The following is a 72,089-nucleotide window of genomic DNA, read 5'->3' on the forward strand; positions in this document are numbered from 1 at the left end:
TCATATTAGAATGATTTCTGAAGGATCATGTGACACTGAAGACTGGAGTAATGATGCTGAAAATTCAGCTTTGATCACAGGAATAAATTATATTTTAAAGTATATTAAAAAAGAAAACCATAATTTTAAATTGTAATAATATTTCACAATATATTGTGAAATATTCTATAATTCTATATTCTATAATTCTGGCTGCATCTATAATTCAGATTTTTAATCCCCGTATCCGCTTACATATATTTATATATAATCTATTTTTAATCTCTATAATAAAAATGTATAATTCAGATTTTGATCTCCATATCCATTTACATATATTATATATATCTTCCAAGGGATTTTTTCCCTCCTAGGACTTTTTTCCCAGTGCTAGCACGCTGGGTTTTTCTCCTAGGGGTTTTTTTCCACCCCTGGGAGTCAGCCGACATTGGCTTAATGTAGCACCATCTTGTATATGTTACATATTACCACGCTTGTTTGTACAGCTTATTTTTAACCACTTCCCTTTTTCTTTCTGTGCTTCTAATATGTAAAGCTGCTTTGAAACAATTACCAATTGTAAAAGCGCTATATAAATAAATTTGACTTGACTTGATTGTTTTTTTCTGTATTTATTATGAAATAAATGCAGCCTTAATTAGCATAAGAGACTTAAAAATAGAAATGTTTCCAAACTTTTGAATGGTAGTGTGGTAGTTTTTGTTGTGGGATGTACTCATTTTTGCATCACCCTAATTTGAGTAAAACTGAAAGTTATATTATTAACCTTACTTTCATGTCATAAGTTATTACACTTTTGGATATTATTTTCAAAGAGTGTGTACTCATTACGCTGAACACTGTAAATGATAAAAACAAAATTACTACTACTAAAATTATATATATATATATATATATATATATATAAAAAGACAGCCCAACTTTTTTCTCTTGTAGTGTAGCTTTTGAATGACACTTTTCTCAGTTTTCTGTATAAAAACGTTTGTGGAAAAAAGAAAACAGAAGCAAGACTTAAAAACAGTCATGTTTAATATCCAGATTGTGGCATTCTGGGTGAAAGCATCTACTCCGAGTGTCAGTGCGGGTCAGTGGGAGCGTTTAACAGTCTCTAGTGAACACACTGATGGAATGAAACAGAGGCAGCGGGAGTCTGACACGCTCAACAAACAATGAGACACGGCGCAGTCCGCTGAGCGTCAACAATCACCATCAATCCGTTAGGAATGACTAACCGGTTTCTTGTGACCCAGTTGCTGAGCTTCGGCAGACTTTATGGAAACACAAACGCCTCAATTACTGAGGGTTCAGCAGCGGGACGAACGTCAAAACATCAGCTTGATTTTTATAATAAACCCCTGGGATGAGACGTCTGCCGTGTTTTACAGTCTTCATGTGCTGATGTCGTCACTTTTACTGAAGCGCAGTATGGAGAGCGTCTCTCGTCCGGCCTGACGGGACAAACACGCGTGTCCGTTCAGCCCAGATTTCCCCAAGAGAGACACGATCTCATCTGGAGAAGACAAAACACGAGTACAGATCAGAAACTGTGAGTGTGAAGATGCTGATGCGAGTCTGAACGTCACACACATCACACCTGGATCATTATCTGACACGACCACCAGGTAAAACAGCCCGTGATCCGACAGCAGCTGTGGAATCATGGGGAAGAACCGGTCCATCACCTCTCGGCCGCGAATCCCACCGGCCCAGGACGCCTCGATCCCGCGGCTGCCCACCTGTGCATAAAAACACGACTCAAGAGGCTGAAAAATAACTGACATCTCTTCTCTTCCCAACGTCAGAAACAACTGGTGGTTTATTTCAATGGCTTCCCGGATCACATCAATATGTTTGTTCGGAGCATTTTATTTTGTATCAGTATCTGGTCACATGACATCACACTCATTTACCTCCTCTGATGGCGTGACGACATACGGTGGATTGAAAACAAGCACGTCCACTTTTCCATTCAGCCTCGGCAAAAGACACTGGACCTGCAAGACACGACAGAACTTCTGAGACATGACGAACATGAGAGCATCAGACTGTGAAATATGACTCCATCTCAGCAGAGCCTGCGCTGCAGCAGATGATTGACAGGTGAGGGGGCGGGTCTTCCGGTGACAATATTAAGCGTTGAAGCGTTGGATTAATCCGTAGGGATTTTCAGCTGTTTAAAAGTATTATTGTAAAAGTATTATCAGATGTATATGTTTTATTATAGTTTTTGTTAAAATTTTGAATTAGGTTTTATTTCTATATTTTCTGTTTTCACTTTAATTTTTTGCGTTTTTGTCATTTAAAAAAAATGTCTATATAGGTTTTATTCATTAGTTTAATCTATTTAATTTTAGTTATTTTAGTACTACAGCTTAAAACTAAATGAAAATGTTGCCTTGGTAAGACGCTGAAATAAAATAAAATAATATTTTATTAACGTTTATTTTGTTTAATGAAAAAAAATATTTAAAAATGTTTTATTTTTAGTTAACGGTAATAAACCTTGTTTTTAACCTAAACTAAAATCAAAAGCTTATTATTACTTCAAATAAATGTTTCAGTTGAAGTACTAAAGAGAGTCGTCAGTAGCAGCTGCCAAGACATTCCATAGCAACCAAACAGAGTACCCTAGCAACCGTTTAACAAGACCTGCATCTCTGCATCAGAACATCGTATAGAGATGAGGGTTGGCTCTTTTTACTCATGCTAGCAAACTGGACTTCCAACATGCTACACATGCTAACAGTGAATAGCTACATGCTAATAGCAAATTAGCTTAGGGTTAAAACATGATAAAAACAAGTCAAAATATCCTAGCATCATGCTAGCAAAAATGGTAATCATGTTAACATAATGCTAACAACATGTTAATCATGTTAACATCTTGTTAAAAAAATACTAACATCATGATAAGCATGGTTAGCAAAAATGTGAATCGTGTGATCATCTTGTTAAAATATGTTAGCATCATACTAACAACATAGTAATTGTGTTATCTTGTTAAAAAATGTTAACAACATGGTATTCATGTTAGCTTCATGTTATCAACATGTTAATCATGCTAACAACATGTTAATCATGTTAACATCTTGTTAAAAAAATACTAACATCATGATAAGCATGGTTAGCAAAATGTGAATCGTGTGATCATCTTGTTAAAATATGTTACCATCATACTAACAACATAGTAATTGTGTTATCTTGTTAAAAAATGTTAACAACATGGTATTCATGTTAGCTTCATGTTATCAACATGTTAATCATGCTAACAACATGGTAATTGTGTTAGCATCAAGTTAACAACATGATAATCATGTTAGCATCTTTGCAAAAACCATACTAACAACATGGTAATTTTGTTAGCATTATGTTAGCAAAGTGCTAATCGTGTTAACATCTTGCTAAGAAATGCTAACAACATAGTAATTGTGTTAACATCAAGTTAACAACATGATAATCATGTTAGCATCTTGCAAAAAAACATACTAACAACATGGTAATTTTGTTAGCATCATGTTAACAACATGGTAATTGTGTTAGCATTAGCAATGTGCTAATCGTGTTAACATCTTGCTAAGACATCCTAGCAACATGGTAATTGTGTTAGAATCATGCTAGCAACATGCTAATTGTGTTAGCATCATGCTAAGAACATGATAATCATGTTAACATTTTGTTAAAAAATACTAACAACATGATAATTGTGTTTACATCACGTTAACACAATGCTAATTCTGTTAGCATGCTAATCATGTTATCAACTTATTAAAAATGTTAATGACATGGTATTTATGTTAACAACATGGTAATTGTGTTAGCATTATGTTAGCAATGTGCTTATTGTGTTAACATCTTGTTAAGACATGCTAGCAAACATGGTAATTGTGTTAGAATCATGCTAGCAAAACATGCTAATTGTGTTAACATCATGCTAAGAACATAATAATCATGTTAACATTTCGCTAAAAACATGCTAACAACATGATAATTATGTTAACATCATGTTAACAACATGGTAATTGTGTTAGCAACATGCTAATCACGTTATCATCTTATTAAAAAATGTTAATGACATGGTATTTATGTTACCATAATGCTAACAACATGTTAATCGTATTAGAATAAAAACATGCTAGCAACATGGTAATCATGTTAACATTATGCTAGCAAAATGCTAATTGTGTTAACATCATGATAGCAAACATGTTAATCATCTTAGTATCTTTATAAAAATGTTAACAACATGCTATTAGTTTTAGCATTGTGTTAAAAAATTTTTAAAAACATGGTAATCATGTTAGCTTAATGCTATCAACATGTTAGTATCATGCCTTTTGTATTTGCACGCAGCAAGCACCACTCACATTTTGTTCAGGAAATGTACATTCTAGTTATTACTGATATTTTGCACGAGGAAGTGACAATTTTTTCCTCTTGAACATGTGGGATGGAAACGCTGCAAATGTTTTATGCGACATTCCAATATTGCGCACAAGTTAAATTCTCAACGTTGAATGGAAACAAGCGAATGACAAACGTCCATCTGCGGATCTCACCAGGTCAGTGACGACCGGCTGCAGCTGCAGGTGGTTGCAGTCAGACGTCTGCAGTGTGCACTGCGCAGCCGCTGGATTCACATCAGTGCAGCTGCAGAACACACACACCTCAAGTCAAGTCAGCTGTATTTCTACAGCGCTTTATACAATACAGATTGCTTCAATAACAGAATCAATGATGCAAACTTGACTTTTTCTGTACTCACAGATATAACGCTTCAGACCCGACCACAGACGCAAGGAAGGCCGATACGACACCGGAGCCGCTGCCCACCTCCAGACACACGGACGGCCTGAAAACATTGACACGTCAGAAGATCATCAGGATCACAGAGTGGCGTCTGGAGGAGTGAGAGCCAATCACCTGCTTCCCTTCAGCCGATCAGCGTCTTTCTCCAGAGCGTCAATCAGGAGGAACGAATCTTCAGCAGGATCGTACACGTCTGAGAAAGTGCCGCGGCCGGCGTGAGCGTACAGGGGCGTCGGGTACATGAGAGCAGCGTCTGTGGGGAAAAATCAATTAAAGTCAGCATGAAAGGGAAGTTGCGCTCATCTTTTCTTCCCTGTTGTGCCGTATATATGAGTGAAACGCTTCTCAGACAAGAAAAAATGTCTTGATTTCATCCGTGGGGAATTGATTGGATGGTTGTTGCTTGCTATTGGTGGATCTCATGTGAGTGACAGGTTGCCCCGCCCTTGAGATGTCGCTGCAAGTTATTCTGATTCGAGATTAATTATCAATAATGATAAAAAACACTGCAATATTGCATAAAATATAGCAATTGACCCTTTCACAAAGAGTTTGATTGACAGGTGATCTAGCCAATCATAACAACATTCCTTCTGATGTTCATTCATGTTTATTTGATGCTATAAATGAACTAGTAGGAAGAGATGATCGGTTCACGAGCCGCTTGAGCTGAGGCGCGATCTGTCACGACACATTAAAGAGACACAAAACGGTATTTATTGTTTAAATTTTTTTTTTTATTTAAATTTTAAATTTGGTTCAGAGCATAAGTAACCTGTCGATGCGTTATGCTCCGCGATGTATTTTTCACTTCGTGAGAACATGATGTGTGGCGAGAGATCGGCATATGGCTTGTCGGACATAGTAATAGTAACTAAGGTCTTTGTGAAGGGTCAATTGTCAATTTTGATTTCATGGTGACTTTAATGGGGTTCTCAAACAGAAAAAGTACCACAGTCCAGTTCTGCTCATGGGTGGTCACACGTTTCTAAACAGATTTTATAAGCCTCGTGCTGCCAAACCAAACCAGCCTCAGCACGAACCGGGCTCAATCTGGTTTTAAGTGTCGTTTCACACGCAAACTGCTTGATTTGGAGTTTTATGGTTGTATTTTCTGAGCTTTGGCACGTCGGAGCGCTCGATGGTGTGAACGTTAAAAGCCCCGAGCGTGCTCTGAAAACAAGAAGATTAAGAGAAGAGAAGTTTACAATGTCTTAATGAAGTCTATAAATCCAACAGCATCCGTCTGAACGAACGCGCTTCGACACGTGAGCTTCAGCTCGACTCGATCAAATAAACCTGATTCCAAACATCTGGAATAACGCTGCTGATTTGGGTCCTTTTATACACAGCTGTAAACATATGCAACACAGTCAAGCCCTGCAGTCATATTCTGCATTCACATACTCTATCTATCAATATCTAATATATATATATATATATATATATATATATATATATATATATATATTCTAAATAGTTCCATATTCACATTGACAGGGGTTTCATGGAAAAGTATACAGAAATTAAGAAGAAATAAACAAATAAATAATAAGATTAAAATAAATACATAAAAATGTGATTAAAATATTAGTGAACAATAAATGTGAAATTAACAATACATTTAACATTACATTACTATAGTGAGTGTATTAGATACATGATTATATATATATATATATATATATATATATATATATATATATATATATATATATATATATATATATATATATATATACACACACACACACACACACACACACACACACACACACACACACAAACATATACTTTGTGGACATGATATCATGATAATACAGCGGTATTATTTGAATAAACTTTCAGTACATATAAATACTATGGTTTGTTATCATTCTGTACCATGGTATATTTCGAAATACTATGGTATTACCATATTTTTGTAAAGAGTGATCGCTACACACACGTACTCGTTATGGTTATTATTTTAAACTCATTATTCTTTTTGACATAGAAATATATTTTACATTTTACACTATTTATGATAATGAAGATGTTTCTTACCCTTTCTGCTCCAAGCGCATGATTTTCAAACACACCAGCGCGTGGACTCGGTATATTGCACTTCCGGGTACTGTCACATGTGCATTTTGGGAGTCGTAGTTCTTCAACATGGAGTTGTATTCACTTGACCTATATTCTGATATATTCTGTATGTTAATCATAACAGATGTTATGAAAATAACTGTTTGTAAATCTCTCAATCTTCTGACAAACCGTTTATCTCAAATTTTCTAATCCGTGACGAATATATCAGAAAAAAAGTAGCCTACTTTCTTTTATTTTCTCCAGATGGCCCTGGTTACAGCTTCCACGTGCTGTTTAACCTACTAACAACACTGCAAACTCTCAATTATAGATACAAGAGGGACTCATAAAAGACAAGCAATAAAACATGTAATTTCTGCGTGCGGCGAGTGATAAATAACTTGTATTAATTTAGACATTCCTGGATCTGCAGAGCTTCACAGGGGCCAGAACGGGGCCCGAGGGGGCGGAGCCTGGAGCCGTCACACTGCAGAATTCGTCCAATGGGGTGAAAGTTTGGCTCTAATGAGAAGGTCAGCGAACAGCTCTTTGACCACAGAATGAAAAATAGATTTTCAAATTTAGGGAAACTTTTCTGTCCTCCAAGATTATTTTACTGAAAAAAATTACTTTTCAATTGTCTATATATATATATATATATATATATATATACACACACAGAATATGATGCATATATAATGTCCAAAATTGCAAGATATTATGTCCAAGAATAAGGAGAAATGAATGCTGTAAACTATCAATAGAGGGCAGCATTGATCTATATGTCATTTTCTTTCAGTTTCTCAGTTTTTCCTCCAAGTTGAGTTTTTTTAAAGCCCCTTTTGGAAAGAAACATGCCAATATCAGTTATTATCTTTGTTCTGGATCATAATGTTCAATTAAATGCTGCAGGACAGGTCAGGCACGAGTGCAAAAACACATGCAGATAACTCCAGCTATAAGAAACAGTCCTCACACCGTGTGCCATAAATCCCCACCGTACAAAACACCTTCAGATGGGCTTCTGTTTCACTCACGCCTTCAGCTCCAGGTGTTAAACAAATACAGATCTAGAACTGATGCCTGACACAAAGCAGCGAAACACTGCAGAAACAGACACATGTCAGTGTGTTTTAAAGCAGAGCTTCTCCACAGGTGGGTCTTGATCCAGAAAAACGCCTCTGATGATGATGGGTCACGGACATCTGGGAAAAACTACACCAAGATCCAGAAAATTCTGTATAGGATAACAACACTCTCAGAAAAAACGGTACAAATGCTGTGACTGGGGCGATACCCTCACAACTTTGTACCTTATTTATCCCTTAGAGTGCATACCTTCTGAAAGCTCGATTTATTCTGAGAGTGAAAACAAAAACTTTTAAGAGGAGAAAACGCTTCTCATATCGCTGCGCGTCCAATCAAACGACAGTATTGTAGTCAAATTAGACAGGTTGTACAAGGTCAAAGAAAATATCATCTACCCAACTAACAAAACAAACCTTTAAATGTTCATAACCAGTTGTTTTCTTGGTTATGCGAGCGTTAAGGAAACATTTGATTTGATCACACATTACTGGAGTGTTACTTTTGAATGTTCTGTGAACATGTGGAAACATTTCAAATGTTCCATTAATAATGTTTTTGTTCTAAGAACATTATTAACTTTAGTGGAAGAACATTTGTTCATAATAACTTCATTATAACACCCTGTAGACGAAATATTGTTGGGTCTATGTATGTTAAAATTAATATATAGAACATTTTCTTCATTTGAAGCGGACCCAGCTGAGAAGCTCTGGTCTTTTAATGCTTCCTAATGATGTAAAGCGACTGATCTTCACTCATCAGTCATGTGGTTCAGGATGCTGGTTGTGTCACAGACCGTTTGCTCCGACCGTGACCCGGCTGTGATCAACAGGAGGGAAGATTTAACACTTCCTAGCCTTCTTTTCCTCCAAATGCCCTTTTAGAGACATGAAAGATGTGTGAATTCAGCTCCTGCTTTTACTAAGTTTTTGTTGCAAAGTTTGCAAGTCAGCTTTATTTCTGCAGCGCTTTATGCAGTTTAAAAGCAGCTTATAAACAGGAACAGAATCATTAGCTGTGTTTCCATCCAATCCTGCGGATTTAACTTTGAATATCGCATAAAACATTTGTGAATAAAGCAGCGTTTCCATCCCATGCATCACTTTCTGGTGCAAAATATCAGTATCAGTAGGCCTAATAAAAATGTAAGTTGTTGCAATCGGGCTCTTTTTCCCTCAATCGTAAATGAAACACAATAAACGCTGTAATGCGATCTTGCATTGGTGTTTGTGAACACAATCGTGTGAGACGCTTCTGGAGGGAATTAAACCAAATCATTCTGATGACAGACTTTGACTCAGGCGTTTCACATTTAGATGCTAAAGTAAATGTTAATGTTTCAGTAAATGTGTTTCCATGTGCATGTCTTATCGAATAAAATATATATGTCTAAATTGAGTGAACGAGTTTATGTGCATTTTTAGAATTCATGCGCATTTTGACATTTCCATGCAGCGTTTTTTAATGCAATATCCCAAAATGTGCATAAAAATTGGTGGATGGAAGCTAATAATGCAAACTTCATCAAATCTGTGACAAATTCTGCTGTAAAGCAATAGAGTCATTGTTCTGCTCAATTCAGCTCAATGTCGATTCAGTTCAGAAACTGTAAAGTTCATCAATTAATATCTTTAATTCAACAAGCAGCTTTACAGAAGACGATAGAGTCTTTATTCAGTTCAATCGATTCAATTTCTATACAATAAAAGTGTCAATGTCACACAAAAAAAGTTCAAGCAAAACTAAGAATTCTGCCATCATGTTGTTTCAAACATATTTTTGTGTCATTTTTATGCTTTCATTGTGAGTTTTGAGCAAATGATGGCAAAATATTAATTTCTCGGGTCAACATCTTTCCATTTGCGTGCAACCTTTCAGAGAGGTTTACAGGAAGATCTCGAACTGTAAAAGTTGTGCTGTTCTCCTCCGAGCCAAACGTTCAGCTCCTCGATCCGTCTCTGCGGTTGTAGCCTTGCTTTTATGAGACTGAAGTTATAACTCGGATTAAATGAATGAAGTGTCTGCCTTTTTGCATTCGAAAATTGCGAGTGTTCATTGAAGCCAGCTGTGTGCATTCTTCAGACTGCTTTGTTCGGGATGTTCTGGTCTTCTCTGGAGACGGCGAGCTGCGCGGAGCTTTACGAGAGATCGGCTGGTAGAATGAAGCTCATAAACATGCGGTTCAAAGCACTTCAACAGAGGACGCTTCGTTAGGGGATTTGTACTTGTGAAGCACGTACTGAATGTTTAGCTTTCTGATTTGAGTTTATGAAGAAGATTTATAATATCATACACCATCAGGCATAATCACCTTCCTAATATTGTGTTGGTCCCCCTTTTGCTGCCAAAACAGCCCTGACCCGTCGAGGCATGGACTCCTCTAGACCCCTGAAGGTGTGATGTGGGATCTGCACAAAGATGTTAGCAGCAGATCCTTTAAGTCCTGTAAGTTGTGAGGTGGATCCTGCATGGATCGGACTTGTTTGTTCAGCACATCCCACAGATGCTCGATTGGATTGAGATCTGGAGAATTTGGAGGACAAGTCAACACCTCAAACTCGTTGTTGTGCTCCTCAAACTCACTAAAATCCATTTTTCCTGCTTCGAAAACATGTGAACAAAATGTTCACTTGCTGCCTAATATTTCCTCCCACTCACAGGTGCTGTGATGAATCAAATAACCAAATAAATAACCAAAATAAATAAATTCCCTGTCTTATAGTCGTTGTATGATAATAATAATAAATGCATACATTTTTGTTTTTTTTTACATTTCTTAATATGGAACTGGTGTGCGTATGAATTATATGCCTGGAATATAGTCAATTCCCCAAAACCTCCTTTAAACAGTTCATAAATGTCAGTACTGTAGAAAAATGAGTGATATATAGCATAAATATTCCAATAAAATGACAAATATTTTACACATCTCTCACGTGAATTCCAAAGAACGCCATTAATGTGTTTCTGAAGCATCAGCGCACAGATGTCCTGATCACTGGACACCGTGAGGAATATGACTGTTGGAAAGAGAACGGCTCTAGTCGCTTATTAAATTATTATGGTGGTCCGTGAGGGAAAGCATTAGATAGATAAATGGGGTACGGCAGGAATGTTCACAGGTGATGTCTCTGGTTACGGGGAATGGGGTGTTTGTGTTTAAACGATAGCTCATCGGGGCCACGGAGTCGAGATTTATACCGCCGCGGGAGCGCAAGGTGGATAAAGCGAGACGCGGGAGTAACATATACTGTGAATTTATCACAGCGAGGCTCGGGGAGCGACCGGATTCCTCACGCCGTGATGGCCGTCATCTTCAGTGTTCCGATCAGACCCAGAGGAAAAGGAGAAAGAAGGAAAAGTCATTTGTTGTGTGAGTGTCGCTCAAGAAGCAGAGAGTAAACCGTCAGCGCTCCGAAGGCCACATTCGACCGACGTGTCCGCCATCTTAGAACGGGCGTCACTCACAGTAAAAAAAATAACTCAATATTACAGGTTTTTAAACTTTTTAATGTTGTAGCCTCTTAAATGCACAACATTCCATTTGATTATTTTGCATATTTATTTAAATATATTAAATGATTGGAATAAGAAGGAAATAGCCTATATAGTTTAAAATTGGCGCTCAGTGCAAGTCTATGGGATTTTTCTGCCTGTTTTATTCATCCCCCGTCATGTTGAAGTTTAATAAGGTTAGGTTATTTAAATCTCAAACCCTAATATGAGCAACAGTAATAGCGATGCTTGGCTTAGTAAACACCACTAATTAAGAGTTATTAAATGAAGGCGAGAGAGGTGAAGCAACAGCAGGTCAGATCAAAGGTGAGTGGATTTATCCGTCTATAGGGAGGTTGAGCGCGACGCACAGCTGCTGCGTGTTAAAGTTATACTACCGAGGATGGAGAAGTTACGCTGAAACTCTGACTTTACTGCCTTTCTCTGTCTTACACACACACTGAGCCTATAAAGAGACAGTTTGGCCTGCTTTCACCAGAGGACTAGTAAATGGCAGAGCGGGTTGTTTTCTCAGTTAATGATGGCGTACGTGTGAGGGTGGAGGGTTGGTGGGTTATCACAACTGCCGTCTTCTTGGTATAAAAATATAACATTAAAAAACTATGACAATTCAACATTTTTTGGGACACTATCCTGACGGAAAAGTTACTTTTGAATATTCTGAAACAAGTTGTAACATTTAAAAAATGTTAGACTAGTGTCCAACTAAAATGTTTCAGAAAAAAGGTTCAATGAAATTTCGATGTTGGCTTGAGAAAGCCTAGCCTGAAAGTTTGAAGTAATTGAAAAAGCCTGAAGAGTGAAATAATTTACAGAGAGAGAGAGAGAGAGAGAGTTTAAAAAGTTTTAAGTCTGAACTAGTTTTAAAAGCTCTGAAAAGTCTGAAGTTCTTATGTCTCAGACAAATCGTTTGCTATGCGGTTGCTAGGGTATTCTGGGTGTTGCTATGTGGTTGCTAGGATACTTGGGTGGTTGCTAGGGTGTTGTTATGCGGGTACTCTGTGTGGTTGCTAGGGTGTTGCTATGCTATTGCTCTGGTACTCTGGGAGATTGCTAGGGTGTTGCTATGTTGTTTCTGGGGTATTAAGGGTGATTGCTAAGGTGTTGCTATGTGGGTACTTGGGTGGTTGCTATGCTGTTGCTATGCAGGTACTCTGTGTGGTTGCTAGGGTGTTGTTATGTGGTTTTTAGGGTATTATGGGTGGTTGCTAGGGTGTTGCTATGCAGGTTCTTGGGTGGTTGCTATGCTGTTGCTATGCAGGTATTCTGTGTGGTTGCTAGGGTGTTGCTATGTGGTTTCTAGGGTATTCTGGGTGGTTGCTAGGGTTTTGCTATGCGTGTACTCTGTGTGGTTATTTTGGTATGCGGGTACTTGGGGTGGTTGCTAGGGTGTTGCTATGCTGTTGTTATGGTACTCTGGGAGGTTTCTAGGGTGTTGCTATGTGGTTTATAGGTTATTATGGGTGGTTGCTAGGGTACTGCTATGCAGTTTCTAGGGTATTCTGTGTGGTTGCTAGGGTGTTGTTAGGCAGGTACTTGGGGTGGTTGCTAGGGTGTTGCAATGCTGTTGCTATGTGGTTCATAGGTTATTATGGGTGGTTGCTAGAGTGTTGCTATGCAGGTACTCTGTGTGGTTGCTAGGGTGTTGCTATGCTGTTGCACTCTGGGTGGTTGCTACTGTATTTTAGTAGTTGTTACGGTACTCGGGGTGGCTTCATAAACAATAAATGAATAATGTTTTTATCCTAATGTTTTGAGAACATTTATAAGGACCAGATGACTTTGAACGAACATTCTATTAACGTTACTGGATGAACGTTTGTTCACAACTTTGAGAGAACCTTATGAAAGCATTCCCTGTTATTTGGTATTGTCATGTATCTAATAAAGCATCAGAAACAGCCCAGTGCAGGAGGTCTGGAAGGGTTTAAGTGATGGTGTAGAGGTCAGGATTACACGGGTCAAGCGCGGGATCTCTGACATCGGCGAGGTCAGTCAATGGAAACGAGAGGAAATCTAGCGGGATTGAGAAAATCTCCGCCTGCAGCACTGAAACTTTACTGCTACAGCCATTGAGACTCACACAAGCCCAGCTAAAGCACGCTTTACAGCCGATCAGGAGCAGCCAATGGGCTCGTTTGAGAGCGAGACATCAGATCAGTGTGTGTGAGAGTGTGGGAACGGACCATACAAGGTGCTTTCCAAAGTTTCCTACAGATTCATTCATGTTCCCAAGAGTGCTTTCGCTTTTAGATGCATGAAACTCACTCTGTTCAGATGGTGAATAGTGTCCACATTTGCATTAAAGTAAACACTGAAATGAAAGAATACCTAAATACATAATGAATGTCTTTCACATAGTAGTAACATAGTTTTTTAAATTTTCTATTGATTTTATTTATTTTTAGTGATGTCACTAAAACAACATTCCCAAAAGTGCATTTTATTTAGATGCATGAAATTGACCCTTCTCAAAGACTAGAACTGTTGCTATGTCCGACAAAAAGCCATGCCGCTCTCACACCACACATCATGTTCTCATGCAGTGAAAAATACATCTGACAATGCGCCGAGAGACAAGACAGAGCAGGTTACTGCTGCTGGATGATAAAACCACTCTGAGGACCATAAACATCACTCACAGTTAAACTCACTCTAGCTTTACCTTCAATATTTGTGTCCTTTTGAACTCATTAATGTCTTGTTTTTGGGAGTGCGGATGTTCTACCTTGTCTTATCAACAGCGACGGCTGTCAGGAAAGCAGGTTGGACGGACTGTCCTCTTCCTCAGACAGCATGTTCTCTTTCACAGATCTAACAAATCTTTTCTTTAAAATACCATGCAGATGATGTCTGGAGAACAGGATCTCATATCAGACATCCACACACAGTAGTATTAAACAAAATTCAACTTCAAATTCATGCACATCCTGAGAAAATCTTCTTTATTTCATTAGTCAAAGATTTATCTGGAGAACAAACACTGATCAGTACCTGATGACTGACTTAACAATTGTTACTAATTAGTTTTAAAGATGCATGAAAGCAATGTTCATTGTTTTTTTATGCTCTTCATGGAGGTTTATTATTCAAGGCTGTAAAACAGGAACACTCATATCCAGCGCTCAAAGGCAAAGTGGAAACTGGAACAAATTGAGACCAATTATTTCTTTTACATTGACTTTGTCATGATGAGACCTGGAAAGCAGCATGCTGTTGGACATTTTTGTTGCAACTAAAAGTTACTAAACATTTACATAAACTAAACATTAACATAAATTGAAACTCATAACAACTTCTTTGCCGAACACTTTTTCTGTCACTGATACTCAAACGCAAACAGATCAATGTTTTGAAAGCAATCAGCCTATGAATACGAGTATTTTAACATCAAAAAAGAGCGCAATCTTCTGTAATGTTCAGGGGATCTTGAAGGAAATCTTTCATAGATAGCACATGTAACTGTGCTCCGAAACAGCATGTGATCCCAGGACTTCAGTAACATGATAAAGCCCTGATTTATCCTCCAAAAGAGAGAATATGCACCTATAAAGCCTCTCGGTAATGAACTCCACATCACAGATCTAATGTTAGACTTCAGTCAGACGGCTTTCCGCTTCCATTGATGAGAAGGTCACGTTTCTAATTCGTTTCAACAAGCCTGTGTTTACCAAGGAAGCCGGTGGGAATCACTCTGTGATTAGTGGCAGGCCGCTTGGTTCGCTTATGACCAGACCAAGATTTAATAAACTTTTAAAAGTTTAGTCTTCCGCGTTGCACACCACAGGAGGCACTTTCATTTTCACTGCAAATAAGAAATAAAACAGTACATTTAGTGCTTAAAACAAATCAAGGTTATTATAGTTAACTAAAAGCATAAAAAAATGTTAACTGAAATAAAATATGTAACCCCCACCCAAAACTACATTTATGATTTATTGTTACATTAAATATTTTTACTGAAAGACAAGAATAAGAAACTGATTTTTTTTTTTTAATCAGATGAGTTCTAGAATAAATATGACTCCAGAGGACGGCGATTCTTCAGCGCTCAGTGTTGTGGTTTGTGGTCCTGTTCTCACCCAGGTCCAGTGGCGCCCTCAGGGAGAACATGTGTGAGCCAAATGTGCCTCCAGTGAATGCGGAGCAGGATGCCGAAGCAACACGTGGCTGCCGCCACACTGTGTCTCAGAGACGTCTCATAAAAGAGACCTGAGGAGACAAAACAGAGACTGTGGACTAGTATTCATCAGACAGAATGATTCCAGTCGCATAAGACCTGAATTATAGCATTATAGTTTCACATGTGTCTCCTCAAGAGTCTCAGATCTCAACAATTTCTCAAATTGTGCTTTGCAATCAAACAAAAAATTCAAACATTTCTCTAAAATATGGTTCTTTAGACATAGTAACAGAACTATTTAGAACCATATCATGCTGAAGAACTGGCACAAATCTTTCACTAAATCACTATAAATTCTGGTCTACCTCAAGGTTCGGTTCTGGGCCCTCTTCTTTTCACTATTTGATGGCTAGGCAACAATTAGTTGCATTCCAGAAGCACAAATCTTTCACTAAATCGCTATAAATTCTGGTGTACCTCAAGGTTCTGTTCTGGACCCTCTTCTTTTCACTATTTGATGGGTAGGCAACAATTAGTTGAATTCCAGAAACACAAATTTTTCACTAAATCGCTATAAATTCTGGTGTACCTCAAGGTTCGGTTCTGGGCCCTCTTTATTTCACTATTCGATGGCTAGGCAACAATTAGTTGTATTCCAGAAGCACAAATCTTTCACTAAATCTCTATAAATTCTGGTGTACCTCAAGGTTCTGTTCTGGGTCCTCTTCTTTTCACTATTTAATGGCTAGGCAACAATTAGTTGTATTCCAGAAGCACAAATCTTCCACTAAATCTCTATAAATTCTGGTGTACCTCAATGTTCAGTTCTGGGCCCTCTTTATTTCACTATTCGATGGCTAGGCAACAATTAGTTGTATTCCAGAAGCACAAATCTTTCACTAAATCGCTATAAATTCTGGTGTACCTCAAGGTTCAGTTCTGGGCCCTCTTTATTTCACTATTCGATGGCTAGGCAACAATTAGTTGTATTCCAGAAGCACAAATCTTTCACTAAATCTCTATAAATTCTGGTGTACCTCAAGGTTCAGTTCTGGGCCCTCTTTATTTCACTATTCGATGGCTAGGCAACAATTAGTTGTATTCCAGAAGCACAAATCTTTCACTAAATCGCTATAAATTCTGGTGTACCTCAAGGTTCTGTTCTGGGCCGTCTTCTTTTCACTATTCGATGGCTAGGCAACAATTAGTTGTATTCCAGAAGCACAAATCTTTCACTAAATCGCTATAAATTCTGGTGTACCTCAAGGTTTGGTTCTGGGCCCTCTTTTTTTCACTATTCGATGGCTAGGAAACAATTAGTTGCATTCCAGAAGCACAAATCTTCCACTAAATCGCTATAAATTCTGGTGTACCTCAAGGTTCGGTTCTGGGTCCTCTTCTTTTCACTATTCGATGGCTAGGCAACAATTAGTTGTATTCCAGAAGCACAAATCTTCCACTAAATCTCTATAAATTCTGGTGTACCTCAAGGTTCAGTTCTGGGCCCTCTTCTTTTCACTATTCGATGGCTAGGCAACAATTAGTTGTATTCCAGAAGCACAAATCTTCCACTAAATCTCTATAAATTCTGGTGTACCTCAAGGTTCAGTTCTGGGCCCTCTTCTTTTCACTATTCGATGGCTAGGCAACAATTAGTTGTATTCCAGAAGCACAAATCTTCCACTAAATCGCTATAAATTCTGGTGTACCTCAAGGTTCGGTTCTGGGTCCTCTTTTCACTATTCGATGGCTAGGCAACTAATAGTTGCATTCCAGAAGCACAAATCTTTCACTAAATCACTATAAATTCTGGTCTACCTCAAGGTTCGGTTCTGGACCCTCTTCTTTTCACTATTTGATGGGTAGGCAACAATTAGTTGTATTCCAGAAGCTCAAATCTTTCACTAAATCGCTATAAATTCTGGTGTACCTCAAGGTTCGGTTCTGGGCCCTCTTTATTTCACTATTTGATGGCTAGGCAACAATTAGTTGTATTCCAGAAGCACAAATCTTTCACTAAATCGCTATAAATTCTGGTGTACCTCAAGGTTCGGTTCTGGGCCCTCTTTATTTCACTATTCGATGGCTAGGCAACAATTAGTTGTATTCCAGAAGCACAAATCTTCCACTAAATCACTATAAATTCTGGTGTACCTCAAGGTTCGGTTCTGGGTCCTCTTTTCACTATTTGATGGCTAGGCAACAATTAGTTGTATTCCAGAAGCACAAATCTTTCACTAAATCGCTATAAATTCTGGTGTACCTCAAGGTTCGGATCTGGGTCCTCTTTTCACTATTCGATGCGTAGGCAACAATTAGTTGTATTCCAGAAGCACAAATCTTTCACTAAATCGCTATAAATTCTGGTGTACCTCAAGGTTTGGTTCTGGGTTCTCTTTTCACTATTTGATGGCTAGGCAACAATTAGTTGTATTCCAGAAGCACAAATCTTCCACTAAATCACTATAAATTCTGATGTACCTCAAGGTTCGGTTCTGGGTCCTCTTTTCACTATTTGATGGCTAGGCAACAATTAGTTGTATTCCAGAAGCACAAATCTTTCACTAAATCGCTATAAATTCTGGTGTACCTCAAGGTTCGGTTCTGGGCCCTCTTCTTTTCACTATTTGATGGCTAGGCAACAATTAGTTGTATTCCAGAAGCACAAATCTTTCACTAAAACGCTATAAATTCTGGTGTACCTCAAGGTTCGGTTCTGGGCCCTCTTCTTTTCACTATTTGATGGCTAGGCAACAATTAGTTGTATTCCAGAAGCACAAATCTTTCACTAAATCGCTATAAATTCTGGTGTACCTCAAGGTTCGGTTCTGGGCCCTCTTCTTTTCACTATTTGATGGCTATGCAACAATTAGTTGTATTTCAGAAGCACAAATCTTTCACTAAATCGCTATAAATTCTGGTGTACCTCAAGGTTCTGTTCTGGGCCCTCTTCTTTTCACTATTTGATGGCTAGGGAACAATTAGTTGTATTCCAGAAGCACAAATCTTTCACTAAATCACTATAAATTCTGGTGTACCTCAAGGTTCGGTGCTGGGCCTTCTTCTTTTCACTATTTGATGGCTAGGAAACAATTAGTTGTACTCCAGAAGCACAAATCTTCCACTAAATCACTATAAATTCTGGTGTACCTCAACGTTCGGTTCTGGGTTCTCTTCTTTTCACTCTCTACCACTTGGACAAATAATCAGACACTATGGATTCAATTTCCACTGTTATGCTGATGACATAAAGATTTATTTTTGCACTCATCCCACCTCAGTGTTTCCTCCTTCTGTGATAACAACTTGCATACAGGAACTCAAGCTTTGAATGAAAGCAAATCACCCTAAATTCAACTCAGATGAAATGGAGGTTGGTTCTAAATCTTCAGCGTCCAACTAATAGATTTGGAGGGTGATTTGACAATGCCCTCTACAACAGTTCTTCTCGATTTCACTCTTTCATTTAATGCTCACATTGGTAAAGACAGTTTTTTTTCCACCTATGTAATATCTCTCATATTCGATCCTCTCTTACACACACTGTCACATCTCACTTTGATTACTCTAACTCACTTCTTTCATCACTTTGAAAACCCCTTTATTTTTAAGAGTGTACAAAAAGTGATTTAAATTTTTTTGGTTGTTGTTCATGTTGTTCAAAAGTTTAAGTCCCCTCAGATATTACAGAGCAACATCTGAGCAATAGCACTTTCCTCTGCATAATACTGAATCAGACCTGAAATTCAACACAAAATAAAGCTGGTCGAATTGAAGCGACGTCACATTCACAGTGACTCACATCCAAACTTTCCGATGAACGTCCTGCACCTTCTCACTCTTTTGTTCTGCTGTCATAGAGGGTATTGAATTTAAGGTCCACGCAAGTGCAAGCATGAGCTCATGAGAGTTTCCAAAATAAGACACTTGACGGCCATTACTCCTCTGGTTAGATTGGAAGGAGCTTCAAAGATAAATAATTATTCACGAAAAACTAATATTTCATGCTCATCTACTCGTGGTGCACCGGTGGGAGATCGGCTGCAGCTCGGACATTTAATACATAAACCTCATCACTTCATTTCTCTTGTTGTTTTCTCTGTTCTGGTCAATTGCACTTGCTGACAGACCTCAGTTACCAGCAGAAAACGCAATGAGTGTTTATCTGGAAGGGTGGAGAGAAAATAAACGCATTAAACTACAGATGGGTTTGTCTTCAGTGAATGATATATTGTGTTTTTGTGCTAACGCTTGACTGTATGATGACTGTCAGAATTGGCTGCCTGGAGATAAAAAAACGATAACAAATTCATGGTTTTTGTTAGATTATTATTAAGAAATAAAGTGTTTTTAGAGGTTAGAAAGGTTATGTTTGAATATACACTACGTTCTTCCAATCAATTTATAGATGAAATTCCAAACAGATGCTTGGCAGCAAACTTTAAGGTTTTTCTGGCACCTTGGGAAAGAGCTAAATTTTAAATTAAAATAACCAAAAAGTGCCAAATATTGACTAAAAGATTGCTAAACTTCTACAGATTTCCATCAGGATCAGTGGATCAAGAAAAACTGATTCGACACAAGATTCATAACGCTCCGAATCTTCCTGAAGCAGTGTTTTTAAATCGGCCATCACTATATAAGTTCTTATTTTGTTTTTTTTGCCACACCAAAAATATTCTCGTGGCTTTATAATATTAATATTGAGCCACTGTACTCACTGTAAATATGTTTTTAGTACATTAATGGATCTTGAGCCATCGGATTTCAACAAAAATATCTTAATTTGTGTTCTGAAGATGAACGAAGCTTGTACGGGTGTGGAACGGCACGAGGGTGAGTAATTAATGACAGCGTTTTCATTTTTGGGTGAACTAACCCTTTAAGAACATTTTGATGAAAATATTTCTTAATGGTCTCTGAACATCCAGTTCTTTTAAATGTTTTAAATAAGTTTTTTCTTGGTTATGCAAACGTTTAAGGAACATTCCTTTTTTACCATTCTTCAAACATTATGGGAACGTTACTTTTGAATGTTTTCTGAGCATTCTGAAACAATTTATAACATTTAAAAAAAGTTTCAGAAAAACATTCCTTGAATGATGTATAAATAATGTTTTTGTGCAAACGTTTTGAGAACGTTATTAAAGACCAGATAACTTTGAATGAACATTCTATTAACCTCACCAGTAAAACATTTGTTTATTACTTTGAGAGAACGTTCATTGACTTTCAAAAAACAATGCAAAACAAAAAACTTAGTCTGATCATTCTCAAATATTGCATGTTGAGAACTCGAGTAGTTCAAATGACCAACATCCATAATACTCGCTGCAGGTACATGTTCAGCTCCTAACACGCGAGCACCTGAAACGAGGCTGTAAAGACAGAAATAATGAGGAGGTTCATGACATTTTGAGATTCTGCTTTCCTGTTTAAACCGCTGCTGGTTCAGAGCCAACTGGGTCATTTCTGTCAGAGCTGCTGCACACGACTGTACGCCGCCATGTGTTTATGTTTATATGCATGTTCAGGTTAGAGAGTTCAACGCTCAGGTTCAGGAACTGTAAACCCCATTCATGTACTCTACAGATTTTTAGCAAGAATCAGCCATGAGCTCTGAGGTTATACAGTGATCGTATTTTATTCTGTATAAGATACAAGGCGATTTATATACAAACACTTGAGCATGCATGTGTGTGCACTGCATGACATTTCTCTCTTTATATATACAGCGTATCAGTGCGCGTCCCAGATGTGCAGAAGTGTGCACCATCTGGACAAGCAGGACCGCTGCGCGCAGCCAATCCAGGTAAACAAAAGGACCTCACATCCCACGCCGAGCTTCTGTTTTCACTCGATTCACAAACGTCTGCCTCAAGCCCGGTGGCGATTCCAGCCCCTCCGGGAGACGCACTTATGCTATCTGTGTTTTGCTTTGGTTTTAAGACTTTTGGCCTCTTTTATGGCTCGAGTTCCTCCCGCTGAGAACCAAAAAGCCGGGAATGACATCTTTGATGTTACATTTAAAGTTTATATACAGATGTAACAGCGAGCATGAGACTCGTATGAATATGTGATTTCTCGTGGTGTGTAATGGGTCAGCTATCAGTATGTGAGTAAAGAGTGTGCAGAAGCTGCATAAACAGTGGAATATTTTCCCTTCAAATCAAATGAATGCTGGCACTGTTGTGTTTTCAGTTTTATCTTCTCCAGAGGAATATTTCATAAGCACGTCTGTGGGGTCAAATATTTCCCTAGTGCGATAATTGTGCCAAGATTCCCGATGGAAAATAAGCTGGTATACGGACTGGCAAACTGAGAGTATCATAATAAAGCAATAAAACTGAGAGTCATCAGTAAACATGTGCTGAGGGTGTTGATGTTTTTCACTCTAAAAAATGAATAGTACTTTGTCAAATCTGATTAAAGTCATATACTGTATAAAAAGCTATTTATTTTAAATGCTGATCACATGATATGCAGTTTAATACAGTTAATAAACACAAACTTCAGACAGATGTACCTCTAACTATATTCCAAAGAACATTAATTTGGTGAAATCGTTTGTTTAGAAAGATGAAGGACAGAAACATATACACAAGTATGCATCATGTTCCTTATTTGCAAGTTCCTTTGGATAAAATCAAAGCAAAACAAACTGTTTCATATAGGGAGGTTAGCAAAATGCTAGCAATGTTAAAACACGCTAGCAATGTGCTAAATCTTGTTAGCAACAGGCTAACAACATGTTAAATCTTGCTAACAAATGTGCTAAATCATGCTAACAGTATACTAAATCATGTTAGCAATGGGCTAAATCATGTTAGTAACATGTTAAATAATGGTAACAAACATGCTATCAATGTTAAAAATGCTAGCAATGTGTTAAATCATGCTAGCACCAATGCTAACAACATGTTAAATCATGCTAGCAGAATGCTAAAAAATGCTAGCAATGTGCTAAATCATGTTAACAATGGCTAAATCATGTTAGCAACATAATAAACCATACTAACAAAACATGCTAAATAATGTTAGCAACATGTTATCATTGTGTTAAATCATGCTAGCAACATCTTAAATAATGGTAGCAATGTGCTAAATCATGTTAGCAAAATGTGAAATCATGCTAGCAATGTGCTAAATAATGTTAGCAAAGTTATAAAACATTCTAGCAACATGCTAACAACATGTTAAATAATGTTAACAAACATGCTATCAATGTTAAAAAATGGTAGCAATGTGTTAAACCATGCTAGCAAAATGTTAACATGTTAAATCATGGTAGCAAAATGTTAAAAAATGTTAGCAATGTGTTAAATCATGCTAGCAAAATGTTAACATGTTAAATCATGGTAGCAAAATGTTAAAAAATGGTAGCAATGTGTTAAACCATGCTAGCAAAATGTTAACATGTTAAATCATGGTAGCAAAATGTTAAAAAATGTTAGCAATGTGTTAAATCATGCTAGCACCAATGCTAACAACATGTTAAATCATGCTAGCAAAATGCTTAAAAGTGCTAGCAATGTGCTAAATCGTGTTAACCATGGCTAAATCATGTTAGCAACATAATAAATCATGCTAACAAAACATGCTGAATAATGTTAGCAACATGTTAGCATTGTGTTAAATCATGCTAGCAACATCTTAAATAATGCTAGCAATGTGCTAAATCATGTTAGCAAAATGTGAAATCATGCTAGCAATGTGCTAAATAATGTTAGCAAAGTTCTAAAACATTCTAGCGAAAAGCTAACAACGTGTTAAATAATGTAAGCAACATTCTACCACAGGCTGAAACATTACTAATGTGTTAAATCATGCTAACAATGTGTTAAATAATACTTGCAACATGCGAGCAACATGGTAAATCATGTTACCAACATGTGCTAAATCATGCTAGCAAAAGGTTGCAACGCGTTAAATCATGCTAGCAATGTGTTAAATCATGTTAGCAACAGGTTACCACTGGCTGAAACATTACTAATGTATTACATCATGTTAACAAACATATTACCAATGTGCTTAATCATGCTAGCAATGTGTTAATCAAACTAGCAACATGTTAAATCATGCTAACAACGTGTTAATCATGCTATCAATGTGCTAAATCATGTTAGCAACAGGCTAAATAATGTTAGCAACATTATAAGAATGTTAAAACATTCTAACAATGTGTTAAATCATGCTATCAACATGTTAAATAATGCTAGCAAAATGTTAACAACATGCTAAATCATGTTAACAAAATGCTAAATCATGTTAACAAAGTGTTAAAACATTCTAGCAACATGTTACCACTGGCTGAAACATTACTAATGTATTACATCATGTTAGCAAAATGTTACCAATATGCTTAATCATGCTAGCAATGTGTTAATCAAACTAGCAACATGTTAAATTATCCTAACAACATGTTAATCATGCTAACAATGTGCTCAATCATGTTAGCAAAATGCTAGCAATGTGCGAATCAAGCTATCAATGTGCTAATTCATGCTAGCAACATGTTAAACCAATGCTAGCAAAATGTAAATCGTGCTAATAACTTACTAAATCATGATATCAACATTTTAACAACATGCTAGCAAAGTGCTAATTAAGTTAGCGATGTGTTAAATCATGCTAGCAAACATGCTAAATCTATCTATCTATCTAATATTTTTATATATGTTAGCTGGGACCGGTCACAAATATTATTAAATATAAAGTAATATAGTCCAATAGCACTAAACATGGGATTTTACATGAACATGAAGCACATCCCTTCAGATATCAACCGTCCAAACACTGTGAAGTTCGTCCAAATGAATAATGAGATGAAGGAGTTTTTGAGCAGACGTTGTTTTGACACAAACTCTCCATTCGGCTCATTCAGTTCCTGGCAGCGTGAGCGTTCAGCCGATCGCTAATCCTGATGTTGTGCACAAATGTGCCTTTTCCACAGATTCATTTCTCTGGAGCATCTGAGATTTACTTTAGCACTCAGATTGAGTGATTTCGAGGAATTGGCTCCATCAGGCCGTGGCTGTGGCCTCCTACAAGCCTGCGGTGATGCTGATGTTAAGACTGACCATAAACACATCGTCACGGCGCTGGAAACCACTGCGCTCAGTTAACTCTATTAGGGCTGGGAATCAAGAACCGGCTCTTCTTAAAAAAAGCTTAAAGTGCCCCTATTATGCTATTTTAAAGGTTCCTAATGTTGTTTTAGAGTCTCCTACAACAGATTCACATTCATTCAAGATCAAAAACACTTTAATTATCCCATAATATCCACTGCAGCATCAGCTCTTTTCTCTCAGTGTCTGAAACGCTTCGTTCAAAGATTCGGTCTCTCTAAGCCCCGCCTTTCTGAGAGCCGCTCTGCTGTGACTGGTCAGAAACCAAACACTCATTATCATATCTGAATCACAGCTCTTGATTCACAGTGATACAGTAACTATGGCGTCGGTTTTACCGTATCAATCGAATTAAAGTGAATTTGCTTTGGCAGCAGAAAACAGCGTCTTCTCGACACAAACAACACAAACCAAACTCTTCCAGTCTCAGATACAACTACAGTGATTGAGGGCGGGGCAAAGAGACGCTGTTCACTGCCAGCCAATGCGATGGCTTCATGCAAATTAGGCACAAACCTACGCAGGTTTGAGCAGGAAGTGAAACTCTCTTAGGAAACAAAAACTCCATTTACAGCTTTACTACTCACTGAAAAAGCATAACAGGAGCACAAAAGTCTGGATGACCATCTTGTTTTCAATCTGTTTGGGGCTCGTTCATCTTTCAGCCCGTCTTATCCCGTCCTCAAGCGTCTGTTATTACGATAAGCATTCTTGCACCGGAATGGTCTCGCTCCAAATTAAGAGTCTCTGGGCCTATCGACACCAGCTGAGAGAGATTTGTGGTTACATGCGAGACGAGCCATAAACCTTGATGTTCCTGCTTCTCGGATGAGATTTACTGTTTCAAATTCAATCAGGGGCCCGGCGGCACAGCACAGTGTTACTGAAACCCGACTCGGGACATCTCGTTGGAGTGACGTCAGGAAACACGATGTGTCGGTACATTAACGGAGTGTTCGGGAAACCAAACCATAACAACTGGATTGCAAGACTTGGCAAAGCTGAGCCACTACGTCTACTGAAATAAACAGGAAAGCCTGGGATCACAAATCTATATTTGTGGACACACTTGATTCAGAAAGAGTCATGTTTAGTCAGAAAGGAGCCTGAAAGTAAACAGAAGAGCACAAGGAATAGTTCATGTACTCACTCTTCTTCAAACCTGAGTTCAGCAGAATTTCCGAGCTTCTGCTGCTGATTTATACTGTCAGAAAAGATCTATTCAAATATTCTGAAATCATATATTTGAAATGTGGATTCACAGTCAGTTATGCATGAGGATATAGAGAAGAACTTATTCTAGACTATAGTTTGTTTTAAAACCACAAATAGTAATAATAATAATAATAATAATAATAATGATAATAATAATTATTATTATTAAATATACAAATTAAACAAAGCAGAAATATATGTCTATAGTAGTTATACAGTTGTTCTATAAAATATTAAATATTTTATATTTAATAATAATAATAATTATTATTATTATTTTTATTATTATTGTAATTATTAAAATATTTCTAGTTTATTAAATTATAAAAATGAAGCAATAGACTGTAAAAATATTAATAATAATAATTATTATTCAATTATAAAATTTAAATAAACCAATAAAGACATATTTCTATTGTAGTAATATATATATATATATATATATATATATATATATATATATATATATATATATATATATATATATATATATATATATATATATATATATATATATATTTATATATTTATATATAAATTTATATATATATATATAATGTTTTCTATTTTATTGAATTATAAAAACATTAATAAATAATAATAATAATAATAATAATAATAATAATAATAATAAATAATAATAATTGTTATTATTATTAAATACCCAATTTGTTTTACAGTCTATTGGTTTATTAATGTTTTTATAATTTAATTAAATAGAAATAGTTTATTATTATTATTATTATTATTATTAATAAATATATATAATGCTAATTGAGTATTTATTTCATAATAATATTAAAATATTTATATTTAATTAAATTATAAAAACATTAATAAACCAATAGACTGTAAAACAAATTTGGTATTTAATAATAATAACAATTATTATTATTATTATTATTATTATTATTATTATTATGTTTTATTAAATTATAAAAACATTAATAAACATATAGATATAGAAATAATGTATAGAAATAATACATAATACATAAATAATACATAAGAAATAATATATGGAAATAATTGTTTCTATACTATTTTTAGTAATTATTAATTTATTATTATTAATATAAATTACTATGTCACTTAGCAGTAAAATTACAATACAAATATTAATATTTTTTTGCTCTCAAGCGTTGGGCTTTTATTTTGGCAGAAAACCACAAAGAGACCTTAGACTTGTGAAAAAGCGTTCTGTGGCACCTTTAAAGCTTCTCTTCTGTTGAGAACAGATTTATAAACAATTCTCATTACAAGTTTGGGAAGATGGTTGGCGTATGTTGCATTTTCAAATGCATGTTATAATCGTTGACCAGATTAGTTTTGATCAGACCGACAATTACCTCATTTACTCCCTCTGCAGCCGTTCTCAAACCTCACTTGCAGTCTCGATTTCAAATGGCATGGCTTGTTGGAGATGCAGAGCGATCGGTGTATGACATCAAAATACAGCGAGAGCGATTCAAAAGCATATGCTCTACTGCGCTGGTGCATCTTGAACAAGCCTAAAACCTGCACAGCACATCTAAGGGCGCCATTTTTGGATTGAACACAAGCCTGTAGGTGATTTGATGGCTTCGACTACTATTAAGATGGTTTTATGGTGCTTTTGAGTTTGACAGTAAAAATCGACACCCGCTTTCACTGGAAAAGAGCAGCTCAAATAATCTGTCTAACATCGCCTTTTTGTGTTTCACCAAAGATAGAAAATCAACAACATTATGGTGAATAAATGACATCAGAATGTTAATTCCTGGGTGAACTATATGACTTTAAATCGAGTCTTGACAGTGGCACACTGTATACAGAGCTAATGGCTTCTTGCTTCAATTGTTTGTACACATTCTGACATGATATAAATAGATTTGAGCACAGGCGGTTCACGTCGACTGCACCGAGACTTCACATCGCAGTAATTCAGAGCACATGCACTCTGTAACTCAACTCCTTTCACATTCACAAAACATAATTAAGCATAATAAAACTCTGACCTAGTTTTGGGAGCACATGGGCTTCTGGAGAAGGCTTTTCCAGACAGGGCTTCTTTGAGGATTAAACTGGGCCACAGCAGCGAGACTTGCCGGACGCTCCCGTGAACCCGTCCGAGAGGGTCGACACCTCACCGACATCACAAACACACTGGCTTCACATCACAAATCCCCCCAAGAATCACATGGCAGCTGGTTTGTGCAACTGTCACGGTTTATTTTCATTCTGAACACACCGATGGGGCCCAGAAATGCCTGCGGCCCTGAAAAAGCTGGAAGTTTCCTTTGGCAAACGCCGGTAACTGATTAACTGCAGAAAACGTTCGAAGAGAGAAACAAAACAACAAAAATATCTAGCCACTAAAATATACACATGCATGCTCAAAAGTTATGCAAATGTTTTTTCAGCAATATTAAGCCATTTTAGTGTGGAAAATTTTCTTTAAAAAATGTGAAACAAACAAACAAACAAACCAAGAAACAAACAAACAGCCAATGGGGGTATGCAAAAATGACTTTGTAAGACATTTTGAAAACAAACAAACAAACAAACAAATAGCCAGTGGGGATATACAAAAATGACTTGGTAAGAAATTCTGAAAACAAACAAACAAACAAACAAACAAACAGTCAAAGGGTATGCAAAAATGACTTGTTAAGAAATTTTGAAAACAAACAAACAAACAAACAAATGGCCAATGGGGGTATGCAAAAATGACTCGGTAAGAAATTCTGAAAACAAACAAACAAACAAACAAACAAATAGCCAGTGGGGATATGCAAAAATTACTTTGTAAGAAATTTTGAAAACAAACAAACAAACAAACAAACAAACAAACAAACGAACAGTCAAAGGGTATGCAAAAATGACTTGTTAAGCAATTTTGAAAACAAACAAACAAATAGCCAGTGGGGATATGCAAAAATGACTCGGTAAGAAATTCTGAAAACAAACAAACAAACAAACAGTCAAAGGGTATGCAAAAATGACTTTGTAAGAAATTTTGAAAACAAACAAACAAACAAACAAATAGCCAGTGGGGATATGCAAAAATGACTTGGTAAGAACTTCTGAAAACAAACAAACAAACAAACAAACAAACAAACAAACAAATAGCCAGTGGGGATATGCAAAAATGACTTGATAAGAAATTTTGAAAACAAACAAACAAACAAACAAATGGCCAATGGGGGTATGCAAAAATGACTCGGTAAGAAATTCTGAAAACAAACAAACAAACAAACAAACAAATAGCCAGTGGGGATATGCAAAAATGACTTTGTAAGAAATTTTGAAAACAAACAAACAAACAAACAAACAAACAAACAAACAAACAAACAAACGAACAGTCAAAGGGTATGCAAAAATGACTTGTTAAGCAATTTTGAAAACAAACAAACAAATAGCCAGTGGGGATATGCAAAAATGACTCGGTAAGAAATTCTGAAAACAAACAAACAAACAAACAGTCAAAGGGTATGCAAAAATGACTTTGTAAGAAATTTTGAAAACAAACAAACAAACAAACAAATAGCCAGTGGGGATATGCAAAAATGACTTGATAAGAAATTTTGAAAACAAACAAACAAATAAACAAACAAACACACAGCTATATGGGTATGTTAAAATTTACTTGGTAAGACATTTTGAAAGCAAGCAAGCAAACAAACAAACAAGCAAACAAACAAACAAACAAACAGACAAACATACATACAGACAAACAAACAAACAAACAAACAGCCATTGGGGTTTGAAAAAATAACTTAAGAAATTTTGAAAACAAACAAACAAACAAACAAACAAACAAACAAATAGCCAATGGGGGTATGCAAAAATGACTTTGTAAGAAATTTTGAAAACAAACAAACAAACAAACAAACAGCCAAAGGGTATGCAAAAATGACTTTGTAAGAAATTTTGAAAACAAACAAACAAACAAACAAACAGCCATTGGGGTTTGAAAAAATAACTTAAGAAATTTCGAAAACAAACAAACAAACAAACAAACAAACAAACAAACAAATAGCCAGTGGGGATATGCAAAAATGACTCGGTAAGAAATTCTGAAAACAAACAAACAAACAAACAAACAAACAAATAGCCAGTGGGGATATGCAAAAATGACTTGATAAGAAATTTTGAAAACAAACAAACAAATAAACAAACACACAGCTATATGGGTATGTTAAAATTTACTTGGTAAGACATTTTGAAAGCAAGCAAGCAAGCAAACAAACAAACAAACAAACAAACAGACAAACAAACATACATACAGACAAACAAACAAACAAACAAACAAACAAACAAACAGCCATTGGGGTTTGAAAAAATAACTTAAGAAATTTTGAAAACAAACAAACAAACAAACAAACAAATAGCCAGTGGGGATATGCAAAAATGACTCGGTAAGAAATTCTGAAAACAAACAAACAAACAAACAAACAAACAAACAAACAAACAAACAAACAAACAAACAAACAAACAAACAAACAAACAAACAAACAGCCAATGGTGGTATGCAAAATGGGGGTATTGTTTCAACAGTATATAAAAAAGTATTATGGCATTTGCTTTTAAATGATTAGCAATAGGACGGCAAACTCTATACACTATCGGCTTTATATCGCCCATCGGCCACCATGCTCTCAAACATACTGGCATCAGCCATCAAAAACACAGTATCGGTCAACCACTAAATATCACCACAATATTTTGTAAAATACATTCTCTTGAAGGAAATGTGCATTTTCTGCATGTTGTGACCCTAAAAAGGTGGAAGTTCCCTTTGGCAAACAGCGGTAACTGTGAATAACAGACGCCTGAAGAGAGTCGTGTCTTACACTTTGTTTTTCCACTCCTTCATCAAATAACAGGCCAGGGTAGCTTGACGTGGGACGCTGCTGAAAGTCTCACTTCCGAGAAGCGCCGGGCTGCGGTTTGGACATGTTCAGCTCCTCTGCCGTCCAGAGCAGGAATCACAGCGTACCTGTGGGATACGGCACAGGGCAGACAACACTGTCATTAAAACACGATTGAAACACTTCTGATAAATGACTGAGCAGTGTTTACTGATGTGATGGGATCGTAATGATGCTCCATTAAAATAATCTGGTACCAATTATCCTAATAAAAACAACGGCCTCTAACATTGCTAAAAATGTCCCTTTAAAACTAACAAAACATGAATAAATATAGCCAAAAAAAAAAGACAAATGGTCCATTAAAATGACTTGAAACTACCATAAATATCTAGCCATAATATTATAAATAACAACCATAAAATATGAAGAGACCTTGAAAATAGACAGAAATGCTTAAAAGTTACACAAATGTATGTTGTTTTTTAAAAGTTTAAGAAAATGTTGTTTGAAAAAACTGACAAAAAAATATAGCAAATAAATAAATAGATAAGTAATATCTAGTTATTAAAATATTAAGAGATCTTAAAAATAGACAGAAATGCACAAGGTAAGCAAATACTTAATTTTAGAGCCATTTTAGTGTGGCTTTAAGAAAAATTTGTTTGAAAAAATCTCTAAATAAATAAATAAACTCAAATACTAAGATTTACAGAAATGCTGAAAAATTAAGCAAATTTATTATTCTATCAGCAATATTAAGACATTTTAATGTAGCTTTAATAAACTTTTGTTCAAAAAATGTCCAAAACTCACAATATAATATACATTTTAATACATTCTCTGAAAATAAGTCTCGATGAAAATGTGAACATATGGTTGTTTTCAATGTAAATCAAGATAATCTGATAATCAGGGTATTTTTACATTGCTCATCAGACGGCAGGTCAGTCCTGTAGACCTCATGATGTTGTACACACACATACACACACACAATTGGCTGTCCACCACTGAAGTTCAGCAGCGAATATTAATGTCTTCTGATTGGTCGTTCAGTAAGACCATGTTGCCCAAACACAGACTCTGACCTCTCCGAGCGATTCGCCTGTAATATGTCTGATATTTGACACATGGCTCAGTTGAACATTCCACGGAATATTTAGTGTTAGTATTTATATAATTGCTCCACCTTTATATTTTGTCCACTGGTCACATGAAATGAATGAGCCTGCAGTTGAAACACTGTCCTCTTAACCCCTCACACTAAGTATTAAAGGTCATGTGTGTTGTTTATTATGCATGAAAATATTTTCTCCTAAGGTTAATACGCAGTCAACTAGAAGTAAAGGTTGAAATGTGTTTGAAAACTGTTCAGGGCAGCTCAACAGCAATATTGCCTCAACTTCATGTTTTCTTTCTGTCTGACCAATGGAAACAGCCCTGATTATTTATGCAAATCTATTTGCAAATTCACAAGATTAAATGCTGGAGCGTGCAAAATATTGACTGTACGTTTCACATATTGACTATTTCACTCTAATCACACACAAATAAGTCTCTCCTGCACATATTTATCGTTTTCTTGTATTTTCATGGTGATAAATAAAGAAACAAACAATACACATGGTGTTTAATAGTGTGGCATTTTACTATTACAAACTGTTTTAGCGTTAACTAATAAACCTCAGAATGTCTTGTAGTAACTCTGACCACAAGACGCTTTATAACAGATGACTATAAAATAAACGTTAGTGCTGCTTTGACAGGTTTTAGGCTTATTTGCAGATGCCAAAAGTATATGATTCTGCTTTGTCATACATAATCAGTGCTGGTTTGTAACTGATAACATGTAATCTGGATTACGTAATCAGATTACAAAAATGTAGTACTTGTAATTAGATTATATTACATTTTAAAAATCAGGTTACAGTTGCTTTTTTATGGATTGCATGATTAAATATTATTCACACAAAGGCAGTAATATATATATATATATATATTACTATATATATATTTAAATGTCAATAGTCCCATTCAAAGTGATAAATGAGTTATGTCAAAAGTAATCTAAAAGTAGTCAGAATACATTACCTAAAATGTGGAGTAATCTAGATTACATTACTAATAGTATTACAGATTTTTCTACTTCAAAGTTTATATTTCTATTTTTTAAATATAGTATATATTTATGTCAAAAGTAATCTAAAAGTAATCTAAAAGTAGTCCGAATATTTTACCTAAAATGAGTAATATAGATTACGTTAATAATAGTATTTCTGATTTCAAAATGTATATATGCGTCAATCTTAGAAACGCCTTTTGGGCATTCAAGCGCAGCTCCTATCTCTTTGAATGGGGAAACATCAAATTCTTCAAAGCTGTTTGACAAGCTTTTGATTAAATTTCATGTTTGAAATCACCAATGAAATCTGACAACAATTGTCTCATAAATTTAGTTTCTAAACGCTTGAATCATGGCAAAAAAAATTGCATTTTTCAGGCTGGATCAAGCTAATGCGCATGTGCAGTCCTAAGCGCGCATCTGACTGTTTCTATAGGAACCGGAGCTTCTAATGGCGACTTAACCAATCAGTGATTGGCTCTTATTTAGAAGGCGGGGCTTATTCTGCCATATTGCGCGTTGCACTTTCTCCCATTCAGAACAATACGAGTGACGCGTCTTGTGTTATTCTATAGTCTTTGCTATAATTTGCAAGTAATCTTCCCAGCACTGTATGTAAATAATAGGAACAGATACATAAAGCTTAAAAAAAAAAAAACTACAAAACTATTTAATTTACAAATAATTATATAAAGGTACACTTTTTGCAAGAAATACTATTTCAGATATTTCTAATTCAACATTTCACATTTAATTCAATGTGTTACTTCCCATGCAGGTGTTGCACAACTCACTGCCATATTGCTAGGGTGCTCTCATTGGTTGCCAGGGTGTTGCTAGGTAGTTGCTATGGTGTTCTCCACCCGCAAGTTTCAAGAAATGTGACGAGGAATCATCTGTATATCACAAAACAACAACATTTTAGTATATTTGTATTTTCACGTTGCATTCATGACGTGTCAGCAACTGATAAATGATCCATTTACTCCCACTGTCAAAACTACACCAGCGGACTGTGTTTGATTCATTCTTAAAATAAAACAAGAAGGACACACAAATAAGAGTTTATATAAGTGTTTTGACTGGTTTCCAAAAGGGCGCGACTGACTGTTCTGTTTTTCGTCTTTATATGAAACAGCAACTTTATCACTCACATTTTTCTGATTGCTCTAACAGGAAACTGAACTGTTGTTGTAAACAAACCTCCACATAAACTGTGTCATTTTTTTGTCCGATTCCAACCTCAGAGAGACAGAGAGAGGGCTATTTCTGTCTGGCATTACCATCAGTCTAACCCTTTTGTTTTGTATTAGAGCAGTTTTCCTCCGTCAGCATCACGGGCTGCAGTATTTGCACCAGCGCATGGCAAAAGCTCTTTGTTTTGATGCCCTTCAGGAAATAAAAAGCAGACAAAGTGTTCATGGTTATCCCCTGGGTTATAATGCAGTAGCTGTAAACAACTCCGTCTGATTTAAACAGAATAAGTAAATGAGGCCAGAAAGACCGTTGAACTGAATCACCATATGCTGCTTTACACATCAGACATGGTTCATTCGTACCTTCTGTGACATTGAGAGCTGTGCAGATACAATCAAATACGTCCATGCATTGAAACTTTAGATACTTGTATGATTATGTGATTTTAACTATCTGATATTTGTTTGTTGTAAGCATGAAGTGCCTCATTATGCTGTTTTAAAGGTTCCTAATGTTGTTTTAGAGTCTCCTACAACAGATTCACATTCATTCAAGGTCAAAAACACTTTAATTGTGTCATAATATCCACTGCAGCATCAGCTCTCAGCGTCTGAAACGGTTCGTTCAAAGATTCAGTCTCTCTAAGCCCCGCCTTTCTGATATCTGCTCTGCTCTGATTGGTCGGAAACCAAACACTCATTATTATATCTGAATCTCAGTTCTTGATATGAACAGTAAAGATGGCGTCGGCTTTCACCGTATCAATCTCATCAAAGTGAATTTGAAAACAGCATCTTTCGACATGAACCAAACTCTTCCAGTCTCAGATACAACTACAGAGATTGAGGGCAGGGCAAAGAGACGCTGTTCACTGACAGCCAATGGGATTGCATTATGCAAATTAGTTACAAACCTACAGAGGTTCAGTGAGACTGAAATTACTGACGACTCGTTTCAGTTCAGAATCACTTTTTTCTTTTAGGAGACAGAAACTCAATTTATCTTTGAAACTTTTACATTTTTCTTGATTTAAGAATGTTTAGATATTTGGATACTGGAAAACAAGAGGGAACATCTTTTGCAGTGCACACACACACAGCGTATCCTTCCATCCGGCCTGATTTTCCTAGACTTCCCCGAGGCTTGTGGAACATCTCAGGTGGATCCGTGTCAGATATTCACCCGCGCAGATGAAAGCCAGGCACCGGTCAGTGGGCCGTTAAACCACAGGAAGGAAAAGCCTGTGGCTCCAGCTCCAGAATAACCCTCATTCACATCCCTGTTCCTCAACTCTCCCTGACCGACCAGTGAACAGGAGCAGCATGACGTGGAGTGACTGAACGGGAAACTGTCCAGTCCGATGCAAAAAGCAGGACACAGTAAAGTGAATGGGGATGAGATTCGCAGTGGTAATAAAGGCTGTAAAAGAAGGGAAAGGACACATTTATTAACCCTATAAAGCCTGCTGTGTCATATTCGATATGTGATTTCCTAAAGCCACTAAATCAGATTTAACACTGAAGCAGCTTTACTTGATTATTTATGCATCATTTTTTAGAAAAATCACGAGTTTTAAATATGATCATGAAGGTTTATTTATCACGTTGAATTATATGCTAATAAAACTAAGCATTTAAATATCATCTTACTAAGACATATTATTGTCAGATATAGACTGACTGCTATTCGTCGTTGATTTACATTACAAGCATCCGAATTTCATCTTACTTTTTGGCATTTAATATCATCATCTGCACCAAATTGCATATTTTTGCTCAGTTTGGGCCTGTGAGCTCAATATTCTCACCATATCAGACTATATGAGCAAAAGCCTGATGTATAAAATATGATACAAAACATATGCAAACTTTTTTTTGTCTAAATTTTTTGAATTATTGTTTCCTATGTCAGGCATTACAGGGTTAACAGAGTCTCACAGCTGCTCCTCTCATCCGTAGGAAGAGGCAAACACTCATCCATCCACCCTGAGCATCATTCATTTGGGAAAAGGGCAGTGAGGAAACGCTCTGTGGATCCAATCCAAACTCCACTGAGCTGCATTTTAAACCATCAAACAGGTTGTTCCACATTTTAAGCTTGGCAACATACTAACACCAATTTAACTGTAAGTTGAATCTCCTTTTCGCTCACTGTGAAAAATGGTATTCTTGCAGCTGCTGCCTGTGTAAATCGTTCCAGATCAGTCCTGTATGAGGTTCTAGGCGTGATGTTGCTGTAGGAAATGGTAGATCGCATGGTTTTCCAGTCATCAGCCTGTTTACCAGTTCAATATCACTCACTTCACCATTCCTCACGCTCACCGCTTAAATATGCAACGATTAAACATTCACCTCTGCAATGTTTTTAACCTATTCCCTGTTGTTTATTCCAACATCAGGTCGTTGGGTCACGGAAAAAGTGGCTTATGGAGGTGACGGCTGTTTTTCGGAACTGTTCGAAATTCACGTCTTTATTTGTTTGAATATTTTCTTCTGATTGCTCAACCACAATCGGTAATGAGATGAGCAAGAAGCAATGCCGTTTGGTGTCATGGTGACAGGCCTCTTTCAGCCCTCTGATTTAGGTGTCACAGTCCTCCCGAACACCTCAAATAAAATAGATAAAAAAGATAGCAAAGTTTGTAGACAAACCTTAATGTTGGCTAACCAGAATCTTTGGAGTAGTTTAACAGCTTTAAGTTTGAAGTTTTCATTTGGAAATAGTTTTAATTTATTACTTTTAAAAGCTAGAATTTTTGACAGAAAACTGCATAGCAACACCCTAGCAACCACCCAGAATGCCCTAGCAACCGCATAACATCATGGCAACCACCCAAAATACCCTAGCAAATGCTAACATCCTAGCAACCACGCAGAACACCTTAGCAACAGCATAGCAACACCCTAGCAACCACCGAGAATGCCCTAGCAACCGCATAACATCATGGCAACCATCCAAAATACCCTAGCAAATGCATAACATCCTAGCAACCATGCAGAAAACCTTAGCAACAGCATAGCAACACCCTAGCAACCACCCAGAATACCCTAGCAACCCCATAGAAACACCCTAACAACTACCCAGAATGCCCTAGCAACCGCATAACATCATGGCAACCACCCAAAATACCCTAGCAAATGCATAACATCCTAGCAATCACGCAGAACACCTTAGCAACAGCATAGCAACACCCTAGCAACCACCCATAATACCCTAGCAACCCCATAGAAACACCCTAACAACCACCCAGAATGCCCTAGCTACCACATAACATCATGGCAACCACCCAAAATATCCTAGCAAATGCATAACATCCTAGCAACCACGCAGAACACCTTAGCAACACCCTAGCAACCATCCAGAATACCAGTCTGTTTTTCTGATGACATTCAAAGCCTTTAAAACTTCAATCTATTTCAAACAGAAAACATTCTCTTTTTAAAATTTTTAAACTACTTCATACATTCTGGTCAGGCTTTCGCAAGCCAACATCAAAATTTGTCCTGACAAACGTTTTTTTTTTTTAAGTAAAGTCAATGTAATTTATATTTAGATCAATAATATTATTTAATCTTTTGTATTTAGAGGGAATGTCATGGTAACAAGTAATATTTATGCAATAATCATCTATTTGTTTCCAAAATTTAAACAGTACAATACAATACGATTAATTAACCCAATTAATTATTTTTCTATTTTTTTAATAATATTTTAATTTAAATTAACGACAAGTGTGACTATGTTTTTGGACTATTTTTTCGAGAATTTAAGGTCACTGCATGCATTCACAGTGTTGCAAAGAGCATGTTGCACAAAAGCAATAGGACTCTGAAACAGCATGAGGGTAAGTAAATGAAGACAGAATATTGAACTATTTCTTTACACAGCAGATTATCCAGGTTGACTGGTGGTTTTCCACACACTGTCAGGTCTGAGAACATCAGCACACGCCTGCTGGTGTGATTAGCTAGTGTTGAATTACGTTCCCCATCAGGACACTGCTCGTCCAACACAGTGGTGTACGGCTGAAGCCCTGATATTCAATCCAACAGACACATCATGTAGGTGGACCATTTTTTCTAATTCACCACCATATTCCTTTTTTCAACATTCATATGATAAAAGTCTTTCATTTATTGCAGATGTTCGCCCAGGGAGAAAGAAGCAAATCTGAAATGGAGACTGCAGAGAAGCGCTGAGGCAGCAGAACGCTGTATATGAACTGCGATTAATGACATTTTGGGATGCGTTGCTTCATGGAGGACAGCCAGAGCTCAACGCTTCAGCCAACGCTAACGCTGGCTCTCAGGATATCAAACAGACGTCATCATATCCCTGTAAAAGAGTGATATTATGGAAGGATAAACTGACAGACGACACACAGATCCTAAATTCAAGCATAGCCTTTATGTGTTGTAAGCATTCGCATCTTATCTAAGTTAGCGTGCAGGGCAGACTCTGGGAAGACGCAGGTAAGGCTTTCTGCTTGAGTTAGCGTCAAGATTAAGGATTACAATAGATCTGAAATACCTGTATTCCTCAAGCCTGTGGAAGCCCATTTCTGCCACATAAGAAAACATGTATGTCTTCATTATGAGTCAAAATTATGGGATAAAAAGTCAAAATTATGAGACAAAAAGTAAATTATTACCTATGAAGCTGTAATAATAATAATAAAAAAAAAGAAATTATGACACACTAAAATTATGAAATAAAAAAAATCAAAATTATGAGATAAAAGTCATAATTAGGAAACACAAAGTCAAAATTATGAGATAAAAAGTCAAAATTATGAGATACTTAGAGATAATTATGAGGAAAAAAGTCAAAATAATGACATAAAAAGTCATAGAGGACAAAAGTAGTAATTATGAAATACAAAGGCATAATAATGGGATAAAAAGTCAATTATGAAATACTAACACATGATTAACAAAAACTGAAATTAAGATACACTAAGTCAAATAGTAATTACAAAATAAAAAGCCAAAATTATGAGATAAAACACATAATTATAGAGTTAAAAGTAATTTATTAAATACTAAGCCATAATTTACAAAAATGGAAATTATGACACACTAAGTCATAATTATGAAAAAAAAAAAAAAAAAAAAAATCAAAATTATGAGATACTAAGTGATAATTATGAGATAAAAAGTCATGGTTTAAAAGTGATAATTATGAAATAAAAAGTGAAAATTATAAGAGAAAAAGTCATAATTATGGGATAAAAGTAATAATTATGAAACACAAAGTCAAAATTATGAGATAAAAAGTCAATGGTGAGAAAAAAAGCTAAATTATGAGACATTAAGTCATATTTATAGGATAAAAAGACAATATTACGAGATAAAAAGTAATTATGGCATAAAGTCAAAATTATTACAGTACATACTAAGACATCATCACTTGTGATCAAAATTATGAGATACTAAGTCATAATTATGGGATAATAAGACAATATTATGAGATGAAAAGTAACTATTGCATGAATAGTCAAAATTATTAGATACTAAGACAGCTGATATACAAACTCAAAATTATGAGATAAAAAGTCAATTGACATAAAAAGTCAAAATTATGAGATACTAAGTCATAATTATGGGATAATAAGACAATATTATGAGATGAAAAGTAACTATTGCATGAATAGTCAAAATTATTAGATACTAAGACAGCTGATATACAAACTCAAAATTATGAGATAAAAAGTCAATTGACATAAAAAGTCAAAATTATGAGATACTAAATCATAATTTTAGGATAAAAAGTCAAAATTACAAGATGAAAAGTCATTATGGCATAAAAAGTTGAAATTAGTTGATTAACTAGTCGATTATGAATGAAATGTCAATCATGACTTATCTCAATTTCAATGTCAGTTTTGATTGATGTCATAATTATGATTTATCAAAGCATTTTTGTTTCTTATGTGGCAGAAACGGGCTTCCATACAGGCCACAGTTTCAACAGAGCAGCTTTTGACACATCTTTTCCCTCTCTGGTAGAGCTGTATGAAATTATGGTTTTGGGGCATAAATAATGAGTCAAATCAAACTAGGATGAGGCCAAAATCCTAAAAAATCTTGTTAGTGATGTTTGCAGACAAAGACACACAGTTTGTGTGGTAAAACTGAGTGGGAAACGCCGACTGCTACTCAGGAGAACTAGGTCACATAAAACAGCTGCAGCATTCATATGACTCTATATTGCAATGATAATCACTTGCTACGAATATATAAGACATTTTCTGTCAACAGAAGAGCAAGAAACAATAAACAGTCTGTTCACAATGCATTCAGATGACCTGTATATTGTCCCCGTTTTTGATGAGTTCAAGGTCTGACGGTCACAATTGTAGAAATCGTAATTAGCTTTAATGCTTCTCAAACTCTTGTCAAGAAGCAGACCCTCCTGGAAACTGATCTTTAGAGGCCAGCTGTGGTGTGAGATGAACATAAAACGTGCCAATGACACAGATGTGTGGTCACATCCTATGCTGTCACCATTTTGACCCTGGAAGCTGCCTCAAAAACGCTTTTGTGCCAAAGCTTGAGAGAAGGAAGGAAATCTGACGTGCCTTGGAGTATCTGAGAGGAAACTTCACAAAATTAAACTTTATTATTGGGTGGCACCATTTATGACCCAACAGGTTCCCAAAATTTAGTCATGCACTACTCCTGTTCATCTTTTTCGTATTACAGGAAACCCCCTATTGTTTCGCAACACCCAGGATGGCTTACAAAATGCATGAAACAGATTTATATGGGCCTATTTAGGTGGAGGCCTCGCCGTTGTGTTCCTGGAAGGGTGTGACAAACCCCATCATGGAAGCCAAACCAAAGGTCAAGCAGGAAAGGCAACCTTGGGAAGCCGGAACGCTTTGCACTGAGGAAGTACATCACAGGCAGTCAGGAAGGCAACACCACCCTAGTGATTCAGCATTACTGCTATTGAACTCTAGAACGTGACATTCAAAAATTATATTACGCAAAACTTTAACAAAAGGTCTAAATTGGTTCTCAAGGATGGGAATGCTTTCAAACTGGTCACAGAGCAATCCCAAAGTCACAGGAGGCCACGTGACTTTGGGATTGTCCACCATCCAAAGTTTTGGGATAAGTTGCATATGTCACACTTCTGGTGATTTAGTGTAGAAAGTGCTAAAACTGACCCCAGTTTTACATTGATCCTGAGATTGAAAAGTAATAATAATAACATAAAAAAAAAAAAAAAAATTATGACATAAAATCATAATTATGACATCAAAAACTATTGAATCATAATAATGGCTTTTCATCTCATAATTATGACTTAGTATGCCATAATTTCCATTTTTATGTCATAATTATGTTTTTGTTATCTCATAATTATGACTTGTTTTGCTATTATTTCCATGTTAATTTGATATTTATGAGTTCTTATCTCAACATTTTTGCTGTCCATTTTGGCATTTTATCCCATAATTATGACTTGGTATGCCATAATTTCCATGTTTATGTGATATCATCTTCATCTCATAAATTTTGCTTTCTATTTCAACTTTTTATCTTATAGTTGACTTTTTGTTATAATTATGACTTTTTATCTCATAGTTATGAAGCATCTCATAATTTTCACTTTTTTGTGGTATCGGCTTTCATACCAGGCCACTGGTTCAGCATTCTGGCCTTTTATCTCATAATTATGACTTGGTATGCCATAATTTCCACATTTATGTTACATTTATGACTTTTTATCTCATAATTATGACTTTCCACATTTATTGTTCATTTTGGCTTTTTATCTCATAATTAGGACTTAGTATGCCATAATTTCCATTTTTATGTCATAATTATGTTTTTGTTATCTCATAATTATGACTTGTTATGCTATTATTTCCATGTTAATTTGATATTTATGAGTTCTTATCTCAACATTTTTGCTGTCCATTTTGGCTTTTTATCTCATAATTATGACTTGGTATGCCATAATTTCCACATTTATGTTACATTTATGACTTTTTATCTCATGATTTTTACTGTCCATTTTGGCTTTTTATCTCATAATGAAATATTAATGCCATCATTTTCATTTTTATGACATAATTATGTTTGTTTTATCTCATAATTATGACTTGTTATGATATTATTTCCAAGTTAATTTGATATTTATGGATTCTTATCTCAACATTTTTGCTGTCCATTTTGGCTTTTTATCTCATAATTATGACTTGGTAGATCTCCATGTTTATGTGATATTTAAGACTTTTCATTGCATAAATTTTGCTCTCTATTTCCATTTTTTATCTCATAATTTTGAATTTTTGTTATAATTGTGACTTTTTATCTCATAGTTATGAAGTATCTCATAATTTTCACTTTTTTGTGGTATCGGCTTTCATACCAGGCCACTGGTTCAGCATTTTGGCCTTTTATCTCATAATTATGACTTGGTATGCCATAATTTCCACATTTATGTTACATTTATGACTTTTTATCTCATGATTTTTACTGTCCATTTTGGCTTTTTATCTCATAATTATGACTTGGTAGATCTCCATGTTTATGTGATATTTATGAATTTTCATTGCATAAATTTTGCTCTTTATTTCCATTTTTATCTCATAATTTAGAATTTTTGTTATAATTGTGACTTTTTATCTCATAGTTATGAAGTATCTCATAATTTTCACTTTTTTTGTGGTATCGGCTTTCATACCAGGCCACTGGTTCAGCATTTTGGCCTTTTATCTCATAATTATGACTTGGTATGCCATAATTTCCACATTTATGTTACATTTATGACTTTTTATCTCATGATTTTTACTGTCCATTTTGGCTTTTTCTCTCATAATGAAATATTAATGCCATAATTTCCATTTTTATGTCATAATTATGTTTGTTTTATCTCATAATTATGACTTGTTATGATATTATTTCCAAGTTAATTTGATATTTATGGATTCTTATCTCAACATTTTTGCTGTCCATTTTGGCTTTTTATCTCATAATTATGACTTGGTAGATCAATATTTTTCATTGCATAAATTTTGCTCTCTATTTCCATTTTTTATCTCATAATTTAGAATTTTTGTTATAATTATGACTTTTTATCTCATAGTTATGAAGTATCTCATAATTTTCACTTTTTTGTGGTATCGGCTTTAATACAAGGCCACTGGTTCGGCTTTTTGGCCTTTTATCTCATAATTATGACTTGGTGTGCCATAATTTACACGTTTATGTCACATTTTTTGTACTTTTTATCTCATAATTTGTATTGTCCAGTTTGGCTTTTTATCTCATAATTGTGACTTAGTATACCATAATTTACAATTTTATGTCACAATTATGACTTTTTTTTAATCTCATAACTTTGACGTTTTGTTATAATTATGACTTATGTCCATTTTTGCTTTTTATCTCATAGTTATGAAGTATCTCATAATTTTCTGTTTTTGTGTCACAATTATAACTTATGTCATAATTATGATTTACCAAATCCAGATTTTTTTTTTCTTATGAGACAGAAATGTGCTTCCATACAGGGCCACTGGCTCAGCAGAGCAGATTTTGACACATCTTTTCCCTCTCCGGTAGGGCAGTATTTAATGTTTTTGGGGCATAAATAACGAATCGACTGCAACTCAAGATGATGCCAGAGTGTGGGTGACCTGACCGCACGACTCTTTTCTTTGGATCCGAGCACATACACTGTAGAAAGTGCTACAAATGACCCTGGTTTTACATGGATCCTGGTTGGTTCACCAGTGCATTCGAGGTTTGGGCCGATCTATAACTCACACAAGAGCTCAATGCTCTCGTCAGCATCTTTTAGGGAGTCTCTGGCCATAACAAGCTGGAACTCAATGAGGCAAATCCAATTACTCTTGGAGCCTGCTGTGATGGCCACGGACTAGAAGACTTCATTAAAATCACATCTACCAAATACTCCCAGACGCTTCTCCAAAACGTGATTCTCCCTTTGGTGGCTTATATTTGATAGATCAAGGAGCTTCACCAGCGGACCACATCTTTGGCTTACATGCTCCAACACACATTCCTTTCCAGTGTGACGGAAAGATTGAGGTCAACGTCTCAAAAAGCTCATTTCATCCCACATTGCCATCAGATCATATGTGGGATCAGACAAACAGATGAATCAGACTTCTCTGAAATATGGGGGATAACCCTGTGGGGATTCACCGGAGCAGAAACCCATGAACTTAAGGGATAAACTCATGTGGCCTTCCATGAATTAGGGAGGAGCTCATTCAGTTCAAGTAAATAGTAGTATGCAAAAAGTATGGTGTGATTCTCGTGGATCCAGCTGTCTTGGTGCAGTCCCAATGATGAGTCAAAAAACAAAAGTTCAAAGTCAATTCAGTAATCGATTTTCAACATTTCCTTCATTTAGATTAAACAAGACATCCATTACTTGATGCATAAAACTATCTAAGCATTTCATCTCCCATCCAAATTGCCATCTTATTTCTTAAAACAATATGATACTACAGGTGAAGCACCAATATAGATGTTTTTTGGCTGATATAGTAACACCCTAGCAACCACCTTGCAATCACCCAGAATATCTCATGGACTTTAGGGGTGGACTCTTTTCATGCTCGACAGGAAGAAAACCCCATAACGCCATAGTAACCACACAGCCTCTACTCAGAACACCCTAGTAACTACATGGCAACCCCCCAGAACACCCTAGCAACCACCTAGAATGCCCTAGCAATCACCCAGAATATCACAAAAACTTAAGAAGGGACTCATTTCACACTAGACACTATGAAAACACAATAACACCATAGCAACCACATATCATCCACTCAGCACACCCTAGTAACTGCATAGCAACCCCCAGAACACCCTAGCAAACACCTTGATTGCTCTAGCAATCACTCAGAGACTTAAGAGGGGACTCTTTTAAAGCCAAACAGGATAAAAACACTATAACACCATAGCAATCTCGCAGGATCTACTCAGAACACCCTAGTAAGTACATAGCAACCACCCAAAACACCATAGCAACCACCTAGTATGCCCTCGCAATCACCCAGAATATCTGCATGGCAATGCACTAAAAATCATTCAGAACATCTTGGTAACCACATAGCAACCATTTTCTTCTGAAAATATTTAGAAAAATCTTTTTATTTTATAGCTGATAACAAATATCATGGCACATTATATTTTGTTTGTTGTTTCCATAAACATTTATTTCCAATCTAGAATTATAGAAGATTATAATTAAAATGAGAAACATTAAAACTCACAGACATGTTCACATATAAGAGCTGCTTCAAATACTGGCCTAACTGGACCAGCGCTGATTCTTTAAAAATGTTAATATTGGCCGATTCCAGATGGTGCTTAAAATGAACCATATGACTTATTTGATTTTCATTACTGTACAGTAATTCCACTGTATCACAGCCACTTTCAAATAAGTTATAAAAAACTTTTTGGCAGTGACAAGGAGTTTAATGCCTCTCCCATCCTTTAAATAAAAGTTAATTAGGAGCGGTGGTGCCATCCCGTCCCAGTGGAGATTTCCAGGCCGCTGCATCACGCCGAGCCCTTGTTTTCATTGGTTGGTGTGGCTGAACCTGGAGCCAGGAGGATAAATGTGGAAAGTGGGTTTTCTGGCCGCGGGCCACAGCCCAGTCCTGGCGCCACAGCAGCCCTCACCTGTCTGCTCCGTTTGAGCTCCAACAGCTGAGAAACACTGAAACTGGGCTGCGGACAACATCTTATCCAGCGTCCCCAGATGGGTTCTGTTTTCAAGCCACGCGGCTGCAGTACAGGATTCAGGGCTTGTGCATTCGGCTCGTACGGCGTCTGCTGGGCTCGTTAGTGGCGGGGGATGAAGGGAGTGGGCGGGGTTTCCTGCAGGAAGGAAGTCAACCCTGCAGAGGGGCTTACAGCCCCCTGGGGAAGAGCTCTTACACACCCTGAACCCACCCACTCCACCTCGCCTGGATCCTTTACCTCAGTGTCACTCGACGCTTCCTAGAATTTTCCTCTCACTGGGGTTTCAGGCATCACAGAGCTGGTGTGGAGGTGGAGCGGATGGTACTATGGACTGACACAGATGAAATAATAATAATGCTTTTTTAGACAGGATGTCAAGGCCTCATTATATGTGTGGATGTGGCAGGTGAACAGAGAAAAAATCTGCCAACCATAGTACTTAGTACTAGTACTAATACATAGTACTTAGGGGCAGTCGTGGCCTAATGGATAGAGAGTCGGACTTGTAACCCAGAGGTCATGGGTTCGAGTCTCAGGTCCAGCAGGGATTGTCGGTGAGGGGAGAGAATATCCAGCGCTCAATACCACGACTGAGGTGAGACCCTTGAGCAAGGCACCGTACCCCTAACTGCTCCCCGGGCGCCGCAGCAATGGCTGCCCACTGCTCCTGGTGTGTGTTCACCGCTGTGTGTGTGCACTTGGATGGGTTAAATTCCGAGTATGGGTCACCATACTTGGCCACATGTCACTTCACTTCACATTTTATTTTGCAATTCTGACTTTATAACGCAATTGCGACTTTTTATTTCGAAATTCTGACTTTATAACGCAATTGCGACTTTTTATTTCACAATTCTGACTTTCTAACGCAATTGCGACTTTTTTTCGCAATTGCGACTTTTTTTTGCAATTCTGACTTTATAACGCAATTGCAACAATTATTTCAAAATTCTGACTTTATAACTCGCAATTCCAACTTTTTATTTTGCACTTCTGACTTTATAACGCAATTGCGACTTTTTATTTTGCAATTCTGACTTTATAACGCAATTGCGACTTTTTATTTTGCAATTCTGACTTTATAACGCAATTGCGACTTTTTATTTTGCACTTCTGACTTTATAACGCAATTGCGACTTTTTATCATGCAATTCTGACTTTCTAACGCAATTGCGACTTTTTTTCGCAATTGCGGCTTTTTTTTGCAATTCTGACTTTATAACGCAATTGCAACAATTATTTCAAAATTCTGACTTTATAACTCGCAATTGCAAACTTTTTATTTCAAAATTCTGACTTTATAACGCAATTGTGACTTTTTATCTCGCAATTCTGACTTTATAACGCAATTGTGACTTTTTATCTTGCAATTCTGACTTTATATCTCGCAATTCTGACTTTATAACTCACAATTCTGACTTTATAACTCACAATTCTGACTTTATAACTCACAATTCTGACTTTTTATTTCACAATTCTGTCTTTCTAACGCAATTGCGACTTTTTTTCGCAATTGCGACTTTTTTTTGCAATTCTGACTTTATAACGCAATTGCAACAATTATTTCAAAATTCTGACTTTATAACTCGCAATTGCAAACTTTTTATTTCAAAATTCTGACTTTATAACGCAATTGTGACTTTTTATCTTGCAATTCTGACTTTATATCTCGCAATTCTGACTTTATAACTCACAATTCTGACTTTATAACTCACAATTCTGACTTTTTATTTTGCAATTCTGACTTTATAACGCAATTGCGACTTTTTATTTCGAAATTCTGACTTTATAACGCAATTGTGACTTTTTATCTCGCAATTCTGACTTTATAACTCGCAATTGCGACTTTTTATCATGCAATTCTGACTTTATAACTTGCAATTGCGACTTTTTATCATGCAATTCTGACTTTATAACTTGCAATTGCAAATTTGTCATGCAATTCTGACTTTATAACTTGCAATTGTGACTTTTTATCATGCAATTCTGACTTTATAACTTGCAATTGCGACTTTTTATCATGCAATTCTGACTTTATAACACAATTGTGACTTTTTTTTTAATTGATAAGTGATGGTTTGAGTTGGTTTATTGATTTGTAGCAGAAGTCTGTAGAATTATGTTTAAACTGCATCATATTTTTGTGGAAACTGTGATACATTTTTTAAAGATTCTTTAATTAATAGAAAGTTCAAAAGAACAGCATTTATTTATTCATCTAAGTAGCGTTTCAAATGTCTTTAATGTCACTTTTGATCAATATAATGCATACTTGTTGAATAAATGTACTGATTTCCTTCAAAAAGTGAAAGAACTTACTGACCCCGAGCTTTTGAACGGTAGTGTATGTTCATGCCAGAACAACTTTTAGAAGAAGGCCCACATGCTTCATAAGGTGCAATGCATATGAAATCTGAAGCAGTTCTGGTTTTTGTCACATTGTAAAGCCATCAGACGGTGGGCGTCTCTCTGAGTCGTCCTTCCACGAACATTATGATTTTAACAGAGCTCAGATTCACTCTGACTGTCTTTCCCTTCACAGGAATCCCACCTGAGTCAAACACAGACATAGAGGATGGAAAGTCTAGGTATAAACTCAGCTGGAGGTATTTAAAGTTCATGCAACAATGTCACAATTTACTCTTCCATTTCAATGCAGTTTAATCATATTTGGGTGAATTATTCCTCTAAGCCAACTATTGAGCATCTTCAAAACAATTCAGTTCAGCAAAATATGGATAAAGAGCCATCAGAAGTTCAACAGCCCCTTTTTATATTAATCTATAACAAGTAAAAAGGTCGTTTCTGTTTCTAATCTCACTCTCATTCTGACGGTTAAGTAAGTCAGTCATGGCAGATGTGAATATGGAGCAATTGGCTGTAGACGTTGCGTGTGTTTCCTGTATGGGAATCTGTGATACAATAACCCAGCTGCATGGAAAAAGAGATGGAAACAAATCATCTGCAATGAGTAAAATCTTCGCTTTGCTGTACTGGAATCACATTAATCTAATGATTAGGACACTGATACTGACTCACAAACGGAGGTGACCTACGATGGGTTTGGTTCAAGTCAAATCAAATTGATTTGTATGGCACGTTTCACAATACACATTGTTTCAAAGCAGCTTTACGGAAAATCATGATGTTAATGTTTCTAATGTATAATGATACCCATTCACACTTTTCCAATTGAGAAACTTGTGCAGACCTCTAAAGATGCCACTAACATCACACTAAAATGAGCGAGATGTTCACAATGACTTTTATGCAAATAAAATGCATTGATGAATCAAAGTTCCTCTGTAGCATGACAATATAACCAGTTTAGCATTTACAGAGCATTTATCTTTTCTCTTGATAAATGTTCATCCGCAAAACCAATGTTAGCATTGCCATTTAGATTCTTTATACATCTTTATTCTTTATCTTAGATATTCCATAGAAAAAATCCCTGGCAGTGTGAGTGCAATACCAATGTTTAGCTAATGAGCTTTTTGGTTGCCTGATGGTTTGTTGGCAAGCTTGTTTGTTTCTTGTCATGTAGTCTCTTTTAGCCGGCATGATTAACGAATGCTTAGATTTCATGTGCCAATGAGCAGCTAGGTAAATACTGTCATGCTTATGGCCAAAGCCACATCATTACCTCTTGAGCATGACGATGGATGGGCTGGAATGATTTGTGAGCACAAAATCTACAAACTGAGAAAGCCACATTAAATGAGGAAAGAACAAGAGTCTTAAACTTAGTGTGCACTAAATCCTTGACTAGAGTGAATGAGTTCAAATGGATCAAATCTGCCTTCTTTTCAATGGAAACAAACTTTTCGGCATCCAAGATTGAGTTAAAGGCCAAATTATTATATAGTAAATTTTATAATCTCAATTATGATTATTTGCATGACTGGGTTGTAACTGATTACATGTAATCTGGATTGCATAATCAGATTAAAAAAATTAAGGACTTGCAATTAGATTATATTACATTTTAAAATGCTTATAATCATTAAAGATTATGTATAATTCACACACTGTTTTGAGCTAAGATAATTACCATAAGTTTTTAAGTTAATATTTCAATAATTTAACAACACATTTACAGTTCTCTGATGTCGGTTAATGGTCACACAGACATGGAGGTTAACAAATAAAACATTTAAAAAAAAAAACATTTATTTTTTCTTTAAGTTCACATTTTTATGATTTAATTTATCAATTTACAAACCCCCTCCAGTTCATTCACAAACCCCAGTTTTGGAAACCCTGACATTTAATGCACTTCATGTCGTTGATAATAAAGATTACGTAGAATATATTTTCTTTCTCTTTGTATTTTTATGACATCATGGTACAAATGATTCCTATTCAAATCTATGTGACAAGTGAGTGAAAGTAATCAAAACTCAAATCTAATAGATTGCATTACCAACTACAATTTCATCATGTACTTTGTAATCATTAACAGACTACTTTGTAAGCAATCAACACTGGCTATAAGATTTATGTTACTTTGAGTATGTTTACACGACAAGAATGTACTTAAAACTGAAAAAAAAAAAAAAAAAAAAAAAATCCTTTGCTTTTTTCTCGTACAGACAAAAATGTTCTGTATAAAATAAAATAAAATAAAATATGAATAAAATAACTGTATTCTGCTACCATGCCAGTAGATGGCGATGTCACTAAGAACACTATGCGCCTATAGACTGAACACATAATAAGCATGTGTATAATATCACTGTTTTCACAAATTTGCATTTTTGTAGTTTACACTCAGACAAATACGGTATCGTTTTCAAAAGTTTGCGTTTTCAGGCCCCCAAAATGCTATTGTTTTGTAAATTGAAAGGTCAAAACGCAATAAATGTTTTATGTTTAAACGGTGTCAAATAAGTATCAATGGATCAATGTCACAAAGGAGTCAAAATCAAACTATATAGCATAGCCTGTGTATCCTGAAGAGTTTATGTATTTGGATAGAGGACTGAGCAATACTAAGAGTTTAAATTGTTAAGCGATGGTTTGAGTTGGTTTATTGATTTGTAGCACAAGTCTGGAGAATCATGTTTATACTGTTCCGCAGTGATAGTGGCCATGTTCACCCACACATCACACAGACCAATGATTTTTCCCTCATCACTTATTCCAGCCACAACTGGGGAAAATTATTCCCGGCACTTTGAAAGGCCTTGTCCACTGCTCAAAGACTCTGACATAAAAGCATTTCAACCACTGATAAAACAGCAAATCAAAGTCTGAGGAACTCTTGGTAAGAAACCGTTGTCATCATTTCTAGACTTGAGAGAGAACCGAATGCTCTAATCTTCAGACAGACTCCCTATTCAACAACAGCACTTTTTGGCTGACTTTTAGAGTCTCACTGAGGATTATGGGTAATTAGGGCCAAAACGGTTAGGACAGGGAGCTCCGTTTATAGAGAGGTGAGTAGAGCTTCATTCAACAGGCGTGTTTGGACCTGCCAGTTCAAAGACCAGAGCAAGAATTCTCAACCTGAACAAAACAACCTGGAGAGTGGACAGACTTGACTGATCTTCAAAATAAAGTCCTCCACATGTTTTGATGTTTTGATGGTACATGTGATGATGTACCAAATATATGCTAAAACCTCTGACACTTCCCAGCCACTTCTAGAGAAGATCACAGAGACTTGGAAGAAATCATCATAATACCACAGTAACCACCCAGAACACTGTAGAAACTACATACAGCTACACCTTAGCAATCACCCAGAATATCACAGCAATGACGCACAAACTCAGAGCAAAGACATGGCAACCACCCAAGAAACTACAAAGGAACCACCCTAGCAACCCCTCAGAATGCCCTAGCAACCACCCAGCAATGCCCTAGCAATCATCCAGAATATTCCAGCAATGACCCAAAATCCCCCAGCAATAGCATAGCAACCACACAGAAATTTCTAGCAAATGGAATACCAACCCTATCACCCTATCAATCGCTCATAACACCCTAGCAACTGCATAGCAACCACCTAGAAATCTCTAGCAAATGGAATACCAACTTTATCACCCTATCAATCCCTCATAACACCCTAGCAACTGCATAGCAACCACCTAGAAATCTCTAGCAAACGGAATACCAACCCTATCACCCCATCAATCCCTCATAACACCCTAGCAACTGCATAGCAACCACCTAGAAATCTCTAGCAAACGGAATACCAACTCTATCACCTTATCAATCCCTCATAACACCCTAGCAACTGCATAGCAACCACCTAGAAATCTCTAGCAAACGGAATACCAACCCTATCACCCCATCAATCGCTCATAACACCCTAGCAACTGCATAGCAACCACCTAGAAATCTCTAGCAAACGGAATACCAACTCTATCACCCTATCAATCCCTCATAACACCCTAGCAACTGCATAGCAACCACCTAGAAATCTCTAGCAAACGGAATACCAACTCTATCACCTTATCAATCCCTCATAACACCCTAGCAACTGCATAGCAACCACCTAGAAATCTCTAGCAAACGGAATACCAACCCTATCACCCCATCAATCGCTCATAACACCCTAGCAACTGCATAGCAACCACCTAGAAATCTCTAGCAAACGGAATACCAACACTATCACCTTATCAATCCCTCATAACACCCTAGCAACTGCATAGCAACCACCTAGAAATCTCTAGCAAACGGAATACCAACTCTATCACCCTATCAATCCCTCATAACACCCTAGCAACTGCATAGCAACCACACAGAAATCTCTAGCAAACGGAATACCAACCCTATCACCCTATCAATCCCTCATAACACCCTAGCAACTGAATAGCAATGCACTAAAGCAAAACAACAATGCCCCAGCAATGACCCATCACCTCCTAGCAACCAGCATAGCAACCACCCAGAAAACCTTAACATCTCCGTAGCAACCACCCTATCAACCCTTCAAATCACCATAGCAACCACCTAGCAACGCCCTATCAATGAACCAGAATATCAATGCAGTGACCCATAACCTCCTATCAACGGCATAGCAAACACCCAGAACACCCTAGTAACTGCATAGCAATCACCCTAGCAACCCCTCATAACACCATAGCAATGCCTGAATAGCAATACACTAAAGCAAAACAAAACACAACAAAACAAAACAAAACAAAACAAAACAACAATGCCCTAGCAATGACCCATCACCTCCTAGCAACCAACTTGCAATGACATAGCAACCACCCAGAAAACCCTAGCAACTGCATAGCAATCACCCTAGCAACCCCTCATATAACACTAACAACCGAAAATTAACTAAAGCAAAACAATAATTCAATGATCCATCACCTCCTAGCAACCACCTAGAAATGGCAAAGCAACCACCCAGAAACTACATGGAAACCACCCCAGAAATCCTGCATAGCAACATTTACACAACAATGCATCCAGACAACCCAGGCAACTGCACAGCGATCACCTTAGCAACCCCCCAGAACACCCTAGCAATAATAACAACAATGCCCTACCATAGGAACCACCCAGAAAACCCTAGCAACTGCATAGCAATCAGCCTAGCAACTCCTCATAACACCCTAGCAACTGCATAGCAACAACCTAGAATAGCAATCACCCTAGCAACCCCTCAGAACAACCTAGCAACTGAATAGCAATGCACTAAAACAAAACAACAACACAAAACATCGGAGAAACTGGATGGCAGCACTGTGCTACCCCTAACAGCCCTCTACCATAGAAGATGTAAAAAGCTAGTGTCCTTCTCACACCCCGACTGTAGGGGGCAGTGTAACTCTCTCTGCAGCGCTGTGGGTGTTTGACAGCTGTGCCAAGCTGCTCTCCACTCACACGGGGTCACGAAAGAGACCATTCGCTCGGACTGTACAATTACAATGTGTGATTGCATTTCCTGGATATGTCGGATTCTTTCTGTCAGTTCCAATGTTTGTTTATTCAATTGTGATGCAACACCACTTGAACAATCCTGATTAAAGGAGTTAAAGTAAAGGAGATGCTGTATCACTGTATTAGATATGCGAATGCCCTTTGAAGCAAATGATTGTGTCCATATTAATATATCACATTCACATCTAGAGGAACAACGACGAAGGTTGACAAAGGTAGTTTAGTTCCATATCCCAGTTTGCTGTTTAATGCCAAAAACTGTAGTCAACTGCCTTATGAAATATTGGAATCTGCTCCTCCTCACAATGGAAACTCACTATTGATTCCAATAAAGTTTGAAGATAGGATGGTGTTAAACTAATCACATTAACTATTTATTAAAATTGCAAAGCATGGGCCTACTTCATCCATTAAATGCTGAAAAAAATGTTTGTACTCAGTATTTTTTAATTGTTTATCAGTACAAATATCTAAACATTCTTTAAACAGAAACTATTGCACGCTCACAAGAAACTATTGAGCGCTCACGAGAAACTAATGCGTGTTAAAGAGAAACAATTGCTTGCTCTCGAGAAACTAATGTGCTCTCACGAGAAACAATCACGTGCTCACGAGAAATTTTTGCCTGCTTACGAGAAACTATTGCATGCTCTCGGGAAACTTTTGGGTTGTTTTGAGAAACTGTTGCATGTTCAGTAGCCACTTTTGCCTGCTCACTGGAAACTTAGATTATTAGTGGGTGGTATGGAAATTTTACTCCAAAAATTTGTAACATATTAAATAAATAATGCCTCTTTTTTGACATTTTAATGAATAAAAAAATATATATTTTTAAAAATTAAATGTTGCAAATTTTAAAACTACGAAAATGTGTCTTGTCCTTATATACATTGTTTTTGGAATGTAAAAACTTCTAAAAAAATTCCAATTTCATGAATTTATGGGAAATGATTCATGGTTCAGATGGAACCAATCCAGGGTTTGCATGCAGTACTGCAGAGTCTGATGTCAGACTTGATGTCCATTATCAGAGCTCGACTTTGCGTCCTGGTGTATCAGATTAGGATGGATCCTGTGTTTAGGAGCGCTCTTCCTCTTGGACACACACAGAATGATTCAGTGATGCAGCAAGAAAGAGAGCCGATGCAAAACTTCACATGACCTCTCAGAGCTGAATATGAATTGCTCATGACCTCGGAATCCAATTCCTCTCGACGTTACATCATTGATTGCTTGATCAATTTATCGTGTCACATTCATTTAGAACAATGGCTGGCATTAGTGTGTGATAAATCATGTGAGGCATGAGAATGTTGCCAACCTTCCTAATTTTATACGTTTGATGAGTCCAATTCTGAGCTCTGAACTGGCATCCTGCCCTGATACACTAATTAAGAGGTCGAATGAAGCTATGCTCCAATGAAAACCAAATCTTTGTCAGTGGTTTATTTTTCTAAACTTTCACTCGACCACCAATACAAATAAAAACATCATGGTTCACCCAAAAATTAAAACTGCGTTATCATTTACACCCAAATAAAATCATTCCTGTGTAACAAAATTACTAAATAAATGAATAAATATGAGAAAAGTGTGAGAAAATATTTGTGTGAGAAACAAAACCTCTGTGACAACATGACAAAAAGAAACAATAAATACTTCTGAAGTCATATTTGTGTAAGAAACAAACATGTAAAAAGATAGTATTTGTGTGGGAAACAAACTGGCATGACAAAAAATAAAAAATATAATATAATATAATATAATATAATATAATATAATATAATATAATATAATATAATATAATATAATATAATATAATATAATATAATATAATATAATATAATATAATATAATAATATATACTTCTGAAAAAAGACTTCTGAAAACTTCTTAAAAAAGAAAAAAACATGCAAAAAGACAATAAATAAATAAAAAACATGCAAAAAAATTATAAATAAATAAATATATATATTCATATTTGTGGTGGAAACAAACTTGCATGAAAAAATTATGAAAAATATAATATAATATAATATAATATAATATAATATAATATAATATAATATAATATAATATAATATAATATAATATAATATAATACAATATAATATAATATAATACTTCTGAAGACATTTTTGTGTAAGAAACAAACATGCAAAAAGATAATAAATACATAAATAAATAAATAAATAAATAAATAAATAAATAAATAAATAAATAAATAAATAAATAAATAAATAAATAAATAAATAAATAAATAAATAAATATTTGTGTGGGAAACAAACTTGCATGACAACACGACAAAAAATAAAAAAAATAATAATATAATATAATATAATATAATATAATATAATATAATATAATATAATATAATATAATATAATATAATATAATATAATATAAAACACTTCTGAAGTCATATTTTTGTAAGAAACAAACATGTAAAAAGATAATAAATAAATTAAGATTTGTGTGGGAAACAAACTTGCATGACAACACGACAAAAAAAAAAAAAAAATAATATAATATAATGTAATGTAATGTAATGTAATGTAATGTAATGTAATATAATATAATATAATATAATATAATATAATATAATATAATATAATATATACTTCTGAAAAAAGACTTCTGAAAACTTCTTAAAAAAAGAAAAAACATGCAAAAAGACAATAAATAAATAAATAAATAAATTCATATTTGTGGTGGAAACAAACTTGTATGACAAAATGATGAAAAATAAAAATATAATATAATATAATATAATATAATATAATATAATATAATATAATATAATATAATATAATATAATATAATATAATATAATATAATATAATATATACTTCTGAAAAAAGACTTCTGAAAACTTCTTAAAAAAAGAAAAAACATGCAAAAAGATAATAAATAAATAAATAAATAAATAAATAAATAAATTCATATTTGTGGTGGAAACAAACTTGTATGACAAAATGATGAAAAATAAAAATATAATATAATATAATATAATATAATATAATATAATATAATATAATATAATATAATATAATATAATATAATATAATATAATATAATATAATATAATATAATATAATTCTGAAGTCATATTTGTGTAAGAAACAAACATGCAAAAAGATAATAAATAAATAAATATTTGTGTGGGAAACAAACTTGCATGACAACACGACAAAAAATAAAAAAATAATAATATAATATAATGTAATGTAATGTAATGTAATGTAATGTAATGTAATGTAATGTAATGTAATAAAATATAATATAATATAATATAATATAATAAAATATAATATAATATAATATAATATAATATAATATAATATAATATAATAATTAATATATACTTCTGAAAAAAGACTTCTGAAAACTTCTTAAAAAAGAAAAAACATGCAAAAAGACAATAAATAAATAAAAAAAATGCAAAAAAATTATAAATAAATAAATAAATTCATATTTGTGGTGGAAACAAACTTGCATGACAAAATTATGAAAAATATAATATAATATAATATAATATAATATAATATAATATAATATAATATAATATAATATAATATAATATAATATAATATAATATAATATAATATAATATAATATAATATAATATAATATAATATAATATAATATAAATACTTCTGAAGACATAATTGTGTGAGGAAAACACAATAAATAATAAATTAATTAATTTATTTGGAATTCATATTTTTGTGAGAAACAAACCTGTGTGAAAACATGACCAAATACGACCAGTAAATTTTATTCTTAGTGAAGTATTCCTTCAAAGGGTCTCTTATTTTAAGAGTTTTACAAAAAGTATTTCTGCATCATGAAACTGTGGCACAAACTCATGAATGAGATAATCAGATCCAGGTTTAGCTGTGTTTGTCTGGATTTTCTAAATGAATTGAATGTAAACACACATTCCTGAGTTTACGGATATGAACGTTAGGGTCAGGGTTAAGAACAGGTTAAGAGCAGAGGTCACAGGTGAAGGTTAAAGGTTAATACAGGTTCAAGACTTACGTAAGGAGCTGCATTTGGTCCTGAAGTTACTGAAGACTTCAATCATCCGATTGTGGAATGCGACGAAAATAGAGGCCATCCCTCTGTCAATATCTCGCCCTGACGTACGCTTTCCCAGAAATGACGTCAGAGCGGGAATGGGACGGGTGAACATGGACAACATCAATGTCAAGATACGAATGTCTGCCCGATGCATATGCTATCACTGTTCCTTTACAGGACACGGCATGATAAAAGAAGCAAGAGGGACATTTTAAATGTCACAACAACTGCAATAAAAACTAAAATTATGCCCTTAGTTAAAACCACTGATTGATAGACAACAATACAAATGCAAAAATGTATTTTCTTACTAAGTATTTGTCTCATCTGTTTTTGTCTTTGGCAGGATTTGTTTGCACTTTCATTTGGTGACTCGAATTTGGTGAAAATCTGACCGGAAATCTAGGAGGAGTTTGAAAAAGAAGGTTTTTAGAGAAAATTAACATGGCAGACAGTAACTTCGGCCGACTATGGCAAAATTGGTATCTATGTTCTCAGCATGACCCAAAGAATCGAGTTTCATTACAAAAGGACAAATTAATCAAAAGCTATTAGCAGTTTTTGAAATAATTCATTAGAATTTTTGACAACAAGGTGGTGCTGTCTCGAAGTGGCTCTGCAAGGCATGACACCAATGCATTCGTAAAATATAGACAAAATTAAAAATGGCTGATATGTGAAAATTGGGTATCACTCAACTCGGCATGCTTGCACCAAATCTAAAGAGATTTCTGGCCAAACTGTTCAGAAGTTATAAGCAAAGATAGCCATTTTTTCATATCTCCTGACCACTAGGTGGCACTGCGCCAAAACTGTGCAAGTAATCTTAGGCTACTCATGGTTATCATAACACACACTAAGTTTGGTCTGAATATGCTAAAGCATTGCGAAGATATAGCCTCATGTTCATTTTCGCATGCACTTGTGTCGAATTCGTTCATGCATTATTCGAGAACAGTTTGACTAGTCCACCATTTTGATTGTCTTCAAAAACGTACTTTTTCAAACTCCTCCGATTTTCACAAAAATTTAATCAGATCATCATCAGACCACGCCGAAAAATAAACATGGAATTCAAGCCAATTCGTCAAACCGTTCTCGGTTTACTCACGAACAAATTCGACAAACAGCACGCCAAAATGGACATGACGCTATATCTCCGCAATGCTTTAATGCATTCTGACCAAATTTGGTGCGTGTTATAGCAACCATGACCTGAGGGTACCTGCACAGTTTCAGCACAGTGCCGCCTAGTGGTCACGAGAAATGAAAAATTGTTTTTTTTTTGCTTGTGAACAGTTAGATCAAAAAATCACGAGACTGGATTCTTTAGATTCGGTGCAGCATGCGTATTGTAATGAAACTCATCTGAATAGATTCCTTGGGTCATGCCGAAAATATAGATACCAAATTTAACTTGCCCTTAACTTGTCCTATTTCAAACTCTTTCTAGAGTGTTTGTCCGATTTTCATCAAATTCGAATAAGAGCATCTTTAGCCCAAACTTTACGCGTGTCATTGTCACCCAACCCTGACCACACCAGACCAATTTAGTGTCAGTGCCACCTACTGGTCAAAAGTAATAAGCAATTATATCACATTGCAAGTGACTGTATACGGGCTTTCAGCTTAAAATCGTCTCCAAATGACTATTTTTGCAGTTAGTCTGATGCTCTCTGCCTTGATTTTTAGCTCCTCATTCTGCCTCTGTGGTGCTTGGCCCTTTAAATGCTGCTTGCAGTTATATTTCAGATTGAACTGGATCAGCTTATTCAAATATAGCAAAGACTCATAGAGGTTTGTTCACTCGCTTTATGTTCATTAAGTTGTTTTTGGCTTCGGTCCTAGATGATAATCAGCCCGTAGCAAACATTTGTACACAGTAGAAGTGAAAGTTGGAAGGGAAACAGCTACTCTGACATTATTACTACAGTCTTTAATTGTAATCTTAAATATTTGCAAAGCAGAGTCACGCAGTTCACCTCACAGCTCCTCTTGAAGAAGCCAGTCGTGTTCACACAACCATGAAACTTTCGCATCAGCAGTTTATTATAAGATCATTCATTTAAACAGCATGTCAGGCTGATATCTCATATGCAAGATAAACACAGACACAAGCAGTTATGCTATAAGTGTGCCAAAGTTCTTTCAAATATAGTATTTCTTTGAATTTTAGTGCGAGATATGTCCTAAGAGCATGCGTGCCAAATTTTGCGCAGATCATTTTCACAGTTCCTGATGACGTGGTTTAAACCTTCTACTAAATGGAAAATCCATAAACACAGATATCAAAGATCCAGAAGGCACAGTTGTTCTTGATGAGATGTCTGAAATGTCAAGTCCATTACTCAGAGAGTTAACCAAACTTTCGAACTTTCAGACTTCTCAATTGTCGCTAAGCCATCCTATCAGAAGTAATCTGTGTATGCAAAGTTTGATCTCTTTTTACCAATGAGTCTCAAAGTTACAGCTGTTTGAAAAGGAAGAATATGAAGAAGAACTTTAGCAGACGTCCAAAAGTCAAAGCTCAAGTATATTTATACAGACTCTACGTTGAGGGCCAGAAATTAATACTTTTACTCAGCAATGACACATTAAACTGATCAAAAGCGACAGTAAAGACATTTATAATGTTACAAAAGATTCTGTTTGAATTTTAGAATGATTTCTGAAGGATCATGTGACACTGAAGACTGGAGTAATGATACTGAAAATTCAGCTTTGATTACTGGATATAAATTACATTTTTTAATATATTTACACAGAACACAGCTGTTTTACATTGCAATAATATTTCACAATTTTTACTGTATTTTTGATTAAAAAAATGCAGCCTTGGTGAGCAGAAGAAAAAAAATCGTACCAATCCCAAACTTTTGAATGGTAGTGCACTTTCACCTTTTTGTCTATACAGAATAAATGTTTCCGATCAGAACGCGGCGGATCCGAAGCTCTGTTGGCGAGCCTCAGCTGTAGGGTGATCATTAAGATGAAAGTGCCGCTCCTCACCTGGAGGAACAGCTGGATGAAGTTTGGAAACTGCAGTGATTACAGAGCCGCTGCTCCGACTGGAACAGGTGTTGCTCTCTGCTGGCTTCCCTCGGCCTTTCCTCTGTTAAAAGCCTTCGCTCGATTGACACCTGCACGACTGACGTACAAGAGAAGACCTGAGTGTTCTTTTGGTAACATTACAGGCCTTTGTTTATTACTGTTTACAACCCAGCTAACAGGGAACGTTCTCAGAATGTTCTGGCACGGTTATGAACAAACGTTCTTCCAGTAACATTAATAGAACGTTCGTTGATGTTCTGATGTTCTCAAAATATTAGTACAAAAATGTCATTTATATATCATTCATACGCTTTAGTTGGATGTTCATCTTATGTTTTATTTCAATTTTATACTTTTGAATGTTCTCTGAACATTCTAAAATGTTCCTATGATGACTGAAAAATGATACAATGGAATGTTAACATTCACATAATCAAGAATAAATATATATATAAAAAATAAATAAAAAAAACTTTAAAAACTGGACATTTTAAATTACACTCAGTAATAACGTTCATATAACTTAATGGGAACATTAGCAAAACATTCTTAGAACATATTTTTGTTTGATGGGAACAAGGACTTTTGAAGAGCTACTATTTAATATTTATGTTTAATTTATTTTCAGTTTTAGTTTAGATTTCCAGAAAGTAATTTTAGTGCTTCAACTTAAACTAATTTCAGTTAGTTGCCAAGGCAACATGTCTAATTTTTATTTAGTTCAAGTTTTTTATCTAGTATTTTTATTTTAATGATAATTAAATATATTTCCCCCAATTTGCAAAATGCAATAAAAATAAGACATAAATAAAATAAACACAAATGCATAAATAAATAAATAACTGCATTGCAAGTTTTTCATCTAGTATTTATATTTTAGGAATAATTAAATCCATTTCCCATAATTTGCATAATACAATAAAATAAGACATAAATAAAATAAACACAAATGCATAAATAAATAAATAAATTGCAAGTTTTTTATCTAGTATTTTTATTTTAAGGGTAATTTAATACATTTCCCCCAATTTGCATAATGCAATAAAAATAAGGATTAAATAAAATAAACACAAATGCAAAAATGAAAGAATAAATAAATAAATGCATTGCATTTTTTTTTTTCATCTGGTATTTATATTTTAAGGATAATTAAATATATTTCCCCTAATTTGCATTATGCAATAAAAATAAATAAACACAAATGCATAAATAAATAAATAAATAACTGCATTGCAAGTTTTTCATTTAGTATTTATATTTTAGAAATAATTAAATCCATTTCCCATAATTTGCATAATACAATATAATAAGAGATAAATAAAATAAACACAAATGCATAAATGAATGCATAAATAAATAAATAAATAAATAAATGCATTGCACGTTTTTTTATCTAGTTTTTTTCTAAGGGTAATTAAATACATTTCCCCAATTTGCATAATGCAATAAAAATAAGGATAAAATAAAATAAACACAAATGCAAAAATGAAAGAATAAATAAATAAATAATTGCATTGCAAATTTTTCATCTGGTATTTATATTTTAAGGATAATTAAATACATTTCCCCTAATTTGCAATGCGCAATAAAAATAAATAAACACAAATGCATAAATAAATAAATTGCAGGTTTTTCATCTAGTATTTAGATTTTATTTTTTCAGTTCTATTTCACCTAACACAAATCTTTTAATAGAATTAGTTTTAATTAACAACCCTGATTTGGGAAAGTTAATACGCAGTTTTCTCTGTTTTTTTTGGCTCATCAGAACAGACCTGCTACTAGTTTTGTGGTCGTGAATCACCAGCTGAGATCAACCGATCCAAGAGTTTTGTGTTCTCATTTCTGATCTGCAGCACTTCTTCAAAAACCCCTCACATTTAACAGTTTCTCGGAGTCTTTGCACATTGGCCTCTAAGAACTCGTCCCCCTCCTGCACCGCAGAAATCAGAGGATCCAGCGACTCTAGAGACTGATTGCGGTCATTACAGGGGCCTGTGAGCGGACGGGGTCATGACTGACATGTGCACGACTCTCCGGGCGAAGGATTACCGTAAGAAATGATGCAGTCAGGCGAAGTTAACGCAGGGACGGGATCTTGTGTCGAAGCCCACCTCTGACGCGAGCGGTGAGCGGGGAATAAAGTCCCATCAGCCTCAAGGGAAAACCCTTTTGACGTCAAACGGGGGTCTGGCACCCCTTCCAGTGTTTTGATACCCGCTTAGAGGAGTCGGATTGCAGGAGAAGAAGGGGAAATTACAGCTGCTGTAGAAACAGAGGTTGTGGGATATTTTCGCTGTGCTTCTTCTAATTCTCCATCCGTCCTCTTGCCGTTTCTCCGACTCCTCCCCACGCCACAATCATGATGGCTTTTGTTAGGAGATAACACAGCTGGAGCACTTGAGCTCCTAACAACAGGAACATAGTGTACGTTCAGATGAGTGCGTACATTTTTTATCTTGGGATTTCCATCCAGCGTTTTTTATGTGATATCCTAAAATGCACATAAAAATAGGTGGATGTAAACATAGCTATTGTCATGAACATAACATCAAAATGCAAATTTTTTCTTATTTTATTTCTTTTGAATGTATGTGGCCTAGACTATTAGCGAGAATTACCCAACGTTCAGCAGGAATGCTTTCAGGAATAATGCATTTGCGTTCCCTGCATTCAGCTTCAACTCTTCTGCATCTGTCATGACCTGGAATCAGATTTTTGTGTGGATTTAGTCGTCCAGTGTAAACATACACTCACCAACACATGTATGAACATGACCAACACACACACACACACACACACACACGCATGAGATCGGCCTTAAAGATAGTGATCAATGCTTGAAGCGGATATGATTATATGGAGAACCACATCACTTCTCTCCGCTTCCAAAATACACTTATGTGTGAATGTGTGTATAATTATGGTTATGGGCTGAGCATGTCTCTGTCATTATCAACACACATCTGAAAGGAGGGAAGTTACAGCAGGACGTACAGTACGAGTTTGCAGCGCTGAGGGGAAGAAATGTGGCTCATAATTTTGCAGAAATTGCATATTCTGGTTTAGTTCGTTTCCTACATTATCACCTCGCTCGCTTTTGCACCTGTGCACAAACTTTCTTATAGAAACACTTTTCTTATATCAGAAAAACATTCCTGTTTCCACTATTAATTAACCCCATCAGCAGATTTTATTTTCTTCATTCTGATATATGTATATGTTAAACACCATGTAATTACAGAGGTGTAAAACTTGTTAGCGCCACCTAGTGGCCAATTTCTTTCAAAATTCTCACAGACCTCTAGGACCATGAGTCGAACATATTCCGATCGGCCTCCGTTAACCTTGTCTAATAGGTGCTCAAACTTCATTGGTCATGTTTTTTGAGATACGCCAATTTTCAAGTCAATTTGACTAACGGTTAGGTGGTTATAGCCAATTTCATGTTTTTTTTTTCTGTTATAGCGCCACCAAGTGTCCATTTGCCCCCCAAAAAAGATGTGTACCAAGTTTGGTGAAAATATCTCATTTCGTTCTCGAGTTATAGCCGTTTTAGTGAAAGTGGCTCCGCCCACTTCAAACTTTTTGGCGCCCCTTAAAGTGTCCGTGAATCGAAATTGACTTTATTTTTAATTGTTATTGATATTCAGATATTCACAAACGTAGGTTTTGGACAAAATTCAAATGTTTTGTCCATCTTGAGCCAAGGATTCTGTGACAAATGGTCTAGGAGTTATGAGCAATTCTGAATTTTTGATTGCTGTAGCTCCCCCTATTGGCCGATTTGGGTTGATATCATGTCAGTCTCTTCCCAAATGGAGACCTCTCATCTGGCCAAGCTTCAAGTCTCTACGGTTTGGTCTGCATGATCAGTTTTACGGCGGAAGAAAAATAATAAAAATCCTAACAATTACATTAGGGTAGTAATTTCGCTTCTCAAGTAAATGCATTTTGATTTAAGAATGTTAAGCTATTTATACTGGGAAACAAGCCACAGATATTAAGAAAGAATCATTTTTTTGCAGTGTGGACTTGATGATAAATGTCTCTTCAAGTCACACGTATGTAACAATAAACAGTCCGTCTGAACACATCAACATGCTTGTTTTAACTCAATCAAGCTCCTTTCAGTGTAAATCATGATGTTTATGTTCATATGCACTGAAAAAGAGAAATGCATTGGAAAAGTGCTCAGAAACATGAAATTGTTTATGTGACATTGTTTTATGTTAACGTTTTCTTAACAGTCATCAGAGATGCGTCTCAGTTAAATAAACAGCTGACTGACCCGACAAGAAAACAACGGCGATGAACTTGGTCCCGTCTGCAGGACAATGCTGAATAAGAGTGCTTGTTCAACAGGTTCATGTCAGACTCGGGCTGCACGTGTCCTCGTGTGAGGTGTGTTTGGGCCAAAGTAAACACAACATCGTACAATAGCCCCCTCATGGATACCTGTCAGAACGTGGTAAGCGAGCACCAGGAAACGCGTCTCGAGTGTCGCTGGGGTTAATTGTGTTTTGGTGTTATCTTTGAAACGGGACGCCTCGCTCACCAGCTCAAGAAACACAACAATAAAGCACTGCTCTCTCACACACACACACACACACACACACACACACACACACACACACACACACACACACACACACACACACACACACACACACACACACACACACACACACACACACGCACTGCTTTAGGGTACTGTGTTGAACTGTCCGGCTGCCTGTCTGAGCACTTTATAATGAAAGAAATATTAGCAAGTATTATTGGTTCATATTATGAATGAATGACTTGCAACTTCTGTCAATGTAAAAGATAAAAAAAAATATACAGTCAAACCAAAATGTGTTCAGACACCAGCAACACTTTTACACTGTTTTTATCCAAAGAAATGGCAAGTAAGACACTGAATTAGATGTGCAATTTTAAGTAGAAAGACTGATAAACTACCCAGCTAACAGGGAACATTCTCTCAACGTTCTGGCAAGGTTATCTCAACGTTATGAACAAACATTCTTCCAGATAACAGAAATCCAATAATCCAATAACAACCCATAATGTCTGAAGAATGATAAATGGAATGTTCCATTAATGTTCACATAACCAAGAGAAACGTTTTTAAAACATTTGTATTGAACATTCAGTAATGTTTTCATAACTTAATGGGAACGTTAGCAAAACGTTCTTAGACTATATTTTTGTCCGCTGGGAAATTTTGTTTTATAACTTTTACAAAATCTTCCAGCTGACGAACAACAAAAACCTTGATCAGAACCCATCCAACTTTAAAGAGCTCCAGCATTTAACAATGTTATTATGCACTGGTGTGAACGCTAATATACAGTAGTTATTATTATAGTTATCTTTATAGTTACCGTTTTTGGTGTGAATGAGCCTTAAAACTTATTTGAGCTTTCACTGCATATGAGCACTAGTGATTATTGACTTAAACATGACTAATATCTGAGAAAAAAAAGAATGATCACATGGGAAATGCATAAATCATACTCATGTTTTCTAATTGCAGTTTTTTAAACAATAGCTAAAATTTCCTACAATGATTTAGTGCCCGTGACATTGTAGACTGATGAATCGTCTGTGTAAGAGCGTCTTGTGCTCCATGTGCATCAGGCCCATAATGAGCGTCTCTGTGTGTGGCGTGTGTCGAAGCAGGAGGGTGAAACTGCTACCCTGCAATCTGCATTCCTGGAACGGATGTTGAGCCGCACGATGGTCCTGCGCTGCTCATGGAAATCGGAAGTCTCACCGTCCACAAGGCCTCTCTGTGGTTAAATGAACAGGAAGAGGCATTAATCTAAAAGAAAGAGACTTTTAGGATTTCATTTGTGAGAGAAGTTAATCAAAACCCACGACTCCACAGACAATGGTTACAATAGAAACTCCTTGAAAACTGTTAAGTGAAGTCAAATTTATTTGTACAGCGCTTTTCACAATTCACATTGTTTCAAACAGCATATTTATATAGTCAATGTTTATAATATCTTAATATCTTCATGTCTTATAGTTGCATTTAGCAGATTAGAGCTGGACGATAATATAGTTTAAATTTTGAGATGATATAAATAATCGCTAGGTATGATAGCCTAGCAACACCCTGGCAACATCACACCATTAAAATAGCAACACCCTGGCTAACTCCCACAATAACCTAGCAAAACTTTAGCAACCACCCATGATAACCTAGGAACACCCTGGCAACCTCCTACGATAGCCTTGCAACTCCCTGGCATCCTCCCACGATAACTTAGCAACACCCTGGCAACCTTCAACTAAAGCCTAACAACACCCTGGCACAATAGTAGGCAAAAAACACACAAAGGGAAAGGGATATAAATAGTCACTAGGTATGATAACATAGCAACACCCTGGCAACTTCTCACTATTAAAATAGAAACACTCTAGCAACCTCTCACCATTAAAATAACGACACCCTGGCAACCTCCTATGATAACCTAGCAACACTCCAGCAACCTCCCACGATAACACAGCAACACCCTGGCAACCACCCATGACAACTTAGCAACACCCTGGCAACCTCATACAATAACTTAGCAACACCCTGGCAACCTCCGACAATAGCCTAGCAACTCCCTAGCATCCTCCCACGATAACTTAGCAACACCCTGGCAACCTTCAACTAAAGTCTAGCAACTCCCTGGCAACCTCCTACTATAACCTAGCAATACCCTGGCAACCTTCTATGATAACCTAGCAACAATCTGTTAACCCCCCACGAAAACATGGCAACTCCCTGGCAACCTCCCACAATAACTTAGCAACACCCTGGCAACCTTCTACTATAACCTAGCAATACCCTGGCAACCTTCTATGATAACCTAGCAACAATCTGTTAACCCCCCACGAAAACATGGCAACACCCTGGCAACCTCCCATGATAACCTAGCAATACCCTGGCAACCTCCAACGATAACCTAGCAACACCCTGGCACAATAGTAGGCAAAAAACACACAAAGGGAAAGGGATATGGTATGATAACATAGCAACACCCTGGCAACTTCTCACCATTAAAATAGCAACACCCTGGCAACCTCCTACGATAACTTAGCAACACTCCAGCAACCTCCCATGATAACACAGCAACACCCTGGCAACCACCCATGACAACCTAGCACTAGTGTTGTCAAAAGTACCGACTTCGGTACCTAGTCGGTACTGAAATTTTAAAAACGTGACGCTTTGAGCGCTGTTGAGTGGATTCGTAAACATCTCTGATTGGCCGTTGTTTTCACGGCTCATCGGATATGTCTGTGATAGGCTTCAATGATCAACGCTGTAAAAACGTTGTAAATAGTCATCAATTAAACTCTTCGCTAAGCGCTTACACAGATACACACGGGAGCGTTTGAAAGCAGGCGTCTATCGCGGATCGGTCCACTGTTAGACGCCTGCTTTCAATCGCTCGCGCTCCCACTTTCAAAACGCTTTCAAATTCAAACACTTCCGTGTGCTTTCAAATGCTCCCACGCGTTGATCATTGTTGCCAATCACAGGCATATCCGATGAGTGCGTCAACACAATAGCCAATCAGAGATGTTTATGAATCCGGTCAACAGCGCTCAAAGCGTCACGTTTTTAAAATTTCAGTACCGATAGGTACCGAAGTCGGTACTTTTGACAACACTACCTAGCACTACCCTGGCAACCTCCTACGATAACCTAGTAACACCATGGCAACCTCCCATGATAGTGGGCAAAAAACACAAGGGAAAGTAGCAGTTTATTGAAATCCTGAGCATTTTCATTATATTTTATCAACAAAAAAGACGTAAAGCTCTCGAACTGTTGAGCTTATCTGCTGATTTCAGGGGGAAGCTGCAGAAATGAGGCTTTTGGCATTTGTGTAGTTTCTGCTGAGCACGTTAAAAGCCAAATGACGACAAACACGCTTGACATCTCTGGCCTGGATTAGCCACGTTCACCGGCAGCTGTCAGGCGTCTTTCATCCAAACACTAATGCTTGGAGGATTGTGGGCTAGTATAAACCGTGCTGCTCTTTCTCTCTCTCGCTCTCTTCATCTCATTTGTTCTCAGGCTCACCCTCCTTCCATCTCCAGATGGAGTTTAGGCCCTACAGCATTGTGATTTAGAGAGACAGGCCATTGGCCTACTGCTGGAGATTCTTACATCCAAAGACCTCAATGAGACTCTCAGTGATCCGTCAGACCAACCATCCATCATCCCGTCTGGAACGCTTACATAATACTACTTACGCGCAGCTATGCCGCGCGCTTATGTCATTGGTCCTCAATTACTGTAAGAAAATGCATCTGAAAAGGAAAAATGTGTCCTTGTGTGACTCCCTGAGCACTGCACGCAAAGTTCCCACCGCGGATCATAAAAAAGTAAAACAAATACAACACCAATGATCAGATGACAAAAACGGGACGTTTCGTGCCTCGGGACAGAAACTTACGATCTATTTGTATGTGCATATTAATATCTGAATTGCTCATATGACAAGTACATACAGTTCTGACAGTAATCCAGCACTTGAATTCCACTTCATGTAATCAGAGCCACACAGATCGCTCCTGTGTTTGCTTTACCTCCCTTTCGCATGTAATTGATTGGTGCGATTTTGTGCAGTAATTACTGAAGTCTGTGTTATTCCATCATACTGGTGGTGTTTAGAGGCTGAGAGAGGGTAATAAGAGCCAAATCAGTGCAAAACAGTGACTAAGTAAACAAGAATGTATCGTGCTATTGAATACAGATCCCACCCAGAGTGACTGACTGTACACCAAGATACATACTCATTACATCGTTTACACAAAGCATGCATACTTCAGCCCTTTCATGAGAAATTCTGCTTGCTAAAACAAGCTTCACTGTCACTATCTCACATGAGGGATACCTGTGATTGTGTGGCTTGTTGAGGTGTGCTATTATATTTCTAGGCAATCAAGACTTTACTTGGTGATAAAGGGACCCGAGCCAGAAGATCACTGAGACTTCTACAGAAGACAGGACAAAAACACCTAAAAAACACACAAGAACGCCAGTGAGTTCTGCACTTTTGCACATTTGAAAGGGTTATGAATAGACAATATAGTATTAGAAGCCTATTTCTGCCATACAAGGAAAAAAGTCTAGCTTTTGTGAATCAAAATTATGACATCAATTTAAATTATGAGATAATAAGTAATAATTATGAGATAAAAAAATGAAATTATGATGATATAATTATGAGGTAAAAGACAAAATTCATAGATACAAAGTCGTGATTATGGCATAAATCAAAACTGACACAATAAGTCATAAATTTATGACATACAGTAAGTCAAAATTATGAGATAGTAAGTCATAATTATGAGATAAAAAGAAAATTAGTAGATATGAAGTCATAATTATGAAATATTTCAAAGTTATGACACTAATTCATAAAATTATGACGTAAGCCGACATTATGAGATAATGTCACAATTATGAGATAAAGGTGAATATTACAAGTCATAACTATGACAAAAAAGTCATACAATTATGACAATTTGAAATTATGAGATAAAAGAAAACATACCAATGACATACCAAGTCATAAAATTGACATAAGTCAAAATTATGAGATAATAAATCATAATTATGAGATAAAACAAAACTAACAGATAAAAGTCAAAATTAACAATTCAAAATTATGACATACTAAGCTGTAAAATTGTGAAAATTACAACATCATAACTATGACAAAAAGTCAAAATTTTCTACTTTTTTTTTTTTTTTAACTTTTTATGGCAATTATGTTTGTTTGTGTGTGTGTGTGTGTGTGTGTGTGTGTGACATTACTAACCTTTTATGTCATAATTATGGCTTTATGTGACTAAAACAAACTAGCTTAAAGGTGGATTGCTGGTCTTAGCTGGTTTAACTTGTTTTTTGTTTTTTTTTTCCCAGCAGGGATGTAGTTTAATTTAAAAGATATTAAATTCTCTTAACTCATTTAATATTCAAAACCCCATCACAGCTCAGTGGGTGATGAATAAACTGGTGAGTGAGATGTACTTCTTTTCCAGTTAATGCAGGCCGAATCCACTGCTGGTCCTACTGAGGAAGAACAGATTAGTCATGTTTTTTGTAATTTATCTAAATGCAACAATACGTTTTGTGGAATATAAATAAGAGCAAACATAATCTGCCTTTCTTATTTTCAATAGTTTTGACAAAACATTTCAAGAATCATGCTGTCCTGTGTCGACACAAACAGGAAAATTATGGGCTCTCTCATTCAGCTGCCTCTATATCCCGTCCAGATGAGACGTGGAGCAACCGTGACGTTCCAGCACAGGAGTGGAAAGACCCTGCCGTTTTCCATCTGCGGGGAAAATCTCTTCTTTTGCAATGAACAAAAAATATTAAACTTGACCGTTTTCTGCTGCTCGACTTTGATGCACATCATTAGGATCATGTCAAGTTCAAATATTCCTCAAATGAGCTCAAATCCTAATATAACAAACCCGACAGCAGCTGTGAGCGAATGGAAGACAGCACTGACGTATGGATAATTACACTTAGAATTATTCACACACGTAAATAGTAATTAGCAATGCTTGCATCACTGTCACTATCACACATACTAAGGAATAATTATGATAAAAACTGAAATTATGAAAGTGGCACAACAAGTCAAAATTATGAGATACTAATCATAAAATCATAATTATGAGATAGTAAAAACTGACATAAATTGAAATCATGAGATAAAAATTCATAATTATGACAAGATGAAATAAGATACTAAGTCAATTATGAGAAATAGAAATTGACAAGCTGACGTGAGATAAAAATTCATAACTATAACAAGACAATTATGAGATATTAAGTCAAAATTATGACATGTAAATCATAATTATGAGACAGAAGTAGAAACTCACAAGATAAAATTATAAAAACTATGAGATACTAAGTTATAATTATGAGATAAGTCAAAATTATGACATTTAAATCAACATAAGTCAAAATGTTGAGATACTAAGTCATAAGTATGAGATAAAATTCAAATTTATTACATACTTAAATCATAATGAGATAAATAGAAATTGACATAAGTTGAAATTGAGATGAAGTCAAAATTATGAGATAAAAGCGAAAATTATGACACATTTAAATCATAAATATGAGATAGAAGTAGAAATTG

The 72,089-nt window shown here is 35.9% G+C and overlaps 2 protein-coding genes across 9 annotated transcripts; both read right to left on the reverse strand.

Annotated features, from left to right (window-relative positions):
- Nucleotides 1-1,026: 1,026 nt before the first annotated feature.
- Nucleotides 1,027-57,911, reverse strand: n6amt1 (N-6 adenine-specific DNA methyltransferase 1). 8 transcript variants are annotated; one of them, XM_067402724.1, is made up of 11 exons: nt 57,814-57,857; nt 35,213-35,538; nt 34,126-34,311; nt 33,717-33,818; nt 30,783-30,928; nt 4,921-5,059; nt 4,763-4,849; nt 4,557-4,647; nt 1,911-1,994; nt 1,595-1,736; nt 1,027-1,510 (listed from the first exon to the last, which is right to left on the reverse strand). In XM_067402724.1, the coding sequence occupies exons 6-11, from the start codon at nt 5,046-5,048 to the stop codon at nt 1,389-1,391; spliced, it is 654 nt and encodes a 217-aa protein (XP_067258825.1). In that variant the 5' UTR covers nt 5,049-5,059; nt 30,783-30,928; nt 33,717-33,818; nt 34,126-34,311; nt 35,213-35,538; nt 57,814-57,857; the 3' UTR covers nt 1,027-1,388. The 8 variants fall into 8 exon arrangements, with proteins under 8 accessions (XP_067258825.1, XP_067258826.1, XP_067258828.1 ...); XM_067402725.1 differs by lacking the exon at nt 35,213-35,538 and having other exon boundaries at nt 57,814-57,860; XM_067402727.1 differs by lacking the exon at nt 57,814-57,857 and having other exon boundaries at nt 35,302-35,382.
- Nucleotides 13,909-36,209, reverse strand: LOC137031568 (NADH-ubiquinone oxidoreductase chain 5-like). Its single transcript, XM_067402600.1, has 5 exons — nt 36,057-36,209; nt 35,302-35,538; nt 27,945-29,551; nt 15,564-15,693; nt 13,909-15,286 (listed from the first exon to the last, which is right to left on the reverse strand). The coding sequence occupies exons 1-3, from the start codon at nt 36,207-36,209 to the stop codon at nt 28,355-28,357; spliced, it is 1,587 nt and encodes a 528-aa protein (XP_067258701.1). The 3' UTR covers nt 13,909-15,286; nt 15,564-15,693; nt 27,945-28,354.
- Nucleotides 57,912-72,089: the final 14,178 nt, after the last annotated feature.

This window comes from Chanodichthys erythropterus, chromosome 12, assembly GCF_024489055.1.
Source record: "Chanodichthys erythropterus isolate Z2021 chromosome 12, ASM2448905v1, whole genome shotgun sequence".
Lineage (NCBI taxonomy): Eukaryota > Metazoa > Chordata > Actinopteri > Cypriniformes > Xenocyprididae > Chanodichthys > Chanodichthys erythropterus.

Bases quoted from the DNA above. Each gene is read 5' to 3' on its own strand.
- LOC137031568 (XM_067402600.1), bottom strand. From the start codon at position 36,209: ATGTGGAACAACCTGTTTGATGGTTTAAAATGCAGCTCAGTGGAGTTT. The intron at 35,539-36,056 runs GTGAGACTCTGT...CTTCTTTTACAG, and splicing joins TACGGATGAGAGGAGCAGCT to CCTTTATTACCACTGCGAAT. The intron at 29,552-35,301 runs GTGAATATCTGA...ATACCCATATAG, and splicing joins CCTGGCTTTCATCTGCGCGG to CTGTGTGTTTGTTTGTTTAT.
- n6amt1 (XM_067402729.1), bottom strand. From the start codon at position 5,048: ATGTACCCGACGCCCCTGTACGCTCACGCCGGCCGCGGCACTTTCTCA. The intron at 1,995-4,556 runs GTGAGATCCGCA...CGTGTCTTGCAG, and splicing joins AGCCGGTCGTCACTGACCTG to GTCCAGTGTCTTTTGCCGAG. The intron at 1,511-1,594 runs GTGTGATGTGTG...TGTCTTCTCCAG, and splicing joins CGTGTCAGATAATGATCCAG to ATGAGATCGTGTCTCTCTTG.